The sequence below is a fragment of the Pinus tabuliformis genome, chromosome 1_1 (genome assembly GCF_031772625.1).
Source record: "Pinus tabuliformis cultivar Carrire ecotype Pingquan chromosome 1_1, CPIR1, whole genome shotgun sequence".
NCBI classification, from domain to species: Eukaryota; Viridiplantae; Streptophyta; class Pinopsida; order Pinales; family Pinaceae; genus Pinus; species Pinus tabuliformis.
This window is the reverse complement of record NC_142297.1, coordinates 482,860,567-482,932,655: the sequence shown is the minus strand read 5'-3', so window position 1 is coordinate 482,932,655 and position 72,089 is coordinate 482,860,567. Positions and strand designations below refer to the sequence as shown.

Here is a 72,089-nt window from a genome sequence, read left to right as displayed (position 1 = left end):
CTGGTTTCACCACCCCTTAGGCAACATTCACCTATAATGTCATGCCATTTAGTTTCAAGAATGATGGGGAAGGAGTGTAAGCATTATCCCCCCTTCTAATCTCTTACCTGGAGTTATGTTTTCTCTCAAAATGCATTTGTGTTGCACATGTCAAGATATGACCAAGCAGAGCTCATCTACCAGGTACTAGATCAAACTATGCTTATCCATGCTTCGCATATTCATGAGAAAGTGATTCTTTCATGAATGAGCAAGGGCCCCTTCTAAATGAGTAAGTTTTGTGAAATGAGTAAGTGTGTCGATAAGACTCACACCCATATGTGTTTTCGGGATCAATACTGCCTCTATCTCTCCCACATCGAAAGGGAGCGGAGCGATAAATTTCCCATTCAGGGAACAAAATTGATTTCTCCCTTGGTCATATCCTTAAAGTGATACTGATTGGTTATATATATATATATATATATATATATATATATATATATATATATATATATATATATATATATATAGATATATATTATAATATATAAAAAAAAAGGGTAATCAAATTTGTTAACATGGCACATGGACCTCTATGTGGGCATGTCCCATGCAAGATATCCACGTACCTACCTTCCCTTTGCTCGAGCAATAACAATAATAAATAGGTCGCATACAAAATATTTGTTGTTTTACTCATTTTCCTAATTCGTTAGGGTTGGGGTTTAGGGTTTCAAGAATATATATGGTCATTCGTGGTCATCACTATGAGAAAGATGCGTATGAGAAAGATTAGGAGGACGTATATGAGAAAATAATGCATCCTTTACTTAAAGATTTTGTGGACGAAAAGAGTTTCTTGTTAGCTACCATGGGGCTGACTAGTTCAGGAAAAACACATACCATGTTGGGAAATGTTAAGGAACCAAGCCTAATCCCTCGCACTCAGAAAAAGCTTATGTCTTCTAGCAAAGAAATCAACATGTTCAGAATGAAGAAGAGGAGAAAGAAAACCATTGATCTATTTCAAGATGGTGTAGGTTTGAGCTTACAACAGTGCAACCTTTAGGACTACAAGAGGTTTCAAGGGTATGGTCGATCATGGCCATCACTACCAAACCAAAGAGGATTATTTTCAAGAAAATCACTTAGAACTGAGGGGTTGCCACTATGTTAATTACTGGTATTCAATGGCGGAAAAATGTAGTAGTTTATTTTTCCATGGAGGCACATATTCTAAACGAGGAGCCTACATAAGCTATATAGGATTTGTACATTAAAATCATAAACTCAATGAAGGTTGAATTATGCCTCCAAAAGCTTGGCTAGAGCTCATTCACCTTCAAATCCTCTTCTCTGGGTCGCAAGTTCCTTGTTAAGAAGCTATAAGGTTGATTCCTCTACACATTGAAGACACTCATGAGGGATTTGTATATGGGTTTGTTGGTCGTGTGTAGGGAACCACAATGTTGAAATTGGTGTGGCCATGACCTCAACGTACCAATTTATTTCTCAATGAGCATTAATCATAAACTCTATTTGTAGTTGCATCAATTTATATCCTCCCTGCCCCATTGTGGGCAACAATTCATAGCTTCATCGAGTCTATTTGGGGTTTCTATTCTTTGTAAATATTTCTATAAACAGAAGTGTGGAGGAGATTAAGGGAAAGGTCTCTACAAGAAGTTGACGAACAAGCCATGAGAGGATTTTTTTTTGTCTAACTTGCCCCTTTTTCTTTAAAATTTCAAAGGTTTATGAATGAACCTTAATAGGTTCTCATATGCTTGATAGCTTGTAATATCCAAGATTTTCTTTGTTTTCATTAGGGTTTCTCAGTTGTTGCCTTGGCCCTCCATAAATGGATCTTTGGAAATATTTAAGGTTTTTTTTATACCACTATAAAATGTGAGTGATTGTTGCTTTTGGCTCTCCCACATTTAATGTCCCGGATACAACATGGATCAAATGGAAAGAGTTGAAGGAATAATGATTTTAGGGGATTGTTTTCGATAAATACTATGTTGGCGGCCCCTTATGTGCCCTCTCTTTGACCTTTCATTGAAGATTATATATAGGATTACAAATCTATCTTTCAAGGGTGGATTGCTCTACTCAGCAATTATGTTGGGAAGATTCATCCATTTTAGACCTATAGTTAATTGTGCTACATAATAATTATTTTCATGGAATCCACTGAGTATACATCAATATAAAAAAGGTATTGCGTCAATATAAAATTGGCATTATTACAAGCCCCACTAGGTTAAGCCATTGTTACTAAAGTGAAATTCAGATGCAATGTCATGTCAAGAAGAGGACCCTCTGAGTCTCTACTTGCTAGATTCATGGTAAGTCCTATTAATTTCTTTGCATTGCAATAAGAAGTTTTGTTGGGTTATTTGCATGTGTGAATTTGTGGTTTTTTTTTAATTCTAATGGTCTCTAATTTCCATAGTTAATCCATCAAGTGGTTGGAACTCAAAACAGAAAGCTTCTCTCTTGTCCAATTTTTCTGGGCCTTCACTTTTCGTTTTTTGTTGGGAGTTGTTCTTAGTTTTTTTGAGGTGTTCTTAGTTGATTTGGGTTGTACATGGATGCTTTGGTGGGTTTTAGGCCTTAGACTTTGAATCAGGGGCTCTGATACCACGTGTGAGGACCCAACCCGGGGGTCCTCTAACAATTACTACATTCATTCAATAAGTTTCACAAACATTTTAGAACAAGGAAAATTTCATGTTTATAAAACAACATCACTAGCATGTACATAAAATTTTATCTGCAACATATTATACATGTCATTTTAACAATCTATGTAAATAAAATAGTAAATTGAAGAATACCTAATCTGGTGGCTCAGTTGGGAATGCTCCTGTCGGGGCTAACTGACTGAATTGACTTCCCAGCCAACTAAGAATGACTTCCTAGCCCAGGGAACCTCCATAGGTTCCCTAAGCCCATGATCCAAATGGAAAATGGCATCAACCCATGGTACTCATCCACCCATATTATTCATTGACCCATGGAATTTACCCATGGTATTGTAAATGGCATCTGCCCATGGTATTGTAAAATCCACCCATGGTATTCATTCACCCATGGAATTTACCCATGGTATTGTAAATGGCATCTGCCCGTGGTATTGTAAAATCCACCCATGGTATCCACACCCATGGAATTGACCCGTGGTATTGTAACTGAAAAATACTATAAGTAACAAGTCACATTTTGTAAAAGGACAGATTGTCCACCACAATGTAGCCTTTACAGTTATTATCGGTTTTAATAAAAAGTTTCTTTGTGGTTTTTGTTTATTGGGCATTCTCCTCTTTTTTTTTTTCTTCTGGCATTTCAATTTTTTTCAGATCTTGGGGTCTTTCCCCCAAGATCCATTTCAATCTTTTAGATCTTAGGGGCCTCCCCTCAAGATCCGGATCAATGGTATCAGAGCAGGTTATGATTCCATGGGAATGAGGGTTTGATGCATATTTCAGTTTCAAATTTTACAGCAATATTCAACAAACTTCAGGCATGTGCTACAACCTCCACAAAGCACTTTCTTGGGTCAAGCGGGAAGAATTTTTATTTTCTCATTTTTTTGCAGGAATTTTTTTGGGCAGCGACATTGCAGATCAGATCTGAAACATTTGATACAAAATTTACAAAAAAAAAATACCAGATCTGGATTCCTCTCAAAAAATCACCCAATTTCAAAAAGAAAAATGGGTCGAATTGGAGTTCAGATGTGGGAGATATCGCTGATTTAAAATCCGCTATTTTATCAGAATTTTTGTGACGGCGGAACTGTTGCAGCGCGAATTTGAGATCTCAGAGTGTCTAGATAAGGATTTCCAACTCATGGGAAGATGCAAAATGATCCTTCTGCTTCTAAAAATAGATTATAATAAATATTATGAGTTATATTGGCCGAATTATGTCCATTTTAATTCTGGAGCAGCATTCGGAGTGGGTTTCCATTGGAGACGTGCCCTCCCACCCCACTTTAGTAGGCATCTGCTTCACATTCATCAGTTTCAACATAGCAGCATTCGGCTTGGGTTATTTGGAGACGTTCCCTCTCACCCCAGGCTATGTAGACACCTGCTACTTCATCAGCAACCAACATCATGGTTATGGGTCAACCGCATAAAATCCTTGTCATCGAAGTCCATTTGCTAGGCCGCACACTGTCAGAATCACAGTTGGTCACAAGCATTACAGGGTATCTCTATCCTCGAATCTTCGTTTATCAGGGTTTTGGGTTAACCACATCAAACCCTTATCTTCAATGGCTCTTCATATTCAACAAAGGCTTCACAGGAGGGAACTTTACGCAATGGGGACCATTGCTTCTTAAAGAGGGAGGAATGATCCAAATGGAAAATGGCATCAACCCATGGTACTCATCCACCCATATTATTCATTGACCCATGGAATTTACCCATGGTCTTGTAAATGGCATCTGCCCGTGGTATTATAAAATCCACCCATGGTATTGTAAATGGCATCTACCCGTGGTATTGTAAAATCCACCCATGGTATTCATTCACCCATGGAATTGACCCGTGGTATTGTAACTGAAAAATACTATAAGTAACAAGTCACATTTTGTAAAATGACAGATTGTCCGCCACAATGTAGCCTTTACAGTTATTATCGGTTTTAATGAAAAGTTTCTTTGTGGTTTTTGTTTATTGGGTATTCTCCTCTCTTTTTTTCTTCTGGCATTTCAATTTTTTTCAGATCTTGGGGTCTTTCCCCCAAGATCCATTTCAATCTTTTAGATCTTAGGGGCCTCCCCTCAAGATCCGGATCAGCCCAAGTCATAGAGTCATAATGTGTCAAGGTTAGATCTAGATCCAACCCTCTCAATAAATCCAAGTTTGAGTTTTCCTTGGTATCTCTTCTCACAAAAAAAAACCAAGATCCCCTTCTTCCATCCCCCTTCCTCCTTTTATCTTTCCTTTTTCATCTGTCTGTAGTGCCTCTCATGAATGCCCCCCATCCTCACCTTTAATGCTATTGACTTCCACCCCTTTGACACCTCCTTGAACCTCCCCCTCCTTATCACTCCAGCTACCCCTTATCCCTTTATTAACATGCAAGCGGTACATTCCCTACCCACCTTTTATTAACTTCATAAAGTAGTACCATTCAAAATAATATTATTTTAATAAGATATCATCATTCAATAATTAATATGATTCTAATAAATATTCCATTTAATATATTATTATGATAATAAAATATCACCATTCAATAATTATTATGATTTTAATAAATGTTACTATTCAAAAATATTGTAATGTCCCCTAATAATAATAATAATAATAATAATAAATAATATAATATAATATTAAAATATAAGCAAATAAATAATAAAACAATAAAGAAAAGATAATAATAGTAAATAGATAATAAATAATGAAGAAATATAATAATAACAAATAAATAAAATAATAAATAACAATACTAGAGTTTTAAATAAGTATATATAAAAGTAAACTATAAAATAGTAACAATAAGTAAAGTTAACAAAAAATAAAATAAAATAAGAAAGAGTTAATTAAGAAAGCTATAAAAATAGTAAAAATAAATAAAGTTATCAAAAAGTAAAAATGAATAAAATAATAAATTAATTAATTAAGAGAAAATTTAACTTAAGTAAAACTTAAAATAAAAAAATAAAAAATAGAAGTTGTGGTTTCCTTTCCAATGTTTGGTCTATTTAATAGACAATGAGAGACATAAGAGATCATTCATTTCCCCATTCTCTCAAGAGAAAAGTTTGGTGAGACAAAGGATTTCCTGGTAGTAGTACATTGATTGAGAGCTAAGGGTTGGCCAGCTGTAAAAAGATTACATGCAGCTGAGTCTATGGTTGGGTGGAGAGTCGTCCCCAAAACTTTATTACATTTAGTGGGATTCAAATAGTGTTAACCTCCGAAATTACAAGGAATATAATCGTTACTGGTAAGTTGTTTTTGCTCATATTTATCAAAAATTCTATGCTAATTAGTCGAATAGAAATGTGTTGATTGTAAATTGCAAAATTTATCTAATTAGTTGCATGTTCTAATTTCGAGATTATTACATATGGTATCAAAGTGAATTTCAACTTTATGTGACCTTTAGATAAAATTTATGAAAAAAAAATATTTTATTAAATTAATCCATAATTTAATTTTTAATAAAGTAAAATAATTTAATCAAAATAGATGTGAAAAAAATATATATACAATTAAGTCTCTTTATTTAAATTATTCTACTCCATTACTTCCTTGGAATATATATACCAGCCCTCTAAAATATTATATAATTATATACCTACATAATATTATAATATTGATTTAACATAATTTTCTTAAATAAAAACTTTAAATAACTCTGGTTTACATGCATTAATTATGCTAACTCTTTTATTTAAAATATATATACGGTGCAAAATATATTATCATACTTCTTCTATTTAATATATATATATATATATATTTGTGACCTTAAAGATTTGAAATTCACGTAGGATAGTATAAGGGATTCGTTCAGCGAAAGACACGACCGTGTCAAATTGCAGGATATTGTGTATATTATGGAACTTAAAAATAATAGATCAGAGGAGAATAAAGCATAGGCTAACAAATTTATATATATTATAGAATGTTTGAAAAAAAAAATTATAAAGATCATCTATTTAGAAAGGTTAAAAAAATAAAAGAAACATTGAATTGTCTTTTCGTTACATTTTAGTGATACATTATGATATTGTATATGAAGTTAATATAGGCTGTTAAAGTGTAATCATGATCTGATGGTACATGGTACTTGGACATTGTTCTGATGAGAGGATAATGATGCATAAGTGGTTATTATTTATTTATTTCATTATGATAATGATGTTGTATACCTATGATTGAGATGATATGCATAGTAATTATGATGTGACGATATGAAGTTATATTGACATATGGTTAATTTATTATGTGAAGTCATGATATGTCTTTGACGCTGATATGTTGATGTTATAACTTATGAGGGTATTTTATGTGGTAATCACATGTAGATTTTATGGCATGCATGAACATGTAGTTTGTTATTATTTAGTTTGTTTTGATTAATAATGATGTTATGTTCTCACGATGAAATGCAAGATTTAGCATGTGGATTATTGATATGATGCTATGGTTATTGCTAATGCATTGGATGTATGTTGATATGTGGTAATGGACATGAAATCCACAAATGGGCCGAGAGGGCCGGTTTATTTGATGATCTTGTAGGAGCCCATACCTGCGAAGGGGAATATGTAACACCATATGGGCTAGGGACATACTCAATCAACACTACATATGCCAGTGGTTCCTTTGTCTTCTATAGCTCTTGATGGATAACTCTTGAGGGGCTATGGGACCATCTTGAGGAGGCCAAGTGCCTGATATTGTAGGCTAGGTGCCTGGTATTGGATTGGAATGCAGAAGTCTAGTGGGGGTGTAAGGACTTAAATGCCTGGGGTTGTGCACCTTAGTAGTTGTGGAGTGAGTGGGCCAGCCTTGCGAGATGCTCGGAGTCATTGAGTACCATATCGGATACCAACCTTGGGGCAGATGAGGTTTGATTCAAGCGCGAGCCTTGGGCTAGGGTACAGACCGATGAGGCTTATGCCTGGTTCCAAAAGTGGAAAAAATGACAAAGATTCCTTGAAATTTCATGGGCGTTGTGAAAACTTTCGATGCTCGCTAATTATACTAATGCAGCAAAGGGTGTAGGGCAAACATGAAGTAATAAATAACTAAATAAATATGATGTTAAATGATTCAATTTAACTACATGACGAAGTTCTTTAAAGAGGGGGAGTATGTAATATCCCCTAATAATAATAATAATAATATAATATAATATTAAAATATAAGCAAATAAATAATAAATAATAAAGAAAAGATAATAATAGTAAATAGATAATAAATAATGAAGAAATATAATAATAACAAATAAATAAAATAGTAAATAACAATACTAGAGTTTTAAATAAGTATATATAAAAGTAAACAATAAAATAGTAACAATAAGTAAAGGTAACAAAAAATAAATAAAATAAGAAAGAGTTAACTAAGAGAGCTATAAAATAAAAAATAAAAGTTGCATGTTGACACATGGAATGTGTGCATGCGGTTCCATTTCCAATGTTTGGTCTATTTAATAGACAATGAGGAAGATGAGATATCATTCATTCCCCCATTCTCTGGGGAGAAAACTGTGGTGAGACAAAGGATTCCCTGGCAGTAGTACGTTGATTGAGGGCTCGGGGGTGGCCAGCTGTAGAAAGATTATATGCAGTTGAGCCTATGGTTGGGTGGAGAGTCATCCCCAAAACTTTATTGCGGTTAGCGAGATTCAAATAGCGTTCAACGCTGAAATTACAATTAAGGAATATAATCGCTACATGTAAGTTGCCTTTGCTCCTATTTCTCAAAAATTCTATGCTAATTAGTCGAATAGAGATGTGTTGATTGTAAATTGCATAATTAATCTAATTAATTGCATGTTTTAATTTCGGGGTTGCCCTAAGGGTTTGAGCCTAAGCTCTGATACCATATGTAACAACCCCAAATTAAAACTTGCAATTAATTAAATCAATTATGTGATTTACAATCAACACACCTCTATTCAACTAATTAGCATAGAATTTTTTAAAAATAGGAGCAAAGACAACTTACTTGTAGCGATGATATCCCTTACTTCTAATTTCGGAGTTAAACGCTATTTGAATCTCGCTAACCGCAACAAAGTTTTGGGGACGACTCTCCACTCAACCGTGGGCCTAGCTGCATATAATCTTTCTACAACTGGCCACCCCCAAGCCCTCAATCAACGTACTACTGCCAAGGAATCATTTGTCTCACAACACTTTTCTCCCAAGAGAATGGATGATGGAATGTTCTCTCATCTTCCTTATCGTCTATTAAATAGACCAAACATTGAAAAGGAAACCGTATGCACACATTCCATGTGTCAACATGCAAATTTTATTTTTTTATTTTAAGTTTTAATTAAGTTAAATTTTCTCTTAATTTATTTCTTTCTTATTTCATTCATTTTACTTTTTGATAACTTTACTTATTTTTACTATTTTTATAGTTTTCTTAGATAACTCTTTTTTATTTTATCTTATTTTTTTGTTAAGTTTATTTTTTGTTACTATTTTATAGTTTTGTTTTTATATATACTTATTTAGAACTCTAGTATTGTTATTTACTATTTTATTTATTTGTTATTATTATATTTCTTTATTATTTATTATCTATTTACTATTATTATCTTTTATTTATTGTTTATTATTTATTTGTTTATATTTTAATATTATATTTATATTATTTATTATTATTGTTGTTATTATGGGACATTATATACTCCCCTCTTTAAAGAACGCCGTCCCAAAATTAAATTGAATCATTTAACATTTTATTTATTTAGCTATTTATTACTTCATGTTTGCCCTACACCCTCTGTTACATTAGTATAACCAACAGGCATTGAAAGTTTTCTCAACCCCCGGGAAATCTCAAGGAATCTCTGTCCTTTTCCCCACTTTCGGGACCAGGCATAAGCCTCATTGATCTGTATCCTAGCCCAAGGCTGGCCCCAAGGCTCGTGCCTGACTCAGACATCATCTGCCCCAAGGCAGGCATCCAATATGGTACTCAATGGCTCTGGGCATCTCGCAAGGTTGGCCCACTTCCTCCACACCTACTAAGGTGCATAGCCCCAGGCATCGAAGTCCTTACATCCCCACTAGAATTCGGCATCTCAATCCAATACCAGGCACATAGCCTATAATATTAGGCACTTGGCCTCCTCAAGATGGTCTCATAGCCCCTCAAGATTTATCCATCAAGAGCTATACAAGACAAATGAACCACTGACATATGTAGTGTTGATTGAGTATGTCCCCAGTCCATATGGTGTTACATATTCTCCCTCGCAGTTATGGGCTCCCACAAGATCATGAAATAACTAGCCCTCTTGACCCATTTGTGGATTCCTTGTTAATCGCAACATCTCAACATGCATCCAATGCATTAGTTATAATCATAATATCATAGAAAATAATTCACATGCCAATTCTTGCATGTCATCATCATAACATCATTGTTAATCACCACATTTTGAATAGTATAGGACTGCATGCTCTTGCATGTCGTAAAATCTTCATGTGATTACTACATGCTTCACATCATAAAACACCCTCATAAGTTATAACATCAACATATTTGCATTAAAGATATATCATGGCATCACATAATAAATTAACCACATGTCAATGTACGTCATATAACATCATGATCCCTATGCATATCATATTCATCATGACCATACAACACCATTATCGTAACAACTAAATAAATATGTGCATCATTATCCTTATATCATCATATCATGAAACATCATTAATATGAGAATCACCTCAAAAATACACTATAAGCATAATCATCACCATGAAAGAATTTGTACATCCAAAATCGATCAATGAGATCACTTCCTAATTGACACAATGTCAAAAGCTCCCATATTATCAATAATATTAAACAAATATCAACAAGGTATAGCGAATTTCCCCTAAGTCAACTATCAACCCGAACTTTTAGTATTAACAACATTATTAGTTATATCAAAAAATCCAATTGACATCCTAACTCAAAAACAAAAAAAAACAAAAAAATTCAGCGAAGTGTATTATTGAATGAGTAAATATATTTTATTTTCCCCTACCTTCATATTAATAATAATAAATTCCATATGAAAACGAAGCCAAAATCTCTTTATCTTAATCTATTTCAAATCATCATATGTATGAGTTTAAAATCATGACAAACAACCTTAATAAAATATTTAGTAAATTATTTCATTAAATAAAACAATATATATATATATATATATAACTTTCAGTGAAATAATATTGATTTCATTGACCACAATTATATTTATTATTTTTTTATATACATATATAACTTCTATTTATTTTTTTATAAGAAAATGCTACTTCCCTTTGGCTAATAAGCTGCCACAGTGAGGGGCATCTTCATGCTATCAAAATCAAATGACCCAGGTTCAAATATTCTCCAAGTTGTGCTCTTAATATCTTATGTTTTGGGTTTGTATAAAATTTACCCAATTTTTCTTTTTCCTTCGTAATTCTCATTTTCTTACTGTGATCTAATTTCATTAAGAAATAATATAGCAGCTAGTCACTCAACTGGATCACAAAAATATCATGTGAACCATTGTATTTAAAGTTGTAACACAATCCGGATGTCCTCCCAAATTAACATATTTCGCATGGTTGGTTTTTCACAATAATGGTTGGTTTTTCACAATAAGAATCTATCTTGGAAAAAAAAAAAAAAAATGGAATGGGCCGGGCTTTTGCTTAATGTGTGAATCAGCTGAGGAAAGTAACTTTCATATGTTTTTCCAATCCCAGAAAGCGCTGCTATTATGGTATGAACTGACAGCTTTATTTGGTTTTCCTGTTGTGACTCATGCTTCCACGCAAGAAGCTTTCCACTGGTGGAGTGGGTAGAGAGATTCTTGGAGACCTATAATTATCATAGTTCTTTGGTGTGCATGGAAGTGGAGAAACAACATAATTTTTAAAGCCAAGAAAGAGCCTTTTATGGATATGCTACAAAATGTTGTATCCTTCTATGAATCCCTGCCGGCTAAGGATCACAAAAGAAAAAATGTCAATTGGAACGAGCAAGAAGATAATCACTCAGAGGTCCCAAGAGCATATTTTGATGGTGCTGCTCAGCATAATTCCTGTGGCTGCGGGGTTCATATCATTATGGACAAGAACCTTCATTATCTCATCTCATGGAATGGAGGAAAGGGCTCTAACAGTATGGCTGAGGCTATGGCTCTAGCGGGTCTTCTTACTTTCTGCATCTTCTTTGATATTCAGTTTGTTTCAATCTATGGGGATTCCAAAATCATGGTCGATCACATTATGGGAAAATGTTGTATCAGATGCCCACACCTTGCAGGTTGGATGGACAGAATTATGTATTTATGGGGCAAAGTGAAAGGATGTTCCATTCAACACATCTATAGATCCCAGAACCAGCAAGCAGACAGTTTATCAAAGGAAGGGCTTCTATCTCAAGCAGGTACATGGAGCATGAAGGTAATATCTGCCGAGAATTCCTTTTCCATCCAGGATTTCTCCTTCCCTGGTTTTTAATTCACTGCTTGAACTCTCCAGGTATGCTATGTTTTTTGATCTTTATGTTATATATCCTTGAATATGTATGGTTTTATGAATGGTAGATCCATCTCGGCAATATGCTTATAGCCCAGGAAATACCATGTGACTGTGCAAAAAGTCTTGTATATGGTTAATTGTGTGTCATCTCCAAAGCTTTAAATCCGGATACACATGGTATCCAGTTTGGTTTTGTTTAGTTTCTGAACTTTTCTAGCTTCTAGAAACTAATGTGTACTATTTGTTATTTTTATATTCTCTCAATATAATACAATCATGTTTTTTCTCTCTACAAAAATTTAAAAATAATACACATGCTAAATAACTGAATTTCACGTAGCATATCTATTAATAAATTTAATAAAAACTACAATCTATCAACTTGTAAATATAGATTATTGAGTATCTCAACTACGAGTGAAACCAAATGTTACTTAATAAAATATTAATTCATTCACCAAAATAATCATATTAATTGGATTACGCTATAGTTAATTAAGCATGCAAAGCTATGATACTTTTTGTGATTAGAGGCATGGGTCAATAAGGCATTACATTGCGCTGAAAAAAGCAAATAAAAAAGAATATGAAGTATTATATTATAAATCCTTTGGTGATGTTTATCAAATTTCTAAATTATATTGTAAACTTCAAATATTTTTGAGACTTCTAATATATTTTATAGGGAAAATAAATAATAATAATGTCTAATTTTTATAATATTGTTATTATGTATAATTGTTTGATGTTTATTTTATACCAAGGTAACAAATTATATACTTTCTCAATTGGTTTAAAAATATAGATAAACTTTGTATAATTGTTTGATGTTTATTTTATACAAAGGTAACAAATTATATACTTTCTCAATTGGTTTAAAAATATAGATAAATTTTGGATAAGGAGCATCTCTAGATAGGGTTCTTACTTTGGATGAAGTGATTCCATAAAAATAAACATGGTTTTTTCTTGTAAAGAAAACTTAATTAAAAAAATATCTATGTGAAGTTATTAATGTTATTTTCTATGATACTATGATGTTATTGTTAATACATGGAATAGATTATTGGTCACCTTCTAAGAGTTGGATTGAACACAAAACAATACATGGGATAGATTAATGGTCACCGTCTAAGAGTTGGATTGAACACAAAATATATAATTTAGATATTAGATCATTTTTTTGTGATTTTTACATTAAAATGTCCATGGGCCCTAAGGGTTGAGCCTAAGCTCTACTACCATATGCAACAACCCTGAATTAAAACATGCAACTAATTAGATCAATTATGTGATTTACAATCAACACACCTCTATTCAACTAATTAGCACGGAATTTTGAGAAATAGGAGAAAAGGCAACTTACTTGTAGCAATGATATTCCTTACTTGTAATTTCGGAGTTGAACACTATTTGAATCTCGCTAACCACAACAAATTTTTGGAGACGACTCTCCACTCAACCGTAGGCTCAGCTGCATATAATATTTCTACAACTAGCCACCCCTGAGCCCTTAATCAATGTACTACTGTCAGGGATTCCTTTGTCCCACAACACTTTTCTCCCAGGAGAATGGATGATGGAATCCTCTCTCATCTTCCTCATCATCTATTAAATGGACCAAACATTGGAAAGGGAACAACATGCACACATTCCATGTGTCAACATGCAACTTTTATTTTATTTTTATTTTAAGTTTTACTTTAGTTAAATTTTCTCTTAATTTATTTCTTCTTATTTCATTCATTTTTACTTTTTAATAACTTTACTATTTTTATAGTTCTCTTAGTTAACTCTTTCTTATTTTATTTTATTTTTTGTTACTATTTTATAACTTTACTTATATATATTTATTTAAAACTCTAGTATTGTTATTTACTATTTTATTTAATTGTGATTATTATATTTTTTATTATTTATTATATATTTACTATTATTATCTTTTTTTATTGTTTATTATTTATTTGCTTATATTTTACTATTATATTATATTATTATTTATTATTTATTATTATTATTATGATTATGGAACATTACATAACATTATAGATCCCCTCTTTAAATAATAAATAACAATACTAGAGTTTTAAATAAGTATATATAAAAGTAAACTACAAAATAGTAACAATAAGTAAAGATTAACAAAAAGTAAAATAAAATAATAAAGAGTTAACTAAGAAAACTATACAACTAGTAAAAATAAGTAAAGTTATCAAAAAAATAATTTAAGGAATAAATTATGATTTTAATAAATGTTACCATTCAATAATATTATTTAGAAATGTTAGTCGGAATATTATTAATTCAATAGTTAAATAAATCATGTTTAAAATATATTTATTAATTATAAATCATGTTTTAAAGTTAATCAATTACTAATCGTGATTAATCGTTTATTTAATCATCCAAAACTTTAAGCTTTAGAATGATAGTGTATTCGTGTGAGGTGTGGGTATGTAGCTAGCATACACATACCTCAAACGCATATAATAATAATTATTGTAACTAAGCACAAAAATAAATCACTCAACAAGTGGGCTAATAGGATCGGGTAGGGCATTACAATTAGAAATTGTGAGTAACAAATCTATAGTTAGAAGTCTACAATAAGGGTTAGAAAATTTCTAGATCTAGAGGTTGTGATCTAGATATAGAAAAATAGAGAAATAATCTTTTTGAGAAATAGAGAAATAGATCTAGACTATGGATCTAGATATACTTGTATAAACATAATGATCTAGATATAGAGGAATAGAGAGCAAATATCATGATTTAATGATATCCTAGGATCAACAAGTTTCTAGATCTAAAGGTTGTTATATAGATACAAAGAAATAAAAAGTAGATCTAGATCTAGAGGTTATGATCTATATATAGAGAAATATAAAAATAATATTTTTTAGAAATAGAGAAATGGATCTAGATATACATGTAAAAACATAGTTATTTAGGTATAGAGAAATAGAGTGAATATCCTAATTCAATAATATCATAAGGTTAACAAAATTCTAGCTCTAGAGGTTGTGATCTAGATGTAGAGAAATAGAGAGCGAATATATTGATTTGACAATATCCTCATGAGAAATCTCTCCTTAAATATTCGGGGGCTAGCCAACCCCTCAAAAAGACTATCAAGAGGTTAGTTAAAATTCACTCCCCTGAGGTACTTTTTCTCCAAGAAACCATGATGGATGATCAATAAGCTTCCAATATTATAAAAAGAACTCTTCCCTCCAAGTCATTTGCATCCTTTGATGCTTTTAGGCACTTTAGTGGTCTTATCTCCAATTGGAAATCACATAATATGCTTTGTCTCTCTACATAGTCTATTTGATCGGGACTTAGCTTGGAAGTAAAATTAAGTGTGTCAGAATATGTATATATCTATATCAACATTTATGGACATTACCTAGATAAGAAAAAAAATGGATTTCAACTCTGATTCTTGCCTATTTTGTTAAAGGAAAGTTGATCCTTGGGGGGGATCTTAATTTCTCCCTCAGATTCTTTGAGATACGGGGTCCAACATTTCATCTAAATTCTTTGTAAGACTTCTTCATTGATAGATTAGATTCAACAGGTCTTGTAGATGTTCTCCCCCTCCCCCGAAAGCTTTCTCCAACATGGAGCAATAATCGCTTGGGAGAATCTCCCATTACTAATTGTCTAGATTGGCTTCTTCTCTAAGGATCGAGCAATGGGTCTCTTCTAGAGGAGACTCTGATCATTTTCCTATATTTCTAGACCTAGAGGGATCGCCCAAGAATCCTATGGACCCTTTCAAGTTAAACCCTCATTGACTTGAATCTCCCATCCTAATACACAAATTGAAATATAATTGAAGCTTCTCAATCTACATCTACCAAAATCTCCCCCCATCCAATTTTAGAGAAATTTAAAAGCAACAAAAAATGTCATATCTAGCTCGGCAAAGAGAAAAAGGGAGGCTAATAATAGACTTTTGATTGAATTGGAAGCTCGAATGGAGTCTCTAAGTAATTACTCTGATCATAATAACCTCCCTGAAGATATTAGAGATGTGATTAATGTGAAAATTTCAAGTCTGAAATGCTATTGCAACAGCTGGAAATTATTTTTCTAATTATTAATTAAATACCAAATAATTCACATTATAACCTTCACAAATAAACTGTGGAAGAAAATAGTGCTAGAAACTGAGAAAATACTAGCACACACATAAAAATTAACACATTTATTTTTGGACAAATGTCCCCAAAAGACCCAACTTGGGAAAACCGGTGTAGCAGCTGAGGGTTTTTATTATTATGTAGCAGTGAAGTTATCTGAGTACAATCTAGATGTCAAAAACTAGCAATCCTGCAGAGAAAATATTGGCAAAAATAACTTGAGGGAAATTACCCTCACCCTGAGCAATCCCGGCACTCGACTGCGACTGAAAATCAAGCGTCCACATGCAGCTTCTACGTCACCTCTACACAACCTGATACACACTCAGCCTGGAACAACTAAATATCAAGCCATGCTGCCTGCTATCGACTAGAAAATAGAGCCTTTGACACTCTGGAAATACTTTCCGGCCTTTGGAATTGAACACCAGCTTCACCCTAACAAAATCGAATTGCTCACTGAAGCTTTTGCGTTGCCTCTACATAGCTTCCTAGAGAAATTTTGGCCTTTCTCTGCAATGCACTCACCGGACCTAGAAATCTTCCTCCGACTTAACTATCTCTGGCCCTCTCTATCTTTGCGTCCTTCTGAATCTCGAACTCTTTCGACCATTGCTAGCTCTGGAAAAATCGAACTCTCTAAGAAAATTGAACCCCTCAAATGTATTCTCCATATACCCATCGACTTCTTATAATCCTCTATTGGACCTCCAATGACCAAGATTAAATCTTAATCAAGGGCCCAGTTTAATTCCCTAACGATCAATGTGTGTTTCTAGATTATTCACACCTTATCTCAATTAACTCGAATTAATTAACCCCTTTTCTAGGTGAAATTTCCATAAACGATTTCTGGGTTATGGAGAAATTATGTTCTTTAGCCTCTCTATAAATTTCAAGACTAGAACACCTTCAATGCCCCAAAAAATAACACTCCCTCTAAGCGAGGAAGGTGTTCTCTCTAGTGTTGAACACTCTTCCACAACACTCTATCCTTGTACCACCCTCTGCCACATTGCTAATGTCTGGATACTTCCCACCATCCATTGTGCAACTATGATGTTTCATCTGTGCTACTGTTGACATTGTTGTATTGCTGCCCACTCTGCATCTGCACTGCAACTCCCTCTCATCTATTGTTGTTGCAACGACAACTATTGCAACTGAGAATCATCCTAAATATTGAATCAACTGTGTTCAGTATGATGCATCTATCTCTCGAGTCCTGATTTTATTAGCCATTGCACTATCCACCAAGGAATTTGTGTTGTTGCTGACTCTGTGACTGTCACTCTGCACTGCGTTGTGCTCCTCAACATCTAACTGCTACTAGTCTGTAACTGTCACTCTGGAATATGATTGCATCACTGACATTGATCCATCATGCTATTCAATATTGCGGGCCCCTCATAGCAAGGTAATGATCAATGAGTAGGACACCTCAAGGATCCTACCCAATCTCTGTAGTTCTAGACTACAACTCCATGTCACCCCACCTCACTCCTAGAGGTATGGTTGCCATCATAGCAAAGTCTTCCTCCAACCTGGAGGACAACTTTTCTATCTCGGCTGACGTTGTCTCCTATTCCAGCTTTGTATGCTTTTCCTTCTTTCTAAGAGGACATTGCGTATTGTAGTGACCAATCTCGCCACATCTGAAGCACTTGACCTTTGACAGGTCCTTCTTCTTCTTATTTTCCCATTATCCCTGGATGGAACCCTTCAATGCTAAGGCCACATTTTCCTCTTCCTTTTCACTCTTCATTGTTTGGTTGCTACTTCCACTGATAGTATTCCTTAATAGAGTACGCATCAACTCCTCCTATTGTAGATCAACCCACATCCTATCTCATCTTGGTAATGTGTCTCTTCCCAATATACTTTGGACAAACACCTGCCAATCATCTGAGACACTATTTAGTTCCAATCATACAAGCTTTGTGGGTTGGGGCACCTCCCCAATGATTGCTAGTTGATCACGTACTCATGAATCCTAGTGAGGAAGCCATCTATGCCCTCATCCTTCTGCATCCTTATGATTCTCCTAGAGAAACATCTTATGTTGCTCAGAAGAAGTCTAATATAGCCTGGAGAGAGCATCCAACATTTCCTTGGCAATCCCTTGGCCAGCTACATGTGAGACTATATGATCTCCAAATCCATCCAAGATCATTTGCTTCACCTTGGCCATTTCTCGTATGTACTCCTTCAACTGGTCAACATCCTAGGGTATTGCTACAACATTATCCACATAGGCTTTCAAGCCATATTCATCTAGAAGGAAGGACATCCTAGCCTTCCAGATGACATGGTTGGAGGCTCCCTCCAACCTATCTGGATCCCTAAACCTAGTTGTGGCCATCTCGAATATGGTCTGGAAACTCCATCTTCCTTTGCTCAATTGTTGCTCTCCTACTCGCACTCCCTTCTGAAATGTGTATTCATGCTAGCTGCTAATGCCACTTGCAACTAGGAAAATCAGATTTCTTGGCTAGAAACTTTCTTAGAGAAATGTCCCTAGTGTGTGTTTTCCTCTTCCACCCGATGTTGATTCTGCTATGCAAACCACTGCAACACCCTCTGCATCCAACCAAGGAATCTGCTCAACGAAAAAAATGAGTTGTTGTTGCTCACCATGCCTACTGGAATCACTATTCTAGGCAAATCGAATTTTTTGCCCCCCTGCAACTGAAAATCGAACCCTTGCCCAACAATTCGAACTACCTAGCTAGGTACTGCGCAGCACCAGAAAATTTCAGCCTGTTGCTCCCTTTGAACAACAAAATTTTCTTCTTCTGCTTCTGATCTTTCCGGATCAACCTGGATTTGATACCATGGCGAATAGCAAATAATTCACACTACAACCTACACAAATAAATTGCGGAAGAAAATAGCATTGGAAACTAAGAAAATACTAGCACAGACAAATAAAAAATATATCAATTATTTTTGGACAAATGTCCCTGAAAAAACCCAACTTGGGAAAATCGGTGCAATAGTTGAGGGTTTTTGTTTTTATGCAGTAGTGAATTTTTCTGAGTACAATATGGATGTTGAAAATTGGCAATCCTATAGAGAAAATACTAGAAAAAATATCTTGAGGGAAATTACCCTCACTCCGAGCAATCTCGGCACTCGACTGCCACTGAAAATTAAGTTGCCCACTTAGCTCTATGCAACATTTGTGTCACCTTTGCACAGTCTGCTACACACTCAGCCCGGAACAACTAAATATCAAACCGTCGTGCCTAGTATTGACTAGGAAACTAACCCGTCAACGCTTTGGAAATACTTTCCAGCCTTTCGAACAGAACACTAGCTTCACCCCAGCAAACGAACCACTCATTAAAGCTTTTGTGTTGCCCATGCGCAACTTCCTGGAGAAATTTCGGCCTTTCTCTGCAATGCACTCACCAGATCTAGAAATATTCCTTCAACTTCACTATTTTTTCCCCTCTCTATCTTTGCTTCCTTCTAATCTCGAACTCTTCCTGCAATTGTTGGCTCTCTAGAAAAATCGAACTCTTTAAGGAAATCGAACCCCTCAAGTGTGTTCTCCATCTACCCATCGACTTATTCTTATAATCATTTGTGGGACTTCCAACGGCCAAGATTAAATCTTAATCAAGGCCCCAAATTAATATATGTGCGATTTCAAGATGATTCGCACCTTATCTCAATTAATTCTAATTAATTAACCCATTTTCCTAAGTTTAGAGTTAGGAAATAATTAAAAATAGGTTAATAATCTAATTGAGACGCTTCTAGGTGGAATTTCCATAAACAATTTCTAGGTTATGGAGAACTTCTGTGGTTTAGCCTCTTTACAAAATTTCAAGACTAGAACACCTTCGATGCTACATAAACTAATGACTAAATCCCTTGAGGTTAAAAAGAGGGATACCTTATTGGGTAATGAAAGGGAATGGACTAAAAAGTAGAGCCTTATGGCTTCAATCTAGGGATGATAATACCAATTATTTTCAACTGAAAAGTGGTTAACACCATTTGAGAGACTACTAAATATTTATGGCCCCTTTCAATGCAACCTTCCTTGTGCTTATCCCAAAAGTTGACCACTTTCCTTTGATCATTTCAAACATATTCCCCTTTGTAACTACATAAATAAAATTATCATTGAAGTTATTACCACTCGGCTCAAGCCCTTTCTCTGAAAACATCTCATGAACAGTTCAGCTTTTTGAAGGTCATTAGATTCATGAAGCCATTGGGATAACTAAAAAAGGTCTTCATTCCATTCAAACTGGGAATAAAAAAAGCCATCATATTAATAGTTGACTTGGCCTCTCAAAGGGTTCGGATCATGTCCATTACCTCTCCATCCATCACATCCTAATTCATTTAGGATTTCATCCCTCCTTTGTTTCTTGGATAACATCCTATGTCATTGTGTCTTCAATGGCAATTTTAATCAATGGAGTTGCCTCCCCTTTCCTCTCCCTAAAAAGAGGGCTTAAACAAGGTTGTCCATTATCCCCTCTTCTCTTTCTTTTGGTTGCTAAAAAAACTTAAGCAGGGTAATCATGGACGCAAAAAGAAAAAAGAAAAAATTTGCAAGGATACATATTGCTCCATGTTTGCTCACCCATCTTCTCTTTGTGGATGATGTCGCTATTTTCTTGTAAGGGGATATTTCTCAATTTTTGTTATTGAATGAGATTTTATAATTATTCTCCTTTTCTATTGGGGTGATGGTAAATCAGGATAAATCCAATATATATACCTCAAGTCTCTTTGTGGAGTGTAGTCAATGTCTACACAATGCATTTCCAATTTCACCAGGCCCTCTTAGGGACTCTTTCAAGTACCTAAGTTCCTTCTCAAACCAATAATTACTCTAAAGCAAACTGGGATTGGCTTCTGGTCACAATAGAAAAGAGAATCAAGCTCTGATGGAATAAGTGGCTATCTAGAGTTGAAGATTGGTTCTTTGCAAAGTTGTAATTGAAGCCATTATAGTATGTTAGGCTTCTCTCTCCTATATTCCCCTTCAAATTTTGCCTCGAATAAGAGAACCCTCTCTCCAATACCTTGAGGCAAGGAATTTGGAATCAAGGCCATTTGTACTCTCAGACTAGGCCTCCATTGCAATCCCCAAATAAATGGGGGGATGTGGGCATAAAGATTTGAATTGGTTTACAAAGGACCTTGCAACGAAAGGTGAGTGGAGAATCCTTCAAAGATTAGGCCTATGGTCTAGAATTATATGTAAGCTACATATTTCCTTCCACCTTTTTGGATTCAATCAGAACTCATGTCAAATCCCATAAGAATGGCTCTATAGTATGGAATGCATTTGACATTACGACAATGGCTTATACTAGAGAGTTGCAATGGACAGAATGTTCTAATTGGCAAAGACCCATGGATTGGACCTATTGGAGAACTTCATGTAAGAACTAAATTCAACAAGTTTCATTTATCCTAATCAAATTTACAACTCTTGGAATCCTACTCATAAATGGTTTTCTTTTGAGAGATTAAATTTAAATGAAGGTTTGAAACAAGAGTGGGAAGTGTATCAATCTGCTCTAACAAAATATCTAGTAAACATCTCTCTAGATGATGATTAGCTTATATGGTCTCCAAGCCCATTTGGAGACTACTCCCCGAGTTTGGCTTTCTCTCTTAAAACATCTCTCGTGAACAGTTTGGCTTTCTTGAAGGTTGTATGATTATGAAGCCATTGGGATAACTCAAAAAGGTCTCCATTCCATTCAAACTAGGAATAAAAAAAGGCATCATATTCAAAGTTGACCTGATCTCTCAAAGGGTTTTGATCATGTCCATTACTTCATCAGTCACGTCCTTATTCACTTAGGATTTCACCCCCCCTTTGTTTCTTGGATAATATCTTATAACAGTGGGTCTTCAACGGTAATTTTAATCAATGGAGTTGCCTCCCCTTTCTTCTCCCTAGAAAGAATGCTTAGACAAGGTTGTCCATTATCCCCTCTTCTCTTTCTTTTGGTTGCTAAAAAAACCTAAGTAGAGTAATCACGGACGCAAAAAGAAAAAATGTGTTCACAAGGATACATATTGCTCCCTGTTTGCTCACCCATTTTCTCTTTGTGAATGATAGCGTTATACAGATCCTATTCCTGCTTTCCCCACAGGTCAACTAGAGTTCATAGGCTGACACAAATGAGAACACAAGACCTGATATTTTTATTTATAAGCAGGAGAAGAGCTCAATTCCAGTAGTGATTTCTTAGGGAGATGTCATGGTCCACTAGATGATAGGACTCGAGATTTCTTTACCTATTAGATGCACTCGGCCATATCTACAACTCCCATAGGAGTTGTAGATATATATATATATATATATGCCTCGAGTCTCTTTGTGAAGCATAACCAATGTCTAGATAACACATTTCCAATTTTCCAGGCCTTTTTAGGGACTCTTTCAAGTACCTAGGTTTCTTCTGAAAACCAATAATTACTCTAAAGCAAACTAGAATTGGCTTCTGGTCAAAATAGAAAAAGAGAATCAAGCTTCGATGCAACAAGTGGCTATCTAGAGCTGAACATTGGTTCTTTGCAAAGTTGTGATTGAATCCATTCTAGTATGTTGGGCTTCTCTATCCTGGATTCCCCTAGAAATTCTGCCTCGAATAACATAGCTCTATCTCCAATACCTTGAGGCAAGGAATTTGGAATCAAGACCCTTTGTACTTGCAACTTGGGCCTCCACTGCAATCCCCAAAGTAATGGGGGGATGTGGGCATAAAGAATTGAATAGGTTTTCAAAGGCACTTGCAATGAAAGGTGGGTGGAGAATCCTTCAAAGATTAGGCCTATGGTATAGCATTATGTATAAACTACATATTTACTTCCTCCTTTTTGGATTGGGTCGGAACTCATTTCAAAACCCATAAGAATGGCTCTATAGTATGGAAAGCAATTGTCCAAGCCTTTGACATTACGACAATAACTTATACTAGAGAATTGCAATGGAAAAAATGTTCTAATAGGCAAAGACCCATGGATTGGACCTATTGGAGAACTTCACATAAGAACTAAATTTAGCAGGTTTCATTTATCCTAATCAGATTTACAACTCCTTGAATCCTACACATAAATGGTTTTCTTTTGAGAGACTAAATTTAAATGAAGGTTTTAAACAAGAGTGGGAAGTATATCAATCTGCTCTGAAAAAATATCTAAACATCTCTCTAGATGATGATTAGCTTATATGGTCTCCAAGCCCATTTGGAGACTACTCCTCAGGTTTAGCTTTCTCTCTGAAAACATCTCTCATGAACAATTTGGCTTTCTTGAAGGTCATTAGATTCATGAAGCCATTTGGATAACTCAAAAAGGTCTCCATTCCATTCAAACTAAGAACAAAAAATCAATCATATTCAAAGTTGACCTGACCTCTCAAAGGGTTTTGATCGTGTCCATTACCTCTTCATTCGTCACATCCTGATTCACTTAGGATTTCATCCCTCCTTTGTTTCTTGGATAACATCCTATATCGGTCTGTCTTCAATGGCAATTTTAATCTATGGAGTTGCATCCTCTTTCTTATCCCTAGAAAGAAGGCTTGGACAAGGTTGTCCATTATCCCTCTTCTCTTTCTTTTGGCTGCTAAAAAAACTTAAGCAAAGTAATCATGGACGCAAAAAGCAAAAATTTGTTCACAAGGATACATATTGCTCCATGTTTGCTCACCCATCTTCTCTTTGTGGATGATGTCGTTATTTTCTTGTAAGGGGATATTTCTCAATTTTTGTTATTGAATGATATTTTAGAATTATTATCCTCTACTACTAGGACGATGGTAAATCAAGATAAATCTACTATATATGCCTCAAGTATCTTTGTGGAGCATAGCCAATGTCTACACAATGCATTTCCAATTTCACCAAGCCCTCTTAGGTTTCTTTCGAAAACCAATAATTACTCTAAAGCAAACTGGAATTGCTTTTTATTCAAAATAGAAAAGAGAATCAAGCTTGAGTGCAATAAGTGGCTATCTAGAGTTGAATATTGGTTCTTTGCAAAGTAGTAATTGAAGCCATTATAGTATGTTGGGCTTCTCTCTCATAAATTCCCCTTGGAATTCTACCTCGAATAAGAAAACTCTCTCCCCAATACCTCGAGGTAGGGAATTTTGAATCAAGGCCATTTGTACTCTCAGCCTAGGCCTCCATTGCAATCCCCAAAGCAATGGGGGGATATGGTCATAAAAATTTGAATTAGTTTTCAAAGGCACTTGCAACGAAAGGTGGGTGGAGAATCCTTCATAGATTAGGCCTATGGTCTAGCATTATGTATAAGCTACATATTTCCTTCCTCCTTTTTGGATTGAGTCAGAACTCATATGATATCCCATAAAGCCTTTGGCATTACAACAATGGCTTATACTAGAGAATTGCAATGGACAAAATGTTCTAATAGGAAAATACCCGTGGATTGGACCTATTGAAGAAATTCACGTAAGAACTAAATTCAGCATGTTTCATTTATCCTAATCAGATTTACAACTCCTAGAATCATACTCATAAATGGTCTTCTTTTGAGAGACTAAACTTAAATGAAGGTTTTAAACAAGAGCGGGAAGAAGGTTTTAAACAAGAGTGGGAAGTATTTCAATCTGCTTTGACAAAATCTCTAATAAACATCTCTCTAGATGATGATCAACTTTTATTTTCTCCAAGCCCATTTGGAGACTACTCCCCAAGTTTGGGTTACTTGCATCTATCTCAAACTGGGACCAATCTTGAGTCCCCATGGTGGAGGAAAAAACTATGAAAATGTCCCTTGCCTACAAAATCAAAAAATTACATGTGGCTTCTTCAAAGTATACGGCCCCCACCCGGATAATCTCCACAGGAGAACCTTCTTAGGCCCAAGATGATGTGTATTGTGTCCATCAGAATCAAAATCAAATCCACATCTTTTCATCTTTTGTTCTTTTACAAAAGTTCTGAAAGGAAATATGCATAAGGGAAGGATTCGAATTGGAATGGTGTGGGAAATTCATAGAAGATTGTATATCAAAATGGAAAAATGGAAAATGCAAAGTTCATATCAGAGCCCTCCCTCTAGTGATTGCTAGCGGAATTTAGCTAGAACAAAGCCACACAATATTTGAAAATCAAAGAAACTCCTTTCTTGGAGTTACTCTCCAAGTGCAAGCAATTATTTCTTCTTTTTCTACCTCTTCGGTCTACTCTGAATGATGCAGATATTCAAAAGGATTTTTCATGGACGTATTTTGATGGTGCAGCTCACACTGCCCCAAGGGAGGGATTGGGGGAGTATTATATCTTAATGAAAACGGCTTCATCTCTTTATGTGGTAACATTGGTCGTTCTACTAATAATTATGTTGAACTCTTTAGCTAACTCGAGAAAACAGTGTTTGTTCTTTTACAAATTTATGCCAATTCAAAAACTGTGATAGATTGGATGAACAGTTCTTCAAGACTCTGAAATTACATTTTGCTTCTTATATTCCGAGACATCTCTCTTTAAATCCAATCACTCCCTCATATATCCTTTGATCATATTTACAGGGACAAGAACCAACAGGGAAATGCCCCTCTCAAAGGCCAGCCTGACAATGGACAAAGGCCACAAAAAAGTCATTGAGAATAAAAAAAGGCATCAACTCATAATTTCTCTTCAAACCTTGGTTATGAATAATACACAGCTCAAATGGTCTTTGGCTTTTTCTTGCATTTTATATACTAACTATAGCTGATTTTTTTTATAACAAGGATAGAAATAGCTACCAGAACTTTATATGATGTTATCGGGATATTTTGGGGGAACTTTTTTTTTAAATCAGTGAACCTACAATGATATTCAGAAGTTGGACTAAAGAACTAAAAAAGAGTCGATTGTGGCTCAATCATGTCTCTAATTTTATACAGAATAATTAATAGACATGCTTATATAGAACAAGAAAGTTTAGAAAAATACAGCAAACCTGTAATGATATAAAACAATTGATCAAAATAAGAGCCAACTGTGGCTCTGCTTTTGTTTACAATCAGAAAAAATAGATTGTAAATTTTTTGCTCAGGATAAATCTGATTCAGTCAAAATTTGTGTACAGTGACATCCACTGGAATGCATCATGTGCATAATGCATATGCAGTTATAATTTTTGTCTATGTTATGAATACAAATTACTAGCCTTTTTCATTGGAACAACCAATAAATAAAAGTTTAAAATAATAATCAAAAAAATAAAAAAAATTAGAAAGACAAATAAAAAATTTAAAATAAAATATAAAGGTTATTAAAAAATACTATGATACACATATCACATTAAAAATAATTATAGAACATGTTAAAAAATGTTATACACATGCATGTAACTATATGTATGATGAGAAATTTAATAGAATTAAAAATAAAAACTTCATATATAGAGATGTTAAATTTATATTTTTATATTAAATTTGTGGTATAAATATTTCCTTAAATTTTGCACTCCCAAGATTTGCGTCTTGAAAAATTTGATCCCTCTAGACACTTGGGGGATCAAATACTTGGTAGAAACACAATTAAGATGGATTTACGCTGGTGGATAATTCTTTCACCAATTAAAAATAAATGGCATTCCATTATTAGCACTGAATAAAAGCAACCAGAATTTAATTTTAGAAAATTTAACTGTAGCTATTTCTAATAATAAGGTCTATCAAACAGAACATTGACTCTATTGATCACGTTAAAACTTAAACCCTTACTCCCTTAATAAATGTTGCGGATTTGTATAGAAATGTAAAAAACCATCACAAAACACTTCAATTTTTGTAAAAATTAATCTTTCATATCAAGAATGTGACTAAATAGGAATTTATTCAAACATTTAGTCTCACAATGCTTGAAGGTGGTCTGATGGAAGTGTTGATCATGAATGGCTCTTGAAAACCCCAAAAAAAATTGACCAAGAACAAAACCCCAAAAACACATAAATGACCCCCAAAATAAGATCAAAAGCAAAAACCACAAAAATCAACCTTTTAAATGTTACATTACCTAGTTTTTTAACATGTTCGGTCACTGTAATGTTAATGAAAATTCAATCGTTAAATCATCAAAAACCAAATTTAAATCCATCATCTAAAACCCATGTATTAAAAACAAAATGGTTTATATATATATATATATATATATATATACATGAAATGTCCAAAAACATCCCTAAAATGCCCAAAATATCACAAAATCTATCTAGAACACCCCTAAAATCTGCTAAAAATTAACAATAAGTTTCCTAGTTCCAACGAAAAGTAACCAAAAGTAACCAAGCAATTTGGAGACATTTATCAGGGTTCCCACATCCCTAAACAGCAAAGCATGTAGATTCTTAGTTCCAATGAAGAGTAACCAAGCAGTTTGGAGACATTTACCCAAACATTTACTAGGATTCCCACTACTTCCCTAAACAACAAAACTAAGATTCCCACTTCCCTAAACAACAAAACTAGGATTCCCACTTCCCTGAACAACAAAACTTGTAGGAGGGATCCCCATGCAACATAACATTTTATTAAGCATAAACATTGTGATTTATCACCTAAACAAATTACTTTAAAGCGACTCTCAAAAATCTTCCCACATCCCTAAACAACAATACATGTAGAGGGGATGCCCCATGCAACATTGCATTTTATTAAGGAAAACATTGTGATTTATCACCTATAAATATTATCTACAATACATGTAGAGGGCATGCCCCGTACAACATTGCATTTTATTAAGGAAAACACTGATTTATCAGCTATAGACATTTCTTTAAAGTTGCTCTCAAAAGTCTTCCCACAACCCTAAACAACAAAACATAAACATGTAGATGGGATCCCCGTGCAAGATAGAATAACAAAACATAAACATGTAGATGGGATCCCCGTGCAAGATAGAATTTGGGGATGCCCTGTGCAACATTACATTTTATCAAGAAAAACACTCTGATTCATCACCTATAAATATTATCAACAATACACGTAGAGGGCATGCCCCGTACAACATTGCATTTTATTAAGGAAAACATTAATTTATCAGCTATAGAAATTTCTTTAAAGTTGCTCTCAAAAGTCTTCCCACAACGCTAAACAACAAAACAACAAGTAGATGGGATCCCCGTGCAAGATAGAATTTTATCGAGGGTAGCGATGTGAATTATCACCTTTACATATTACTTTAAAACTTTTTATAATGGATAACCATGTGAATTATCACAAATACATGTGAATTATCACCTTTACATATTACTTTAAAACTTTTTATAATGGATAACCATGTGAATTATCACAAATACATATTACTTTAAAGCTGCTCTTAAAAGTCCACAAAATAACTTAGTTGTTTAAAATATTACTTAAAAGCTGCTCATAAAGGCCACAAAATAAGGACATAGTTATATTATTAGACATTTCGACTTATTCATTAAAATTTGGTGATATAATAACTTAGTTGTTTGAAAGGACATAGTTATATTATGAGACATTTTGACTTTTTTTAAAGTCAAAATTTGGTGATATAATATTTAGTAAGATTGTGATTTTTCGTTGCATCAAATATTTTTAAGACGTAAGACGCTAAAATTGTGCCGATTACATATCTAAAACTTGCAATTCTATCCATTCCCTCTCAGGCAAAATAATTTTTATGACCTAAAAGGTTAAAATTAATTCAGATTTTGAAAAGCACCGGTGCCGGTTGTTAGTCTTCTTCTCAAAGCAACTCAATTTCCTAGCAATAGTTAACGATATCTTCAAGAAAGGAACATAAAACCAAAAAACCACCATCAGTTATGATATTGCAAAATAGTTTTCCATACGACAGTGGCAAACACATTCACTCAATGTAACGTCAACCTAAAATAACTTGATATCTCAGAAAATTATTCGATGTTTTTGCATTATAACCACGCACTCGACCATTCCCGTTGAACACAAAGTTGACTCAAAACTGATGGCTGATATTTAATGATGAACTAAAAAAATAATAGAAAAGATGAACTAAAAACATTATTATTTATCGATACCAATATTAATTATTAATACCATGTAGACATTGCTGTACAGTAAATTAAAAAGCTGACAAGATAGATTTTTCCTCCAGATCTCAGAGTTAAAAAGGACAATCTTGGTTGGTTTTGGCTTTTTCCATAGTTGGGTCTAACACATTGCTGTGCTGTCTATCCTGGTTTCAAAAACCAATTGGTAAACATGATGTGACATACGCCTGTTTTAATTTCACAAGGAACACATATTATGCGTTGCTTCCCAACAGGTACCTCTTCTTAAGCCACACTTCTCAGTCTTTAATAAAATTTCTCATTTGCACTCCAACCCAAGAGAGTTTTACATATAAATATTGTAAAAAAATTGGGCATGTGGTAGAAAATGCAGTAAATCACATGATAAAAAAAGAAGGCAACGTACTAATATTAAATCTCTGTAAAACACAATTTCACACTCAAATCTGGAAATAACATCCACAACTATTCAAATCTGGCCCAACTGGAAACATAATTTCCTGGCTAGAGGGGTCAGATTCTGCGGTCTACATGATAGTAACACGGTCTTTTTTAGAAAAATAAATGTTCAAATCCAGTTGGCTTCTCAAAGGGAATGACAATAAATCAGCAAAAATTTGTGCAGATAAACTATCTGCTTCAAATAGGACGCTTTATTTGATTTTCTTCTTAGGCCTCAGCTGCATTAAAACGAAAATAACAAAGGATGAGAACCGGCCCAAGTGCATGATTATAGGCATACAAATGGCTGACTAGCTAGTTATGTAAACACCATTTATAATGGACTTGGAATATGATAAGCTACAAAAGGCCTGACCCCAATATTACATGCAAAGTAACAAAAGTGGCATTAGGTATATAATGGTAAATAATACAAGACTATTAAATTCACCTGATTACTATGTCCGCACTTCTTTTTCCTGCAGTTTACTGCCCTGGGATGCAAACGGGCATAACACCTGCCACAAACACCAACAAAACCAATGGAATGCGTTCTATCTCAATAACCAATTTTCAACACATTTTTCAAACAGAAAAGAAAAATTAAGTTAAACAAATTTATTGATATACAAAAAATAAAAGAACAAGCAGCCAGAATCTTCAAAGATGCCTTGATAGAAGGCCACATTGGATACAATAATTGGTGATATTCACACTAAACCAAATTTTATTTTGCCTTAATAGCCATGGTTGGACTGCATCATGACTTGCAAAAAAACTCAAACACAAATCGAAGTTAAATTGTCGAAAATGTAGTGAGTAAAGGTCTTCTGGCTTGTGCCTTAGCCAGTGAAGACCTCTACTTGTCTTTCTCTCAGTATAAGTGAGAGCTCAGGAGTTAGACTTAAGTTAGGATGAGTTATATCCAGTTTACTTAAATAATAATCAAGATAGTATGCATAGAGTTGGAGCTTCGGTTTAGTGGAGTCTTCATCAATTTGACTACAGAACAAGGTGACAGTTAAAGTTCAGTTAGAGCGAGTTAGTCTTCAGTCTTGATTAAAGGAAGAACGGGTTAGTCTCCAGTGTTGATTGGAGAGAAGAAGTTAAGAACTCCAGTGTTGATTGGGGAGAGAATGAGTTAAGAACCCCAGTGTTGATTGGAGAAAGAACAAGAGCTCTCAGTTAGCTCTCGATCAGAACTCAAATAACAAGTTAGTCTCCAGTGTTGATTGGAGAGAGAATGAGTTAAGAACTCGAGTGTTGATTGGAGGAAGGACAAGAAGAACTCTCAGTTAGCTCTCAATCAGAACTCAACTTCTAAAATAGAATTGGGCCAAATTGCATGTTCGAATCGGGTCTATAAAGAGGAGGACAAAAGGATACGAATTTATAAGCTTTGTACACAAGGTTTGTGAGGCAAGACAATTCACGAGTTTGTGAGATCATCCTTGATTTTGGAGAGCACAGCGAGCTTGTGTCCTAAGAAATAGGAGATCGCAAGTGCACAAGGATTTAGGAGATTGATTGTGCGCAGATTTGAGGAAGCTTGTGTCCTAAGAAATAGGAGTCACAAGTCTGCTAGGAAATAGGGACTTGTGCACAAGAAAATAGGGGCCCCAGTGCACAAGGAAGGAGGAGCAGGATCAAGTCAAGGAGGAGGAGGGCAAGTCAAGGAGGCAGCATGGGAACAGTTGCATGCTAGAGGGCCAAGATCAAGCAGTGATCAAGGCAAGCTGAGATCAATTACATCAACTGAGATTATATTCTGCTGCTTATTAAGAAACTTTGTATCTTGGGGAAAGTAAATTTGGTTTCAGTATTTAGTTGCTTTGTTTTTCAGTTACTCATCTAAGTAGTTGCATAGTTTCATGGAAATTTAACACAGTATCAGAGCAGAGATTAGCATAAAGACCAACACCAAATCGATCAATCAGTGAACAGGGCAGTCGGTGAACAGGGCAGATCACGCAGAAGGCTTGCACTACAGTTTGAAGAGCAGTTCTTTCGATAGCAATTTGGTGTTCCCAGGACTAGGGGCAGATCACAGTTTATAGGGAGCCTCGAACTTCTGGTCATGGAAGGAGAGGATCTCAGTGGTGTTGGAAGATAATGGGATGCTAGAATTTGTGGCAAATCAAATAAATCCACCTCAAGATGCCCAACAGTTGATCCAGCATAACAAGAATGACACCAAGGCAAGAAGAATTGTTCTTGAGGGGCTCAAAGATCATATTATCCCTCATCTACATGGGAAGAAGACAGCACATGAGATGTTGAAAGCCATCTCAGATTTGTATCAAGGTTCCAATGATGCTCGAAAGATGGCTTTGAAGGAAAAGATAAGTAAAATCCAGATGAGCAAAAGAAAGCCCATCATCACATATCTTTCTAAGTTCACTCAGGTTCGGGATGAGCTAAGTGGAGCGAGCGTAACTATAGCAAAGAGTGACCTCGTAAGTGTTGCACTTTTGGGACTTCATAAGCCTTGGGAGAATTTACAAGATGCAGTAAGTGGCAAAGAGAATATTCCCAATTGGGAAAGGCAAGTCCAATCAGAAGGGCAAAAAAAAGAAGAATGACCTAAGCAAGATCAAGTGCTTCATTGCCATGAGTTCAAACACTATGCCACTAAGTGTCCTAATCGAGAGTCCAAAAAGGATCATGTGGCTGCGTCAGCTAAGGTAGATGCATTTTCTTCTCAGTTCGAGAAAGATTTCTTATTGATAGCTTGCATGTCAACCTCAGCAAACAACAATATACAGTATATTGATTTAGGAGCATCCTTCCACATGATCGGGAACATTGAGTATTTCAGCCACCAAAAGGAAAAAGACATGCAATTTCAGATTGAACTAGGAGATTATCGCAAGTATGCAACTAGGGGAGTTGGTATTGTCAGTTTTAAGAGGGAGTCAGGCAGCTCTCTCCATCTCAAATATGTCCCCTATGTTCCAGACTTGAAGAAGAACCTTATCTAGTAGCTACCCTTGAGGACATCTATGATGTCATCTTCAACAAAGGTAAGGCTTACCTCAAGCACTTAGTTTCTGGATGTAAGAAGCATATAAGTGTAAGGATGAAAAATGTGTATCTGCTACAGGTTGAGACAGACACAACCTTGAGCAACAAGGCAGGAAGAGCACAAAGTAGAGACATGAGGGTTGAGGAGAGCAAAGCTCTAAGGGAGTCCTTAGATTGAGAGCGGGGTAGACCTCCCAAGAAGGAGCGCCTCAGCCAATATCACAATTTGAGTCTTGGCTAGGCTAGTTGGCAAGTGGGCCAACTAGCAAGATGATGAGAAGAGACCAAGATGAGAGCCAGCAACCACTCAGTCAGTGACTCCCAGCACAAAGAGGAGAGCCAAGGAGGCAGGGTCAAAAGGCCTAGAAGCGAGTTAAGACTCCTAGCTCTATGTTCAGGTAGAGTAAGCAGCCATAAAAGTACACCAAGTATATGGCATTTCCAACTAAGTTGATAGACTCAGAGCCACAGGGAAAATCAGTAGTAGGCTCAAATGGGGTGTACATGGTGGATCATAGGAGCATGGTTGGAAGGAACAAGTCTTCAGACTAAATTCCAAAACAAGAAGCAAGGAAGTCTTCCAGTTTAGAGGGAGCAGCTACAACAACAGATAACGTGGTGGTGTTGGAGACAAATCTAGGTGGAAGAGGTTATTCTAAAAGGACCTTACTCACTAAGAGGGAGTGATGAAAGTGCAATGAGTAAAGCTCTTCTAGCTTGTGCCTTAGCCAATGAAGACCTCTATTTGTCTTTCTCTCAGTATGAGTGTGAGCTCATGAGTTGGAATTAGTTAGGATATGTTATTTCCAGTTTACTAGAATAATCATCATACAGTTAGAGCTTCAGTTTAGTGGAGTCTCATCAGTTTGACTACAAAATGAGGTGGCAATTACAAGTTTAGTTAGAGCAAGTTAGTATTCAGTCTTGATTGAAGGAAGAATGAGTTAGTCTTCAATGTTGTTTGGAGAGAGAACAAGTTAAAAACTCCAGTGTTGATTGGAGAAAGGATGAGAAAAACTCTCAGATAGATCTCAATCAGAACTCAACTTCTAAATAAAATTGGGCCTACTTGCATGTTCAAATTAGGTCTATAAAGAGGAGGATGAAATTGATAAGTTTTGTACAAAAGGTTTGTGAGACAAGACAATTCATGGGTTTGTGAGATTATCCTTGATTATGGAGAGCACAGAGAGCTTGTGTCCTAAAAACTAGGAGATCACACGTGCACAAGGATTTAGGAGATTGATTGTGCACAAATTTGAGGAAGCTTGCGTCCTAAGAAATAGGAGCCACAAGTGCACTAAGGAATAGGAAACTTTGGAGATTTGTGCAAGAGAATAGGAGCCACAAGTCCGATAGGAAATAGGAGCTCCTTGTGCACAAGGAAATGGGAGAAGCACGCAAGGAAGGAGCAGGATCAAGTAAGAAGCAAGGTAAGTCCAGGAAACAAGGGAACAATTGTGTGCTAGAGGGCTGAGATCAATTGTATCAACTGATATTAGTGAGAAGAAGCATAACACTTTCTCAAAGACAAAATGCTTTGTAATGGATCCAGTTGCTCAAGACCAATCAATAAAATACCACAACAAAGATAGCAGGTTTTCCCTTTTGGGTTTCCTAGGTAAACATGTGTGTCAATTTGTGTGATTGTGTTTTTATCTCTAGTTTTTATTCCACTACTTATAAGTTGCTAAGAAATTAGTATCTTGGTGAAAGTAAATTTGGTTTCAATATTTAGTTGCCTTGTTTTTCAGTTATTCATAAGTAGTTGCAGAGTTTCATGGAAATTTAATACCCATATGTGTAAATGGCCTAATATATGGGATAAGCAATACTTGTATGATATTAATGAGTGCTTCCAACGTTGTACACAAAAAATTGTTTACTGCCTATGCCTCAAGATGTGCGTCTAGGAAAAAGAGTGCCCTCATAGGCAACAAGTAACATCACACATTCTCCCCTAAGATTCTAACCTACAACCAAATCTTGTAAACACTACATGATAACCATTACTCTAGACTACGTTTAGTCAACGTTCCACCAAGACTTTGGGACGGGGAGACACACGTGTGGGAGTACCCTCAAATTTTAGGGAAATTTAGGGGGGGACAGGGAGACGTCGAGGTATATAATTTTTTTCATATATATATATATTTCAAATTCATATTTAATAATAAAATGCATAAATACATTGATCCATACATAATTGAATTAAATAATGAAATACAGTGATCCATACTCATGATTCTTACTAATGCATACATCATTCATCCACAAACCACAATATTCAATAATGAAATACATTGATCCATATTCATCATTCATTATTCACCATTCTAGAATCTACATTGATTTAAAAATTGAACTCATCATTTATCATTCTAGATTCCAAATTGATTTAAAATTAAAATTCATCATTTATCATTATAGAATGTAATTAGTACTAAGCAAAATAGACTATGATAGATACTAAAATCTGAAGACTGGAATAGTAAAATGATATAACTAAAACTCAAAAATAGTAGAGTGACGAGTCAAAGAGTCAGTCTAAAGTACAGTCGTACATGACAATATTAAATGTTAATTCCATACACTCATACATGACAAAATATTAATTCCATACACTTGTACATGACAAAATACAATGGAAACATTGCAATCCCCCCCATCTTGAATTCCTAAAACACTGTTAAGTCTGTTGTATTTTGAATGAGATTTAAAACTCTACTTTCTCCATATGAAATCCAATGAGGTTGAAAACACACTCAAACATCCTGAGTCATTTCATGGTAATGTTAAAAATTTAAGTAAAAGGATGACTTTTACTTTAAGAAATTAATAGTACCATTAATTACATAGCATTAGTAGGGTCCTAGGGTTGAATTTTAAGCTTCCCCACCCAAATCATTGTTTACAAGCAAAATTAAAGGGGGACACCTAGCCCTTTTCGAGGGAGGGCGCCCAAGCGTCCCCCTTTTGTGAAGTCACGCCCCCCACACTGGGGAACACCCCCCTACGTCCCCCCAAAACAGGTACATGGGGAAACGTTTGGGATCCTAGGTGCGAGAGGTACGCACACCCGAACCTGGGGGACATGTCCCCATGGAACACTGTTTTACTTATCTCAAAGCAACTAAATCATCACACCATGATTATTCCTCAGACACTAAAAATGAAACAAAAAGGCAAATTGCCGATATCCGAAAAATCTTCAAAAGAATAAAACCTTCCGAAAATAAATTATTAAACTATCTCAATTGCAATCATAAGTATATAAATATGCTTGAATACACTACAATTGCATGAATAACAATTTGGTTAACTGACTCACACATTAACATTCTCTTCGATGAGACGCAAACAAACACAATGTTAATCATCAAGGAGAAATGTTGTTGTCATTGTACAATTGGTTTCTAGATTGATTTCTTCTAGAGATCATTTGAATGTTCATTCCTAAAAAATGAGAATGGCAATTCAAAAACAACTTCAAAACACCCTTAGAAAATTAAATCTTGAACTAAAGAGGGGGAGGGGGGGAGATTGATATCAACAATAAGTACATTGGAGGGGCCAGCCAACTTCTTCAGGCAGACCCTTCAAAATCATGCAAAGAGTCTGATCCACATCCATTGTCTCAAAACAACCTCTAAGATTTGAACTCTCGTTGATAATTCCATCACCACCAACGACAAGAGTACTTGAATCTTTAAAAATTTGCTTGTGGAGACAAACTAAATGCAATTATACATTTTTTTCCTCATGAGACTCCCCAATTCATACAACATGTCCTTTGCTTCACAAATAATAATTCAAGATTAAACACACATAAAGCTTTTGTCTAATGAGTTAAAAAACAGCTAGATACCACCAAATCAATGTCAATTTATGAAAGAGCTTCCAAATGGGAGTTTACTTTAGACAAATTATCTAAGTTGCACTGAAATGAATATAAGAAGAAATATAGATAAGGGTTTGAAACAGATACAGCAAATTTTCAAAAAAAATGGATATGATACAACAAGGAAACAGCGTCTGTATATATATATATATATGTGTGTGTGTGTGTGTGTGTGTGTGTGTGTGTGTGTGTGTGTGTGCATTTATAAATATAGAATCTAAATTCTAAAAGATGAATGGTAATATGAAAATTTATATTACCATTCATCTTATATATATATATATATATACCATTCATCTTATATATATATATATATATATATATATATATATATCAAAATAAAATTTTCATATTACCATTCATCTTTTAGAATCTAGATTCTATATTTATAAATGCATAATCGAACTTAGACAGGTACTATGTAGTGTGCATTGAACTTTATTGCTTAAAGCTTGAATGGGTTTGATAAATATATCAATACCCTAAGAAAGATTAAGATCTGACCATTTTCAATTTTGAATTTATGTTATGTTACAGTTACAATCATGTTTTTTTCAGGTATCAATAGTTTTTAAAAAGTTTAGTGTTCTGACTATTTGGCATAATTTGGTAAAGCTAGTTTAGTGTTGTCTAGATCTCATAGTCAAAGGACAAATCCTTCATCTTTGATAGGATCACATTGGGCATCGATCTACTCAAATATTTTAACAAGTTGAGGTGGGCCTATATCACTGTTTTCAAAACCGGCCGGCTCGGAACCGACTCGACCAAGTTGGTCTGAGCCAGGCCCAGAAATATTGACTCGGCCTTGGATTCGGTTCAGCCGGCTCGGTATTAACCCAGTCGGCTCGGCCGAGCTAGCATTAACTCGGCCGAGTTAGAAAAAGAGGCCCAGGCTACGGAATCCAGATGAATTGCCTGGAATAACTTAAGTGTCATAGTTCTTGTCACCACACCTTCTATAATAGTTGTTCTGATCCATGAAATATCATCAACAATGCCTAAGTTTTATAGAATAATGTGGCATCCACTCCTTTGATGCATCATGCAATAGGTACAATTTATGTCCCATGCACAGAAATGTTTTTTCTCTATGCATCATCCTTTTCCTCCAAAACAAAATTCATAGATTAACCGGACATCCAAAATAGAACATGGAGATTAAGGGTAAGTTAATAAAGCCACTTGAAGTGGATGAACAGACTGACACTGCTTAATAAAAAAAAGCAATTTCATCCTTACTGTGCAAATTTTTGGATTGAATTTTATGTGTTCTAATAATCAAAATACCTTGCATCATTTGTTATGTGTTTTTGTTTTGATCTCGATTCTCTATATCATCATCATGTATGTATTGGACAGTGCAGTAGGTGCCATTTTGATATAATGGATATATACATGAGCCTGCTTTGATCATATGTTGTCTTCTATCTATATTCTAATGCTGTGTTTGAAAACATGAATGAAAATTTTTAAAATTAAGTTTTTTTATAAAAAAATTAAATATTTAATGTATTTTTTACAATGACCGAGTCATTGAAATCGAGCCAATCAAGTTGATACTGAGTCGGAGTCAACCCTTGGCCAAGTCGATGTCAATGTCGGAGTCGAAGTTTTAGAACATTGGCCTATATGGCAACCATTAAACTTGTTAACTAAAAATTATTAATATTTTGTTTATGTAGCAATCTTCATATACAGGACTATAAAACAGGCCTATTGGATTCAACTCTTTTTGTAACTAAATTATGAATGATACAAACTACAATTAGAAACCGAGTAATAGAAATCATTCTCTTGAGTTTCCATTTCTTCTTGAGAGGGGAGCTTGTTGCCATTACAACTACTTAAACCTATTTGGGGGTTTAGTTTGCGGGCTACTCTCCACTTGAAGGTAGCCTCTCAATCAAGCTTTGCAAGGGTTAAGCCTCTTTTGGTGATGAGCATAAATGTTTCCATATACATTTCATGGATATCCCTTTAAAAATGCATTGATTTTGAAGTTTGACATGATTATTAAATCCATTATTTTTATTTAATACACAATCTTTCTCGAATCTCAACATATCCAACCTATACCAAATGACAGATTCACTAGTACAACCTCCTCCAACGCACAAATGGCATGAATAGGTTAAGAGGGTGGAAAGCAAACTTTTCCCCAAGCAAAAAATCTACTAAAATTAATTTTCATTCCGAGCAAAGACTTTTATGCATGTATCTGTTTCCAAAAATTCGGATATGTATCACAATTTTCCCAAATATGTATCCAATTTTTTGGAAACGGATCCAAAACCCTTAAAAGAATGCATGAAACATTTAAAAAATAAGATCCGCAATTTCCAAAAGATCGAAACAGCTCGAAAACGTATCATTGTCATTTATGTGTTGTTTCATATGAGTTTCTAAAACACAAAATTACATTTCTAGGGGTAGGGAGGGACATTTCTGATAACTTAGAAAATTATACCTCAGCGATCAACAAAAGTTGAACATGCAACTTACAACATCAGAGACTTAAAAAGCTACAATAGTAAAGCCCTTAACTTCTCTCGAAAAATCCCCAAGGAGAATAGAAATAGACACAACTCTATGTAAAGAGGATCAACATGGATCACATTTCTCCTTGATTTAGAGCCCATATTTGGAAAATGTTATAACAGCGATCACATTTCTCCTTGCTCTAGAGCCGAATTTGGCACATGTTGTAGTAGTTGTTGCTTTTATCATGATATGCAAAGAAGCTACACACAGTGATAACATCCTTATAGAGATTGAAATAATAACTTCAAATATAATATAACGTTGAAAAATGTAGCTTGATACCACCCTCCTTGCAAGCATATTTCAGATTAGATAAATAGATCACCATCATGGAAAGTATTTCACAATTATCTCCAATTAAAAAAAACTACATTATTAAACAATGATGAATCCTCCCATTCTTGCATGCACAACCTCTACCAATACAGCAAGCACTAGATGGGACCTTCAAGTCCCACAACAACACCCATCACATACTTTGACATGAATAATGTTTTAGTTCTAGGAACTTAGCTTTGTAATTACCCAAAAGTGGCATAAGGTCAATTTGAAATTAGCACTGAATTGAACAAAACCCTTGCAAAATAAAATTGATGACCTCAAGATGATCGATAGGCGAAAGCGAGGGTTTCTGCAAATTTAGGGCTAACAGCGGCGAGTCTGTAAGAGGGGCGGCAACGGAGACAAGGGCAGGAGGGCAAGTCTCCTGCGCGCAACCGGGTCTGCGACAACATAAAAAGAGGAGGAAGGTTATATAAATCAGGGAGGAGCTGAAAGATGCCATGGCAGGGGAACCAGGGAGGGGAGAGATCCCCTCCTACAAAAACGTGATAGCGGGAGAATCAAGTGGAAGCGGAATACAAAGAGACCCAAAGGAAAACAACAAAGATGCGCCAATAATGGGAAATCGATGGCAAACAAGACTTGGGGGCAGATGTCTACCCAGAGCTCTGAAAAAACCAAGGTTCGTAATCCCCAACAACAAACTTGAAGAGTACAGATGTTATATGAGGGACCATGCTTTGATATGTAAGTTTGTAGGGTTTTGGCCTTCGGAAAAGGACCTGGCGAAGTGGATACAACAAAGATGGAAGCCGAAAGGGCATATAGATCTAAAGCTAGGGGCAAAGGGCTTTTTCACAGTGATATTTTCAAACCTAGAAGATAAGGAAAGAATCTTTGAAGGGGGACCGTATTTCATGAATAACGCTGGTTTATTTATGAGGCATTGGGAGGACTGCTACAATCCAGACCATGAAAAGATGTTAGCAGCACCCATCTGGGTAAGATTGTTTGGCTTACCAATGGAGTTTTGGGATCCTGATATTCTGGAAGGCATAGGCAATACAATCGGGACTTTTGTCAAAGTAGCAGAGACAACAAAAAGAGGGAAGTATACATCCTATGCAAGGATATGTGTATATATGAATATAGCAGAACCACTGTCGGAGTTCATAGAGTTAGAATACCATGACGAAGTATGGCAGCAACCGATGGATTACGAACATATACCCTTCAGATGCAGAAGGTGTCATGAATATGGCCATCTCTTCAAACAATGCCCACTGAACAATGCAGAGGAAACATCAAGGAAAAAAGAAGAAGAAAAAAGGAGGACAGAAGGTACAGAAGGAGGGGAAGAGGGTTTCCAGGAAATCCCCAGAAAAAGAAGACCAGGGAAAGAAACGATAAGAATGCAACAACCCGTCAAAACAGTGTCAGTAGAATGTCAAAACAAGTTCAAGGTCCTACAGGAAGAAGAAGGGGAGATGGGAAAAGAAGAAAGCGTGGAGGAACCTATGGATCTCATAAAAGATACAAAGGAGCCAGACCTAAACCAAGGAAGTATGGCGGAAGGAGGAGCAGAGGACAGCATGGATATGACAGTAGAACAACCTCAGACGGAGATTGACCCCCAGAAGGATAATGGAAGCGAGGACGAACAAATAATGAAAAGGCTGTTACAGGACTAGAAAAATCTTGATGAAAGGTTTATCCCGGAAGCCCAAAAGCAACTGTATAAAGAGACATTCCAGAAATACAAGGAAAAGAAAGGAACTACTCTAGCAAATCAACTGGATCAAACAGGAACGCAAGGAACTCAAAGTTTGGGAATGGACAGCTCTGGCAAAGGCGGTAGGAAAAGAGGGAGGCGGACAATGAGCGAAACCATACAAGCGGTTGGAGAAATACTGGTTAACTCAGGCAGAGTTATACCTCTCTCAGAGGTATTTCAACAACCCCCCAAAAAGTTATAAAATGATAGTCACAAGTTGGAACATTAGAGGCCTTAACAGTAAAGGAAAACAGAGGTATCTGAAGGACAGGGTGAAGAAAGATAAACCCAGTATAATGATAATCCAAGAAACGAAGATCAGCTCCCAAAAATTAGAAGACATAATGAGAAAACAAAAAATACATTATGAGGTGATGGGTCAGGATGCGAATGGCACGACAGGAGGTCTAGCAATCCTCTGGAACCCTGAGGAGGTGCATTTTGAAAATTGGATAAGCTTACCCCGAATCCTCTCAGGCTTATTCAGATTGATAGGGTCATCTGAGTGGATTCTCATCACAGGTGTCTACGGTCCGCACATACCAAGGGAACGAAAAAATTTCCTTAAAAATATGCAAACCACCCGAAAGATCTTCCCAAGGATCCCGTGGATTGTAGGGGGAGACTTTAATATGATCAAAACGATAGAAGAAAAGAGAGGAGGTATAAATAGACCAGATCAAGACATGGAGGAGTTCAGTGAAATGATTACAGAGCAAAGACTGGTAGACATCCCGACAATAAACGGCATCCACACTTGGAACAATAGAAGAGGAGGCAGAAACCAAATAGCTTCCAGGTTAGATCGATTCTTAATATCAGAACAAATAATGAACAGGGATGTATTTGTTGAGGCCACGATAATGCCGGCGATGGGCTCAGATCATTGGCCTATTAGACTGGAGATAGACATCAAGAAAAACCCCCTCAAAAGACCCTTCAGGTTTGAGGTCTTCTGGCTCAGGAATCCACAGTTTATGTCTAAGGTAGAGGAATGGTGGACTCAAAGTCAACAAAAAGGAAAATGTAAGATGCATACCTTTCAGCTAAAGCTCAAAGAACTCAAAGGGAAAATCAAAAAATGGAATAAGGAGGAGTTTGGAAACATATTAATGGAAAAGCAGAGACTAGAGCAAAAAATGGAAGAGATACAACAAAAAATTATTATAGAAGGACGAAACGAGGAGAGAAGCAGAGAGGAGGGAATTCTAATTAGCCAACTTGAGGAGCGGAGGAAACAGGAAGAGATCCTATGGAAACAAAAGTCCAGGATAAATTGGCTCCGCGAAGGCGAAAGGAACACAAAGTTCTTCCACCAAGCCATGATCCAGCACAGGCAAAGGAACAGAATTTTCTCCATCAAAAACGAAGAAGGGGAGAGGATAACAGAACATGAAGGAATTGAACAGGTACTAGTAGGGTACCATAAAGACCTGCTGACGGAACCACAAGTGGACAGAGGAGCGGCTACAGAAATAATCTGCAAGGAAATCCCAAAGATAATAACGGAGGACCAAAATATGGCATTGATGAGGGCAGCAACGCTAGAAGAAGTGGAGGAAATTGTGAAGGGTATGAAGAAAAACAAGGCCCCAGGACCGGATGGATATACAGCGGAATTTTACCAGGCAGGCTGGCATTTTCTTGGACAAGATATACTGGAGGTGGTAGAGGAATCTCGCATAAATCAGAAGGTATGGCCGGGTCTTAACTCTACTTTTTTTACTCTGATTCCTAAAAATGCTAATTCCAAAACTGCCCACGGTTTTCGCCCAATAGCCCTCTGCAATGTAATTTATAAAATAATCGCTACATTGTTGGCTAAAAGACTGAAACCTATTCTCTCTAGTATAATATCCCCGGAGCAAACCGGCTTTGTGGAGGGAAGACAAATCCTTGATGGATTAGTAGTTACCCAGGAAGTGATCCACTCTCTAAAGCAAAAAAAGCAAAGGGGGATGATGATAAAACTAGATTTGTCAAAAGCTTACGATCGCCTAAACTGGAAGTACCTCAAGGCAATTCTTATGGCTTTTGGGTTTAGTAACAGATGGATAGACTGGGTTTATAATATGATATCAATGCCTAATTTCTCTATAATGCTGAATGGGGCGCCAACTTCGACCTTCAACGCCACTAGAGGATTAAGACAGGGGGACCCCTTATCTCCTTTTTTGTTTATCATGGCTGCGGAGGGTCTGGGAAGGTATTTCAAAAAAGAGATGAGGGAAAGAAAGATCAAAGGGCTGAGGCTATGGGGAAGCAACCTGCCTATCACACACCAGCAGTTCGTAGACGACATCATGCTTTTTTGTGAGGTCTCTCTAAAGGAAGTAAGGGGAGTAAAAAGGATTTTGGATTTGTTTATGGAAGCCTCGGGTATGGAAATCAACAAAGACAAATCTTGTACTTTTATCTTCAATACCCCAGAAACGATCAAAGCTCATTTAACCAGAACGTTGGGATTCCGATATGGAGAACTACCAACAAAATACCTGGGGAATCAACTAGATGTAAATCCTACAAGAATAGCAAACTGGCAGCAAATAATAGAAAAACTCAAGAATAGACTCGCGAATTGGTCCTTTCGCTCGTTGAACATAGCAGGAAGACTGGTGCTCCTGAAATCAGTTCTCCAATCCATACCAATCTATCCTCTATCGGTCATGGCTGCTCCCAAAGGTGCATGTACAAAAATGAAGGAAATTTTCGGAAAATTTATATGGGGAGGACCAAAACAGCAAAGGAAATGGGCCCTAGTATCGTGGAAAAGTCTGTCAAAACGAAAAGAAGAAGGAGGTCTAGGACTCCGAGACCCGGGCATCCTAAACCAAGTTCTAGGAGCGAAGCTATGGTGGAGGTGGATGAGGGGAGGAAATGACTTATGGAAAAAAATATGGACACAGAAATATAATATGCCCTTAACATCAGAAGGAATCCTCAGACTAGAAGAAACCCCAAAAGGATCTACAATATGGGAACTGGCAAGCCAGAACAGAGACATCATAAACAAATATGCCTTCTGGGAAATAAGGGGAGGAAGTATAGCTAGATTCTGGGAGGAGGCATGGCAGCAAAGAGACAAAATGGTCAGTATCCAAGCTCTGCAAAGTACATATCAGAAGGCTGTAATGGAGGGGTTAGAGTATGTAAGAGAATACTGGAAAGAAGAGGAGCCAGATGAGACATGGAGAACATGGAGAAAACTAGAAGAATGGGACGAAAATATAGATCAGGAGCAGAAAGGGATACTTGTAAAAGAATTGGAGTCAAGGAAAATTAAAATTAGATCGGGACAGGATATTCTTAGATGGGGAAATTCCACAAGAGGGACCTTCACAGTCAAAGAAGCTTATTATTTAACCACCCGCCAGGAGAGAGAGGAGGAAACTTTAGACTGGAAACAAATTTGGAGCAATAAGTGGTGGCCGAAGGTAACTATGTTCGCATGGCTAGTTGGGAAAGAAAGAATTCTGACGTGGGATAAGTTACAGAAACGGGGTTTCCAGGGACCCCCGAGATGCAGCCTTTGTAAACAGGAGAACGAAACCCAGGAACACATTCTGAACTCTTGCCCCTTTGCTCAACAACAGTGGGTTGAAGTCAGGAACCTCTTTGGAAAATCTAATAGGGACCCTCTGGATATTAAACAGACCATCTTCCAATGGGGAAAGGGCCAATTCTCATGCCCGGTTGTAAGGAGAACCTGGAATCTAGCCATAGGTTTTGTTATATGGCTTCTATGGAAGGAACGAAATCGAAGGATCTTCTTAGACAAAGCCAATCCACCAGAAAAGATATGGAGAAGAACGCAAAAATTAATTAGGGAGACTGTTCTGGCTGAGACCTGGGAGGAAGAGGATTGGAGAGCGAACCCTGATGAAGGACGAATCCTAGCTAATCTAAATATGGAATATGGCATGGTGTATCCCTTGAAAGAAAGACAGCAACGATCTCAGACTCAGAGTCCAGAGCAATTCAGTTATCCCGGGAAAAACTTCATTAAACTGAATTTTGACGGGGCTTCCAAAGGAAACCCAGGGCCAGCAGGCTTTGGAGGTATCTTTAGAGACAGTGAGAGACGCACTAGATGGGTGTATGCGGACTGGGGAGGCATAATGACCAACAATGAAGCAGAATTGATGGTTGTATACCAGGGTCTTAGAATAGCAGTAAGAAATGGCTACACAAATCTGGAAATTGAAGGCGACTCGCAGATAGTAGTTGAAATGCTTAGAAATCTCAATAATGGGAAGGATTGGGATCAAGTTGCAAAGAGCTGGAGGATGGCAGGGATCATTCAAGACTTGGAAAACATATTGAAGCGTATTGAATATAAAATCATCAACCATGTTAGGCGAAAAGGAAATAAAGCTGCAGACTTCCTTGCAAATTGGGGATGCAAAGAACAGGGAGAAAAGGTGGATAGCATCTGGCCAACAGTAATGAACAAACCAGGATGGGAGAACCTCATCACAATAATCACTCAGGACCATAATGAAACCACAGCTCTATAAAAAGGATCCCCAGAGGCCCCGATCGGGGTGAAAACGACGGCGATGAGGGTGATTAATATGATGGTGGTGAAAGGCCATGATAAGCCATATGGTATACGGGTAATGATGCCGGCGAACAGGAAGATCCACAGAGGGGATATAATCCCAAGGAGGAGCAGAGACGGAGTAATGAAAGTCAGAGGTGGTGGTAGAAACGCTTCAGTGATGGGACGTGGGTACGATGGCACAGAAGTAAGACGAGGAGGAGTGGGCGATTATGGAAACTGCAGGTGGCAGAGGGAAGTGGGGAAGAGGAACGAGGATGGGCGGCAAGAAAAAAAATATGAAGAAGGGAGGAGGTGCGAGGGAAGGAATTTGGTAAATGCAACCGGAGGGAGAGTGCAAAGAAGCAGGGTGGTGGAGGCCAAAGCAAGGATTAAAGCAGGACGGAGAAGGCAGAAAGACAGACCACCCATCCCCGAAAGGATTGGACGAAAGGCAACAGTGAGAAGAATGAGGAAGGAAGCGACTGAGGCGAGCAGGGGCGGAAAGGGGACGGGCAAGGAGGGAAATATGGTTGATTCTTGGGAAGCAATGGAACAGTATCAGACAGGTATGGACGGGACGGAAGAAGAAGAGGAGATGTATAACTCAGATCAGGACGGTCAAGAGCAGCCAAGGAGGAGTGTAATGGGGAAAGGGAAGCCCCCTAAGGACAGGCATCAGGAAGAAACTAAGAATAGAGAGAAGAGAGGCAGAGGGCGAAGAGAGGAAGGTGACCTTGGTGGCCCTTCCAGCATAACGGGTCAGGGTAGCAGGGTAAAGGATGATAACAAAGGGAGCATAGGACGGGGACGGAGCCGAAGAGGTAGAGGGAGAGGAAGGCCGGCTGGAAATCAAGAGAGAAGCGAACCATCGCCGGTGGGTAAAAGAAGGGACAGGAAAACGCTGAAGCGGAGGGTCCAGTATGCAGAGAGGGCTTACAGCGAAAACACCGACGAGGACATCCGGAAAATAATCCAGCGAATGGAGGAAGAAGCTACACAGGGACAGTCAGAATCCGAAATGGATGACTGGGAATACTTGTTGCCGGATCCAGGGAATACTAGAGGGCGCATGTCCCTGTACAAACAGGCTCTACATGTGTACTGGGTAATGAAGAGGCTGTTGGCAAAAGCCATGGAGCAGGTTGCTATGGAGATGGCTGAATTGGCCCAGGGAATTCCTAACCTGAAAAAAGAGATGCAAAACATTCAGGTAACCCTTCTTATGCAGGATAGCAAGCTGGAAGAGATACAGCAACAGATAAGGAAGATCAACTCTGGAATAAAGGAAGAAGGCAACCAGCCGGAAGCCATGGCAGACTGATATTTGGAGATATGTATAAGATTTTCATAGTTAGGTTGCAGAGAGCTAGCTCTAATTTTTGTTATAGTTCATGATGCAGATAAGAATTAGTAGTAATCTCTTTGAATGTTTAGTATACTTAGCTTGGACAAGAAGACTCAGCATTTTTTGTTTTTGGATGGCTATTAAAAACTTAAGGTGGCCAACAGACCCGGTTTCCCTTCGGGGCGGGTTGAGGCCACCATGTGCATGTACAGGTTTCAACTCGAATTAATAGAATATGAATGGTCCCATGTTAGCTTACAAAAGGAAAAATTGATGACCTCAAGGTACTTACTAGTTATTTCCACAATCATAGAGAAATAACAACTATGTTGCATGGGTTCCCGAACCCGGGGGTGAGGCTCTCGAACTCGTCCCGAGTTCTTGTCCCCAAGTACCGGATTTAGTTTCGGGTGCTTCTGAGAAGAACCCATAAGAACCGGGTTCTTCTATGAAGAACCGAGTTCTTCATTAAAAAAAATTGGGTTCTTTTGTCTTGACGGGTACGGAGAACCCTGATGATGGGTACTTGGAACCCCAAAATCAGGTTCTTTTGGGTTCTTTTGGGTTCTTTGGGGTTCATTTTAGTTTTTATATTTTACTTTTTAATTAATTTAATGGGCTTCCCCTAATATTCTAGATAGTCAGTTCTTCATCTTGCGAGAGGAATTGGAGTACTTATGCCTTTATCCATTTAGTAAAGAGAAATATGTTGGGCTCAAAGAAGGCAGAGAACTTAGTGTACGTTCATAGCACACTTCGTCTCATATCTCGAAAAGACCCTGGATACGAGGGTCCTTTCAAGAGATGGGACCAATACACAAATGATGCTATGTGTGTGGATGAGGAGATACAACCAAGATGGCCTTATTGAGCTACCTCCAATTGCTATGGATGAGAAAGAGCCTCAAGATGAGAGTGATCCCTACCTGGAGAGCATGCTAACTGAAGATCTGAGTGATGTTGATGACATCGCTTGAGGAAGCCATTGTTCACTATTAGATACTTTTATTTTAGTATTTTAAAATTTCCCAGTTCTTGTTTGGAGATGCCTTAAGACAAATTTTGAATGTAGTATGACGATGGACATATATCATGATTCTTATTAATATGTAAACTCCAATTTGCACATGATATCTAACTAGAAATTTTGAAATTTCATTATGCATGTTGAATGTTCAATGATGTGAATGTTTAAATATTTAAAGTTTAAATCATAAATATTTTAGTTTTCTTGTTTAAAGTTGAAAAATATACAAATTCATATATATTATAATTTATAAAATATAATATTTATATTATATTATATTATATATATACCCCTGACGAACCCACGTACCCTATTTCGAAAAATGACGTACTCGTCCCCGTCCCTGCACCCGTCCCCGAACCCACGTTTCCTGGCAACATAGAATAATAACCTCCCATGAAATATTTTGCATCCTCCACAAAAGCCTACATTTTAAATGAGCAGACAAGTCCTAATGATAAATTACCTAATTGAAATCTAAGTACCCATGTTCAAGTTGAGCATACCACAAAACCAACCTCCAACAAGCAAAATCACATCATTGATCAAAAACCTAGCTACATATAGTAAAATAAAACAACTACCCATGAGCATAAATCAACAAACCCAAACCAAATTACAAATCATGGTTGTCAATGCCATTCCATTTAATCTTGTATTTCAACTTTAAACCGTTATGACATGGGATTTCACTTTCAACAAATACAATTTGTCAAAAAACAAAATAAGGGCATTAGGTTGTCTAGGCATCAATTGGGTGTTGGGCAACCTTGGGCCTTGATTTACCTTTATATTTATTTGTCATTTGTTGGTTTTGATGGGAACACCAATCTATTTCATGCATGTGTTGCAATTACCCCCTAGTAGAAGTATGCAAAACCTATGAAGAAATTAGTAAATTGTTTTTCCAGTAAGTGAAAATGCATCCATCTACATTAAAAGCATTTGGGTGTGAATTTTACCTAAATCTATTGCAAATTCCATCACCCATGGAACTAATTTGAATCTAGTTACAAGTGCATCGTATAAAGATTAGATTCAATATCCCTACACCAAATCCTTAATGTGCCTTGGAGCGCCTTGTACTTGAAGCCACATGCTCTTTTACTTGCATTGATTATTGGGAAACAAAAAATTATTAGATCTTTGTGCATCATTATTCCATGACTTCACAAGGGCATTAAAAACTTCTAAAATACCAGTTTCATCCCTTCAACTACAACTTTTAAAGGGGTCCATGTTTGGTTAAGATCATGAATTTCATGTTTGGTTAAGATCATGAATCCCTACAACTCCCACCCCAAAAGTGTAACTTGGGGAAGTAAGAACTTTAAGGGATGGTACATCAAATCATGTAAGAACTTTAAGGGATGGTACATCAAATCATGTAAGAACTTTACGGGATGGTACCTCGGATCATGTGGGAACCTTCCAAAATAATAGTAAATATTTTGTGCTACCTAAATCCTTATCTACTCTCTCCCACCCCTCTCCGCACATACAATTGGGTATCTACATCAATACCCAAATACTCCAATACTAAATTCACTCAAGAGAAGCTCCACTATACTCAAGACATCATGATTTGAACACAACCATATCACTAAAAATCCTTCATATTGTCATAGACAGAGACATTACAGAGCAACAAAGAAGTCAAAAAATTCTTGTGTATCCCCATTGAAAAAGGGTCTAAATTCAATACCATTCTGTTTTATATTCCAACAAGTGTTATAGAGATCCCCTATGAACTTGAGAACACTAACTTTCAAGCCATACTATCTTCAATTTCTTCGTGGGATTCTCACAGAGAATTATGTTGTATGTAATCACTATAAAAGAAACATACTTCAGCTCTTTAATTAACCTGAGAACCTTACCCCTTAACTCATACTACCTTCAATTTCTTTATGGGGCTGTTCTCATACGGAACCATGTTATATGTGAAATCAATAAAAGGAACGTACTTCAGCACCTTAATGAACTCGGGAACCTTGGTCCTTACCCTACTCACACTCCTTTCAATTTTTATGGGGTTCTCATAAGCAACAATGATGTATGTACTGTCCAGAAAAAATGAACTTTGAGCTTTTACAACATAATCTCCCCCCTTATAATAATCCCTGAAAGGCTACCACTCATCCAACGGACTCCTCATCTCTCCTTGAACCGGATTAAGTCTTGGTGTAATAGTTTCTTTTTCTAACTCAAAATACATCCTTTTTATGAAACACACCCATTAGGTACTTGAATGCAACAGTATCACAACGTTTTTTGAATAGCTTTTTTGGTAACTGAGACCTCCACTTTTAGCGATGAACATTGAGATTAATGGAACTAAAGTATGCACGCCTTTCCCTTGCGAGATTGGTTGTTTTTTATTATTTTGAAACGGAAGTATAGTGATTTTGTGGCAATATAATTCTTCGATTTAATGCCCATGTTAATACATAATTTTTCACTACAATATTTATACAAATATCCCCTAAAAGAATCTAATCGAAAATTCGGAACTGGAGAGTCATTCAAAAACCTCAAATCATTATTTTAAAGAAAACCATTAGGATTAGAATAAACTCAAGAAAGGGAGTATGTAGGCTTCAGAAGAAATTAACAAAAAAAAAATGCGTCTTACTTTCTGCAAATCATCTTGTCCTGGTTGTACTTCCTTGCCAAAGCCATCAAAGAAGGTTCAATAATCCCTCCACGAAGCCTCAAAACAAGGTGTAGCGTAGACTCTGGATACCATTACAACTTGCATAAGTTTTGAAAAATATAAATACCCGAAACTCTGAAATCAAAATGTAAAACTTCTTCATACACAAGAGATACTCAACCATAAATTAATCACAGCTTACTGAAAACCTAACATTAAAAAATTCATACCAAATAATGATCAAACAACGAGAAACCCCAAACTCTGCCTTAACGAAATTAATCGGTCAATACAGCAATTTTTTCCAAAATAACCATACATAGCAAATGAAAAATTCCAAAAATGCTACAATTGAACACTCTCGTAAGTAACATTTCTTTCTGCTTGCGCACCTTTCTGAATATTGTAGTCAGCAAGAGTACGCCCATCTTCCAGCTGTTTTCCAGCGAAAATCAAACGCTGCTGGTCAGGTGGAATCCCTGCAAAACATCAACAACGACAATTAACAAACACGGACAGAAAACAATTTTGACCCTCCGAGAACATCGCAAGCATGGCAAGGAAATTCAAACAGGAGCGAAAACTATACACATTATAATAAAATCAAACAAAATTTGAAGCTTGCTTACCTTCCTTGTCCTGAATCTTGGCCTTCACATTATCGATCGTATCGCTGCCCTCGACCTCAAGGGTTATGGTTTTGCCAGTAAGGGTTTTCACGAAGATCTGCATCTTGTCGCCCAGATCGATCAACTCCAACAGAAACTCTTTCTAATGGCCCAGAATCAGCTTTTATAGACTCTTTTTGGCTGGTAGGGTTTGCAGTTAGGGTTTTATGTGGGGTTCGAAACTAACTAGGGTTTCAGATCCAGGTCTGAGAAATTAGAGTTTGAAGACAAATCCGTCCGTCCGAGTCAGTGACAAAACATGATTATGTATGTATGATAATTAATTGGGTTTAGTTTATGGGATTAAGAAGCAGAATGTTATGTATAATAGTTAATTGGGTTTAATTATATGATTAAGAAAATAAAATTATTTGATTTTAAATTTTATTTTGTAGAGAGGTGTTTTATTGTAAAATTATGTTAAATTTAATGAGTAAGTTAAATTATAAAAAAATTATTAATTAAAATTTAATAAAGTGAAGTATTGGTGTAAAGTAGACAGTGACAAGTGTTTTGTTAAGACATTTTGTGGTGTAAAGGTTTTTAGTTCAAAACTTTGTGAGCAAAAATCCAACTATGTTAAGCCATAGTGTGGTCTAGCTCGAGTGTATTCTTGGGTGATTTTGATGGCTTAGATGCCCCTAGGTCATGATAACTCAAACCATAAGTTAGACATGCTAATCGTCTCAAGACTCACATAACCTAGTGAACAAAAAATAATAATTTTTATAATTATTAATTATTAATTATTAAACCAGTTTAAATTCATCTAAACTCTAGATCTATCAAGTGTCGAAAATGATCAAATCTCTCAAGGTGCAAACCTTGTGGTTTATTAATTATATTTTAAAAAATAAATATATATTAGCACAACCATATAAATTGAAAAGTTGGTAAATGTTGAGAGACATCAATTCATAATAAACATCAAAACACTTATTTCATATTCTTAAAATAAAAACAATCATAAAACTAACTAAATTATAACTTTATTTAAATTATTATTATTGTTAATTATAAAAATAATTGATATATATATATATATATATATATATATATATATATATTTAAAAAAACAAAGGACTATGTTATTATTCATGGATATTTAAAAATTGATATATAAGTTAAACATATACATATTTGAAAAAACAAAAAACAATGACATTTTCACCCAAAAAGAATGGAAAATCCGGCATGATTTTGATGAAATATGGAGGAAATTTTTGGAAATCAGGGTTACAAATGTGAAGATTCAGAAATTTTGGTGCTTCGAGGTTCTTAATGGTGTTGAATTCATTTCCACCATTAAAAAAAAATGATTCAAACACTCTCACAGTTAGATTTCTTGAAAAAAATCATCAGATTTGTAACTCCCTCCTCCCACATCTACCCAAGTAACTGGGAAACCAAGGTAAACATGTGACAAGAGGCTACTATGATCTGATTCAACCTCCTAGGTCACCTTAAGGAAGTGGAACTGACAAAACACAAACAAACTGACCATCCACACATCCAACAGAACCTCTAGGAGCTACCCCACCTTTCAAGTGACCAACCCCTGAGGAAACTCAACAATTCAAGGACCTAGAGCCCCAGCGCTCCCTTGTCAAGCCCTCCAAGCGACTGAGGGTCCCAGTCGCTCCCATGAGCCTGCTTGAGTGCGACTATAGCCTTTTTCTGCCAGTGTTATGCCAGCGACTGCGAGATTTAAGGCTAAATTCCAGAGCTAAGACTTAGTCATTGCCTAGAACTTTATGGAATTCACAAAAATAAAAAGAAACATAGAGATAATGATGCCAATGCAAATTCTTAAACAAGGACTTGACTGGACCCCTACTAGCCATGACAGGTATTTCATCAAGCATGTCACAATTGTGCATTCTAAAGGTTTAAATAAAATATCTAAGCATAGGGATCTTATACTTATTTGAGAATCACTAAGGAACATTGGTGCCTTATCACATTAGTTGTATTATCATCTGTTAGGTCATATATGCATTTCTCATTCATTTACAAATCAAAACATGATGAGAACCATACGTTTTCAATGTCATAAAACATATTCATAACCAGCATATAAACAACGGAAATAATGAGGATACATTAGCCATAAATGCCACATATGAACCAATACATTTGCTCATAAAATACCAAGGAAAGAAACTCTTATTAATGAATGCAAAAGCCAACTCGGTATGGGACTACCATGTTCCACCCAATCGTAGATTGGTTGAGCCAAGTCTCTCTTCAGCCAATCATCCCCGTGCCATATTCCAAGCATGAATGTGGGACTCAAACCAAAAGAACCAACCAGGGCTTCCTGAGGCTAAACCACCTCACCCTCATCAATAGAATCAAGCTTTACCACAATCCTCACTGGATCACTAGGCCATAAACAAGCATGGATGCCACCGAATTTCTCCACCTACACCATGAGGAATTTTCTTGTCTCCTAGTCTCTAGGATTTACTGCAACCCAGAGTTTGATCCAGGGGTCACCAGGCTATAATTAAGACACCACCCTCCAGGCTTTATCGTATATCCCGCCATTCACTGACAAGTATTCCTATGACTGATCAAGGGCAACCGCCTCTAGGATTTATTGTATATCCCGCCATTCACTGATCGAGGATTCCTAGGCTCACCGAGGCACACAATACCTGGCTTTATCGCAACCCACAGTTTGGTTCAGGGGTCACCAGTTCAGTGGCTTTAGTGCAATCCATAGTTTGGTTCAGGGATCACTGAACCATGTGTTCTTTCATTCAAATATCCACCTCACTTGGCTTCAAATCCATCTGGTAATCCAGCTCAACCAAGACACGAGAATCCCATCTCACCATGGTTATCCGAAAATGACAAGGCACGGCTAAAGAACATTGTCACACCTGACAAAGCCCATGCCCATGACAACAAGAGAACCAATAACACATGCATAACCATGCATGCCAAATCTAGCAAGGAAATCACACATGCAAATTAATACCTACAAGTAAACCCTTGTAGCTGCTTGATCTTGTTCTTCCTTGCTTGACCTTTGCTTCCTCTTTGCCTTCTTTGCCTTTCTTGATCCAATGTTGAAGTGCTCCAAGAAAACTCTTAAGTATCCAAGAGTGTGAAAGAAAGAATAGAGAGATAGCTCCAAAACTAAACTAACAAAAGGTACCAACTGATCCTCAAAAACCTTTTTATTAATGTGGCCTCTATTTTCTTCATTTTCCTCCTTACATGCAAATTGTGACATTTCACCTTCATTTTCTCCTAATTTCCATTATTTTCATAAATAAATTGTCAAAAATGTCATTTTGTCTTTCCAAAGCCTTTGTCAATTTCCTTAGCCATAATAACTGAAATGAACACCCACACTAGGATGTTTTGCCTAACATTCGGCTTGGAATAAGTGTCCCATAACCGTGGTTATTATTTTTCCTTTATTAACTTTTATTACATGGAAATTTCACCAGGGCTATTACAGAACCCTCCCCCTTGGGTGAACACTGTCCATGGTGTTCAATGACACCTACAAGCAGCAAGACTATTGAAAGAAAAACATACTGCCCATGGAGCTTTATAACTTAACTCGATGCAGTATTTACAATGATAAACCTGCTAAGAAGCAAACCAACATGACAACATAATAACATGACAACCATAATGACATGACACCCATACCGCTTATTGGAGCTTTATAACACAGCTTGTGACGATATTTACATCCATATACATATGTACATATACCAAAATATCATACCAACACATATACCAAAATATTCGCTCAGCTAGATAATAGAGAAGGATACATAGCCGACATCTGATCTGTCATCTCCCATGTAGCTTCATCAGGCCCAAAGTGCTTCCAATGCACTTTAACCTGCTCAATTTCTCGGTTCGGAGCATGAGCACCTTTTTCAGCAATATACACTGGGGTTCCGCTGGAATTTTCCATCTGGCTTCACCTCCAATACAGACCAATCAATCACATGATCAACATCGTTAACATACTTCTTAAGCAATGACAAATGGAAAACATCATGGAATTTCATTATTGGGGACAATGCAAATCAATAAGCTATTGGTCCAATCCTTTAAAGGATCTTGAAAGGTCCACAAAACTGAGGTGTCAGCTTGGCACACGATCCAATCCGCAAGGAGCTCTTCTTTGGCTTGATGCACAAATACACATGTTCCCTAGCCTGAAACTCCTTAAACAACATGTTCTGATTTGCATAGATTTTTTTTGTCCAGTGTTGCCTTTAGATTCTTTTTTATCACCTGCATTTCTTGTTCCATCTTTGCCAACATATCTGGTCCAATCAATACCTTGTTCATCAGGTCACTCCAACTATGAGAGTATTATAACTCCGTCCATGCAATGCCTCAAACAAACTCATCCTTAATGACTCCTAGTAACCATTGTTATAAGTAAACTCAACCAACGGAAGGTACTCCTCCCATCTCCTCTATTGATGCATCACATACATCCTCAATATGACTTCCAATATCATGTTGACCCTCTTGTTTTTCCATCTATCTACGAATGATAAGTTGTATTGAGGCCAACTTTGTACCTAAACCTGCAAACAACTCCTTCCAAAACTTGGAAGTGAACTTTGCATCCCTTTCTGACACAACCTTCTTTGGAACACCATGCAATCTGATCACATCTCTAATGAACACCTGTCCCACATCACTAGTTGAATACGTAGTCTTCATTGGAATGAAGTGTGTCAGCTTAGTCAACCTCTCCACCACAACCATAATGGAATCATGTTGTGTAGATTTCCTTGACAAACCTATGATGAAATCCATGGAAATTACCTACCATTTCCATTCTGAAATCGTAATCGGCTGTAGAAATCCACCTGGATTTTTACACTCTGTCTTCACCTGTTTATAGTCCAAACATCTAGCCACAAACTTGCCACATCCTTTTTCAAATTCAGCCAATAGTAAAATTTATTCACTGCTATCAATGTCTTCTGGTATCCTGGTTGACCGAAATATGGTTTCACATGAAACTCCCTCAAGATAATCTTCTTGAGCTCGCTATTGTCTGGCACATGTATCCTGCCTCTAAATATGACCAAGCCATCTGCTGAGAGATGATAGTCTGCATCTTGTGCACCTATACCACTACTTGTACCTGTACCTATACTCCGTTGTAACATGTGCATAAGCTTTCTATACCTGTCATCCTGTTGACCTGCCTATAAAATCCGATCTTGTAAGTTTGTCCCATAAGAACTCATAGCTACAATGTGATTTACTTGTATCTGCCTGCTAAGAGCATCTATAATTATGTTCCCTTTACCCTTGATATACCTGGTCTCAAAGTCAAACTCATTGATCGTGGCCAACCATCTAGCTTGTTTGGCATTCAGATTTGGTTGGTCAAACAAGTATCTCAACCCATTGTGATCACTCATCAATTCAAACCTACTGCCAAGAAAATAATGCCTTCACATCTTCAACACATGAATGATCACTGCCAACTCAAGATCATGTGTTGGATAGTTCTGCTCGTGGTCATTCAGTTTTTGCGACTCATAACATACTACATGTCCCTCTTACACAAGGACTCCACCAAGTCCTCTCTTGCAAGCATTTGTACACACAACAAACTCTTTGTTTGGGTCAACAATCTTTAACATTGGAGAGTTTGTCAACAACTACTTTAACTGCTCAAAACTTGTTGCACATTCCTCTATCCATTCAAATTTCTTACCTTTCCTCTATAACGACTTAATAGGATATGCAATCCGAGAGAAGTTCCTTATGAACCTCCTATAATATCCTGCTAGCCCCATTAATGATATTACCTCATCCACATTTATAGGAGTTGCCCACTCCATGATAACTCTTATCTTCTTTGGATCTACTTCTATGCCTTCCTTGGAGACCACATGCCCCAAGTAATGTACCTTTGTCTGAAAGAAACTACATTTACTGAGCTTAACATACAATTGATGCTCTCTCAATAGTCTCAACACTGCTTCTAAATGCTTGACATGCTCTTCCTCATTCTTAGAATATATAAAGATGTCATCAATGAATACAATAACAAACTTGTCTAGATAAGGACACAACACACTATTCATCAAGCACATAAAGGTAGTTGGAGCATTAGTCAAACCAAATGGAACTACAACAAACTCATAATGCCCATACCTGGTCCGGAAATTTGTCTTGTAAATGTCCTCTTCCTTGATGTGTACCTGATGATATCCGGATCTCAAATCAATCTTTGAGAACATTACTGCTCCCTTTAACTGATCAAATAAGTCATCAATCCTCGACAATGGGTACTTGTTCTTGATGGTCACCTTGTTCAACTGCCTGTAATCAATGCATAACCTAAGAGTACCATCTTTCTTCTTCACAAACAAGACTGGTGCACCCCACAGTGATACACTTGGCCTAATGTATCCCTTTTCAAGCATTTCCTTCAACTGCAACTTCAACTCTACTAACTCTAGAGTGCTCATCTTGTATGGTGCCTTTAATGTTGGTGTTGATCTTGGTACCAATTCAATGGAGAAGTCTACTTCTCTGTGAGGCGGAAACTCTAAGATCTCTACTGGAAACACATCCTGAAACTGTTGTAAGATCGAGTACCTAGTCAATATCTTTGCATCCTCATCCTCCTTACCTTTATCACTAAAAATGTGTACTGCAAATAACACAAACCTTTTTTTGCAATTGTATTTTTCCTGCATAGTTGTCACCATCCTAACTGATGTTTATTTCTTCTTACCCTACAAGATTCCTTTTTCCCCATTGTCATCCAAGCACTCAATGGCTTTGTCACAACATTCCACTCTGGTCCTATGAAGATATAACCAATCCATACCCAAAAGCATACTATATGATCCCAACGATAATACATTCAGATGTGTTATTGTAGACATACCATTCAACCCAAATGCACAAGCTCTTATCCAATGATGAACTCTCTTCTTAGTATATGTAGCCAACTGCACTAACCAAGATTATGCATGCACTTATTTATTTAAACCGCACTTATCCACCAAGTCAGGGTTAACATAACTATAATTAGATCTAGGGTCAATCAAAATATAAACAAATTGATCACAAAGCTTACCATCCACCTCAATGATAGATCCTAATGATTTGTCTGCCTATTATCCAATGCTGCATAGATACGAGGAATGCTCTACCCAACATCCCCAACTGTTTGTGCCTTCTGTGCACTATAGATATGAGGCCTACCACCCTGATTCTACGGATAATCCCTCTTAAGATGCTCCTTACCACGTGTCCAACACTCCAACCGTCATGTACCATCACATATATTCTGTTGTTGTGACCCATGTCCCTCTCTAGCTGCATTGAACTTCTTATGCAGTGCAACATTCTCTTTCTCTTTTGCATTCTGAAGCCTTGTTCTTTTTGGCTGCCATTTACCTTTACTTTTATATTTTTCTTTCCATCCTTGCTGAGGATTTGTCTTACGCTTTGACTGTCCATAGAAATGCTTTAGTTTTCAATAAATTCTTCAAGTGACTGAGGCTCGTCATACTCAATTCGATCTCTAAATGCTAATGGAAATCCACTAACAAATCTCTGAACTTTAGCCTTTTCATCTTCAAGATACGGTACATACCTCAATAGCTCCAAGAACTTGGTCGTATACTCCTCATCTATCATCAATCCCATTTTAAGCTCATAAAATTCCTTGTCTTTGTTTTCATAGCACCTTTCTAACAAGTACTTCTTTCTAAAGAGTCTCTTAAATTCATGCCAACTCAACTCCTCTGTCTTGATGTCTGTGACCCGTTTTACGTCTTCCCACCAGATATCTGCTTTCCCTTTGAGGTTGAAGATAGTTATTTTGGCCTTCATATTCTTTGTATACTCATGCTATTCAAAGAACTTATTCATGCCAAGTAACCAAGAATCTACCATCTCTGATTGTGTCATCTCTATCTGACCTATGACCACCCTAAGACCTACTGCCATATGCCCCCTTCCCATTCTCATGTCCATAGTTACTCTAGAGTGGTCCCTGTCTCTACTAATCTAACAAACTCTAAAGGATTACTGCATTGACTTCTGCTTGTTTCTCCTGCGCCTGCATGATCCTGTCATTATCTTCTTTACAACTCCTTATTTCTTCCTTCAAACAAGTCAATGTGTTTGCTAAGTCAAAAGAGTGCCCAACACCACGCTGCTCATCTAATTCATAGGGAGAATTTTTGTAGTCTACCATCTTGCTAGTCATCTTAATCTCTTCCTGCAAGGTATATTATGTCAGCTAAACCAAATCATAAACAAACCAATGTACCTTAATATAACTCGGGGAGGATATCTCATCTACAAGACTAACCAGATTAGCACAATACATGTATAAACATAATCATAACAACATATAGATATCATCCTAACCATAGTCCAATCATCAATGCATGACCATATTAACCACACATCATGACCTCATGCATGACAACTACACCCATATCAATGTATGCATAACAACATATGTATGACATGCACACATACACCTTACATACAAACATTGACATGAATATCCAGTGCATAATTAACATAAACTCATGATAAACACATCCAACAACAACGCCATTAACTTTTCACATGGCAACACCACTGCAACCATAACCAACACCATGCATACACAACCAGTACATAGACCACAAACATGAGAACACATATGCAACTGACATGAATGCATGACCAACACACCACCCATCCAGTCCAAGGGGTGAACCATGCTCTGATACCACTATGTAACACCCTCCTCCCACATCTACCCAAGTAACTGGCCAATCGGGGTAAACATGTGACAAGAGGCTACTATGATCTGATTCAACTTCCTAGGTCACCTTAAGGAAGTGGAACCAACAATAACCAAATTGACCATCTACACATCCAACAGAACCTTCAGGAGCTACCCCACCTTTCCAGGTGACTAAACCCTAAGGAAACTCAACAATTTAAGGACCTAGAGCCCCAATCGCTCCCTTGCCAAGCCCTCCAAGCAACTGGGATTCCCTGAGTGCAACTGTAGCTTTTTTCTGCTAGTGCTATGCCAAGGATTGCAATATTTAAGGCTAAATTTCAGGGCTAGGACCACTCACTGCCTAGAACTTCATGGAATTCACATAAATGAAAAGAAACATATATGCAATGATGACAATGCAAATTCTTAAACATGGACTTGACTGGACCCCTACTAGCCATGACAACCATTTCGTCAAACATGTCACAATTGTGCATTCTACAGGTTTAAACAATATATCTGAGCATAGAGGTCTTATACTTATCTGAGAATCATTAAGAAGCATTGGTGCCTTATCACATTAGCTACATTATCATCTATTAAGTCATATATTCATTGCTCATTCATTTACAAAACAAAATGTAACCACCCTCCTCCCACATCAATCCAAGTAACTAGCCAATCGGGGTACGCAGATGACGAGAGAGGCCACTATGATATGATTCAACCTCATTGGTGACCTTAAGGAAATGGAATCGACAGAACACATCAACCATACCTTCCACATAAGCAATAACACCCCCAGGAGACATCTCAGCCACTCAGACATCCTGCCCCTAGGTCCCATTGATCTTTTAGACCTCTTGACCTCTGGATGCTCTCATGCTATGGGCATGCCAGTGTCAAGGGACCTCTTGACGCTCTCACAGGCTTGCAAGCTAGCGTCCAGGGACTTTTCCCAGTAGACCTATGCCAGCGTCTGCGAAATTCAAGGCACTTTTTTAGCCTAGAATTCGAGCCACTTCCCATAACTTGTTATAACTTTCAGAATCCATTAAAGACATAATGCAAGACTAATAAACCAAAAATCAACCTCAGGAATAATCCTGATCATCCCCAACTGGGACTAACATTCTGTCAAACAATTGGCATCAATGCAACCTACAGGTCTAGGATACAAGACAGAGCATGAATGACTGAAAAATCTTATGAAACATGACAAGAAGGATTAACACCTTCTCCATTAAACTGTTATCACATCAATTAGGTCGTGCATCCATCACTTTAACAATTACAAGTAAATGCATGAACTAACCATGACATGAACCAGTCACATAACCATGCTTATAGTCAACATTAAACCATGAAAATAACAAAGATATAACAACCATTAAATACACATATAAACAAGTGCAAAAGCAAGAGAACTTAGCTTATTAATCATAGGCAAATCCGACTACGTTTAGGACTTCCATGTACCACCAGACCATGGACATGGCTGAACCAAATATTTCTTTCAACCAGTCACCCTCGTGCCATATTCCAAGCATGAATGTGGGATCTCATGGATAATCCGATCCAAAAACAACCAAGGGAATCTAGAGGTTAAACCACCTCCACCCTCACCAAACCTTGATCACACCAAAACCAGTGCTATGATCACAACCGAACTGAACTTGGAATGCCATCCAGAATTCATCACTATCCCTGAGGAATTTTTTTGTCTCTCATGCTTTACTGCAATCCAATCCTGTATCACTAGGCCCTAAATCGAGACCACTCTCTTAGGCTTTACAACAATCCAAACCTGGATCACTAGGCCCTAAACCGAGACTCCTCCCTCAAGCTTTACCGTGTATCCTGCCAAAACCAGTCAAGCGATTCCTAGGCCTTTGGGAAACAACCTTGAAACCACCTCCACCCCAGATTCTGAAATCCATCCAACAAATCCAATCTCAAAACCGAGATCAACATCCCAACACACCATGACATCAAGAAAAGGAAAGGCTAGGCTGAAAACCACTGTCATAACCTGGTAAAACCATGCCACCGACAACAAGAGAACCATACACCAACGTGCAAAGGCATGCATGTCAAAACTCGCTAGGAAATCACACATGCAATATGTTACCTTCAAGTATTCATGTTGAAGTTGCTTGATCCTACTGTTTCGGGAATATTTAGCGTTCTTGGACAAACGCCTAACCCTCTAGATCTAGTAGTGGATCTAGAAACAAAGAAAGTAATGTTAACCTTTTCTATAATCAACAGATAAAACAAGAGAGAAGAGAAACCTACTTGTAGTTTTCGCTAACTCCTTGTCTCCCTTGACCGATCTTGCTGCTCCTTTCCGTACTTAAGTCGCTTGGAAAGTACCTGCACAATCACAGAAACAAAAACCAATCAAAGCATAATGATCTATTGCTTATAAATAACATGGAATCGAAAACATGATATACATATGAATGCATTAACATATAACACAAGCATAAGGAAAAAGTCTTGAAAACTTTATTGATAAGAGAAAAGATTACAACCCATATGAGCTTGATCCAATGTCATCCTTCCAATTCAATCCTTCATCACCTCATGAAAATCAAGACACTCCAACACTATCACAATACTTGCACTCAATTCTAATCTCACATCACCAACATCTCCTTACAATTCAACAATTTCCAACCCTTGACCTCTTAGCTGAGAGATCTATTTATAAGTGAGTGAAGGAGGTTATGCCATCAACGGTGATGATGAATGCCTTTCTAAATTTAGAAATTAGTTCCATAGAAGAAGGGATAGGGGATTGATGTTTCCTAATTCCCTTTCTCATCTAAAAGTGAACTCAAAGGTGTAGGTGGCATTTGAGAAACTTCTAAAGGCTTCCAATGGATAAGGAATCTTCAAACCCTCACGAAACTTTGCTCAAATTCGCTCAGCGCAAGCCAAAGAGCGACCAAGTGCACTGCATAGCACCCTGTCAGTGTATGGTTTGCATTGCAATGCACCCTAATGAAGGCCTATCTGCGCTGATCTTCTTAGAGGTAGTTTTTGGATGTTTTCATTGATGAAACTTCTTTGGAAGTAAGGCATTCTGATGACTAACTTCTTTATGGCATGTAACAACTTGTACTAGGGTTTTATGAGTCCTAATAGTATCGATCCGTAAGTTGGGGTTGATGTGCCCAAATGGATCTGTGACAGTTTCCCCCTAAAGCATGAAGTCGTAAATATCTATGTCGGGTGAAATGCTTTATCACGGGGAGAGGAGGTTTCGAACGGCAGGTGCCCTGCATCAATTACAATACATATATCATGATAATTTAATTTTTCTCATGAACTAGCTGAGGGAGGCATACCCATGCTCAGCTTATAAACTTTCATTACATATATAGTCGTCTACAGATGTAGACCCATGAATGGTTGACCATAATTGTAAGGCCATTCTACATTTCATTTAGTACTCCTGAAGATATCGCGGCCTAGATGGATGAAACTAGATCCGGGGTCTTCAATCTCATCCAATCTTTTGTTCAAGTACAAATCTAACCATGTGAATAGATGTTCTGAAGTTGAACATGGAAAGACATCATCTGACTACCAGCTAATGATGTAAGTCGTTAACAGACGCGAAAGGAATCACCGATAATGATAATGACCCTCAAGGTACTACAATACATTTCACATCTACGACAAGAAACGAGGTAAATGATTTTGGAGATAGGAATCAACTGATGACACAAGGTTCAGGAATGGCGGTCATAAAAATGAAGGTTTATAATATTGCAATGGATGAAGTTTGAACTGAATGACTTCTCTTGAACATATCGGCGACACTGAGATGAATTGGTAGCGTTGACCCAAAACAAAGTAATGGATGGTATGATAGACCAAGTTGAATGACCCAACCCACATAGTCACGATGATGAGGTGAAAGTGTCATGTTCAAGAGCGACTTGCTACCATAAAGTTTTCTCGACTTTCTCCCATTTTCCCCAGTCATTGCTGACCAGTACCTCTTTATTTTTTATCAAGCTTGAGGAGGATAACATATGCTTGTTGTATAATTCACCCTTCAGGCGAACCCATCACTATTTGATGCTTTAACGAGTCTAGCGAAGGTGAAACTCGGCCTTGTCTAGATGGACAAGTTTGTCGCTATTTGATGTTTTTAACGAGTTTAACGACAAAGACAACTTGGTCCTTTACATGTTAGAGAGTTTGAAAAGGGACGAAAAGGAAACTCCATAAGTTCTTTTTCGTAAAATAATATTTCAAGTCTGAAAAAGCGTAAAATAATACAAGAGATGTCGTTTCCAATCCTTTAATGAGCTGGAATAGACAAGCGCTCGACAGTCTTTTCATATTTAGAGAGTCTGAAAAGAGTTTAAAGAGGACTCTATGGGGGTTTCTTTCCGTTTTTAACAAAGCTCGAAAAAGAAACGAAAGTTTGCTTTGTGGTCAAGATGTTCAATTTACACTTAAGCACGTCGAATTTTGCTTTCAGTTGTTAAACCTGCTCAAAACTCCATCAAAGAGAATTAAAAATACATGTTCATGGATAAAAATGAATAAAAATCAATGTTTACTCAATTAACGTGTAAGAAATAAACATAAAAACAAGTTTTATTATTCATTTTTACCATTTCACTTTTTACCCTTTGTTTTTGGTGCTCTAGAGCAGTTTTTACCTCAAAGTTCACTAGCTGATTGTGGAGGATTCTGTGGATCGTTTCTCGTGTCGTCCGGACCAAGTAGGAGCTATCCCTGTTCTCTTCCATTTTATTCCATTTATTTTCAGTTTTGAGCAAAAATTTTGGTTTTTGAGGCCCCTAGAATTTCATTTTGCCACTGTCTGGATCAGCGCACCCTTTCAATATCGAAAGGTGCGCTGCATTGCATACACCTAGAAGGCAGTATGCATTGCAACGCACTGTCTCTAATGGAGGGGTGCGATGGGCGCAAAAACCAAATTTTGATAGCTATTTTCTCCAAAATTTTCCATTGTTTTTTGCAAAAATTGGATCCTAATTTGTCTAATGGTTGCATTTCAGACATTTATCATATCAAAATGGTCATTATATGGAGAGAACGAGAGCATGAAGAACAAGACATGATTGCCATAAATGATCAAGGAACAGTTTATGCCCTAAGAAATTGTGGGTTATTGACGTATTTTCGATTATCCAACATGTGGCAACAAATTGAACTTCTTCAGTACCTTATTCGTTCTTGGGATCGTATCGATCAGGCTTTTCACATTAGGGGCAAAGTGATCCCCTTTACCATCGAGAATATTTACTTTTTGACGGGACTGTTGAGGCGGGGTGCCCCCATCTCATTATTAGGATTTACCAGAGGAGGTGAATCAGTGAGAGATTATATACGACAGTTCTGCCAGGAAGGATCTTAACCTAACAGAGACGAAAAGATCAATATCAGGGATGTTGAAGATTTACCGTTGAGAACAAGCCTTTTTACCCTCGCCAAACTGGCTGGCAACACAACTTTACATTTGGCAAACAGGTCATATATGCAATATGCTTTAGAGTGTTTGGAGCCAAAGGTATTTAACTGGTGTGAGGCAGTTTTTTCATTAGTGAAAGAACAATTAACCAAGGTAAAGAATGGGAAGACAAAAAAAATTGGTTATGGGTCTATCTTGGTTTCTTTTGCCTTGGAGAGAATCCCACTCATGTAGCCACAACACATCTCACTGGGGAGTACCTGGACCTAGAGACTCACAGATGCAAAGGTGGGTAGATCTTATGGCTAGGCATGCTGGCCAGTCATTGATCTCATTTTCCTCTACTTTCTTTGAGTGGTTCGACCGTTAGGAGATGTCCTTTGCGAAATATCCATATTTAGGGATGGATTTCCGTGATGATCCAGATCTTGTGTTACTGGTTGGGGCGCAGTGGAGTGTTATTGGTAAATTGATTTACCAAAGTGTTTTTGCTTTTAAAGTTTCTACTTTTTTGTGTTTTTTTATTATTGCCAAGACTAAACAAACATTTTTTATATGTATGCAAATGTTGGATCTGTTCGACCTATGGGACGCCAACGGGAGGCAGGTGTGCCAGTACAGAGAGCTATTGGGAGAGCAGTTCTCTAGGACTTGGATTTAGCAGAGACATTGGCTGAGCTGCAGGATCACATAGACGGTTTGACCCTAGGCATTCCAAATGTCCAGATTGAGGAGTTACCTATGCGATTGCAGTGCCACACCATTGGTGTGCCGAGTTGTTGGATGAGACTCCTACGCATAATAGCACATGCTGTGACCTGTTATCATGAGCAACACTAGTTTACTTGGATATTTTCTGCATACATTTTTGAGTTTCTTGGGTTAGATGACCGATTTTTGTCCTGGACACAAACTATTTGTAAAACTTATATACAACTATCTATTTGACTTTCAGAGTTTTATTATGGTTAAGTGATGCAATCCTTTTCAAATGATGATGTGAACTAAAAATGTTTTCTTTACAAATGTCACAAATGTCTATTTAACACATAGTTTGCTAGAGAGTCAGTTAATGTGTTTCGATTTCTGGAAATATGTTGATATTGAATAAATTCAAAATACCTTTCCAAAATACGAGCTATAAGGAACATGCGATGAATTGTTGGGTTACGGACAATATAGACGCCAGTAAGTTGTAGTACGACAATTTGTGAGTCTAGCATAATGATGATTCGGCGTATGCCAAGTGAAATGGCATCAGAGAGGAGTTCAATCAACACGCTATACTCAACGATATGTTTTTCGATCATCCAATACATATCCCTCTAAAACTCACTAACTCGCCGCTTTGAGCGAAAATGGCCCATGCTGCAAAAGATAAATTCTACGTACTACGACTAGCTCCATCGACATAACCAACAAATGGTTGTGAAAAGTTCGACATGTGCAGCAAATGCGAAGTGGATTACTTAACCAAATAAAAACTCCAAAAGAAACTAACACATGCAAATGCAATCAAAGCATATATACATTGAGTCTTACTACACTTAACTAAGCATAGTAACGTTTAAGGTACACCCTGTTAGCCTCCTGTTGCAACAGGGTTTCATTTTTCATGATTGACATTTTTACATGCCAAATATGTCATACTTTGCAAGCTGCAGTGTTCCATATTTCCACAGGATGCCATGAAGTGTGCTAGTTCAAAGGCACTGTTGTATTCCAATTTTGATGAGTCATTCCATTTTTGGAGAGTTTTCACTTAAGGGAGGTCCAAACAGTTTAATCTTGGTCTCCCTAGGTTTCAATTTCCTGTTTTAGAATGTAGAGAATGCATCTGACCAAACAGTTTAATCTTGGCAGATCTGTAGATAGGTAGAGAATCAAAGGGACCCAACTGCTTAATCTGGGCCCCTGGCAGAAATAAGTGTATATCTAGATAGGAAGCATTCAAAAGAAAAATTGTAAATTTGGGTCTACAAGTCTAAGTGCACCCAAACCAAAAAGAAGAAAAAATGTTAGGTGAGTAGGTTGGGTAGGTAGCTGTGAGGTTGCAGAATGATGACTTATGATCAATTTTGTGTTACAAAGTGTTTTATCTCTTCAGATCATAGTGCAGACAATTTTTCATCTGAAGGAGCTCGAGGTGGACATCACTAACTCCCCCTTCTTCTAATTCCCCAAGTCACTTACTATTTTCCCCAAAGAGGTCAAGATCTGCTTGGTTCCTCTTAGCTCATCATTTTCCATATCATTTGTCTTGGTGAAGATTTGCTTCACTCAAGGATTTCTCATCTATGAGTCACTTTTCCCCAAAATTAGCCTAAGGTCCCCCACCTTAGCGCTTTCTTATCATCTCCATATTAACTACTAACTCTAGTATATAACTCCCCATCAGCTTTTCCCCTTCCCCTACTAAAAATATGTATATAAAACTCCCCTATGTAAATATCCCCTCCCTGGCAATATAGCCATATTTCTTCTAAGTCCAAGGAAAAAATAGTCCATCTGGGGCTATTTTTAGCCCATCCATGTCATAGCAGGAGTTAGATGACACCTGGTCATGCTAATAACCTCTCCCTTGCCCTAAAAACCCTCAAAAAACCCACATTTCCGCCCTTATCCTAATTTTTTATGCACAAATCGCTATACCCCCGCTCATTAAACCCTAAAACCCATTTTTCCTAAGTCTAAAAAACCCCCGCCGCATTTTATTCAAATCAGAATATTCCCGCGAATATCCCCGCCCACTAACCCGCCGTCGCCCCGTCCTTCCCGCCAGCCGTCCGATCGTCCTGCGCCCAGATCAACGGCTGGCGGGCCTTCCCGTCTCCCAACATGCCCGAAGGTTAGCGTCCGGGAGATGGGCGGTATTGCCGCCGTACTCCTGCCACGCGTCGCCTTCTGGGCTGTGGCAGAGCCCCTCCCTCCAAAACCGCCAAGACGCTAAGGCGGTGCGCCCAAAACCGTTTACCACTCCTGCGCAATGACGTCACCCGCCTGCGTCACCCCCCTGCCACTGTACCGCCGAGTCACCCTGCCACGTGCCCTGCCACTGCGTCACCTCCCGTGCTGCCACGTCACCTCCGTACGTGATGACATCATCATGCTGACGTCATCCTGCCACGTCATCTTGCTGACGTCACCCGCCGTACAACGTCCCGTCATGCTGACGTCATCATCAGTTTTAGCGCAAAGGGCGAAAATCGCACTCCGGAGCCCCAGAATCAGTTTCTGAGGCAGTTTTTGATGAGCGATGCAAATCGCTCATCGCTGGATAAAATAGGCCGAAGTGGGGAATCTTTTCATTATGCAGCCCCCAGCAAGCCCGAAAGGCGCCGAATGACCCGTTTTTCTTCGCGAAGCATTCAAGAAGGAGCCGAAGACAGTTTTAAGGAAGACAGAGCCGAACAACGGCCATTAAATGCTGATTTAACGCATAGCACATCAGAACAGCATCCCAATTTATTGTCAGAGAGTATCAGAGAAGAAGAAGAGCCAGAGAATATTAGCCGAAGATTTTTTAGGGGCTCGAAGCACCTGAACATTGATGAGCCCCCCAGAAAGTCAAATTAAGAGGCGTAAGGCCATCCTTGCCCTCAAATCATAGTTAAAGCTTTAAATGCAGACAGATAGCAAAGAAGCAGAAACCCATACACATTTATTGCATAAAACACTGCACCAAGCCACCGAGGACTACAACATTTACTCAGTTTTGATACGGCCGCCCTCAGCGCAGCCTGAGATATTTTCATGCATTTATTTCTGATAGAATTAGGTCAAATTAATCATTTTTTATGACTTGTTTTAGGTCAAGATGTAAAAAAAAAAAAAAAAAAAAAAAAAAAAAAAAAAAAAAAAAGGCAGTTGTAGAGAGTTTTTCCCCTATATATACCGCTCTCTACATTGTTTCAAGGGTTGGTCTATTGAGAATTTTCACTAGAGACTCGCATTGTATACCTGAGTTTTTCTATAACCAAAGATTGCTGAAAGCTTGGAGAGCAAACTGCCTGTTGTTAATGAATGTTTTGAAGAAATGAAGATGGAATTCTTGTGCTGCAGCCTGAAACAATAAGTGCATCTTACCTCTGTTTTATTGTTTACCACTATCTAAATAGCAGAAAGAAAGAATAGCTTAGAATTTGTTTAAATACACTCTATGCTCAATTTCTGCTATTTCCTTATGTTTTCCTCTAAATGAATTGGTTATGAATATGAATTCCTCCTGGTTCATATTTACCCCTATTCACCTGTGTATGCCAATTATCTAGGGATTCTTAAATGCCCCTAGGTAGAGCTCTGTTACCTACATCTGTTAAGCTGATTGAGAGATTCTTAACTGCCTCTCATTACTTAGCATTCTTTCCATCATTTAAACCTGAAACATTGTTTCATGCGCAGCTATCTTGCTCCATTTTCCCTTATTGTGATCAAAGAAATGCACCAGCAGTCCTCCTCCTCGACTCCACGCCCAATGGTTTGAAACACTCAGACTGTGCTATGCCTCTCTACCTGAGACATCAATTTTCCCACGAAAGCAAAACAAAAACCCTCTGAACTCAATACCTAGCCTAGAATCCTTTTAAACATAGCTAAATCTGAAAGAGAGAGCCCTCTCTGATTGTAGGTGGGCTAGAACCTGCAGTCCAAAGTTGGTTTGTGGTTACCTCGGCCGTATCCCTTACTCCAACCTGGGGACAACCTGAGTGATAATACAACCCGTTTCAGGGCTACAACAATGGAATCCCATCATAATCCACCAACTCGTAGGCACCTTTCGTCAACACACATTTAACAATGTAAGGGCCCATCCATAGTGGTTCAAATTTTCCCGCTCCAAGTTTATCAAAATCCTGATCGTAAATCAAGACCAGGTCAACTTCTGAGAAGACACAAGGCTTAACATTTTTGTCATATTGTGCCTTGATGTGTTTCTTATGCGCCTCGTTAGCCACTGCAACATCACGACGAGTTTCATCCAGATGGATTAACTCCAAAAAACACGCTTCTTCTTTAGAAGTGTCAGGTAGCAGGGCAATCGCGAGTTTGAGAGACGAGATTTCAGATTGGATAGGTAAGACTGCTTCCAAACCATACACCAACTGAAAAGGTATAAATCCGGTCGCATTTCTCACCGAGGTTTGATATGTCCACAAATCCGAGTACGGGATTAAATGTCAATTCCTTTTATGGACTTCAATCATTCTTTGCAATATGCGCTTAAGGACTTTGTTGATAGCCTCAACTTGTTCGTTAGCTTGCGGATAGTATGGAGTAGAACTATCATGTGAAAATCCTAATTTGGCAGTTAATTCGACCATCATGTGATTGCGAAAATGCGACCCATGATCTGTAACTATAGCTTGTGGTACACCAAACCTGGCAACCACATGGTTGAAAAAAAACAGAGCAGTCGTTTCGCCACTGTTGTTCAATGTTGGCATCGCCTCGACCCATTTAGTAAAATAGTCAACAGCAACTATAATATACCCATGCCCCCCAGCCGAGGTGGGGTTACATGTCATGAAGTCAATGCCCCATTTTGTGAATGGGCCAACAACAATGACTGGATGCAGTGGTGCAGGTGGTAATATAGTTTTACGTAAAAAATATGGTAAGCATGGCAACTTCTGACAGCAAGAATGCAATCTTTGAATATTGTTGGCCAGAAGTAACCAGCTCGTAGAATTTTCTGTGCAGTTGTGTAACCAGATAAATGCCCCCCACAAGCACCTGAATGGCACTCATTCAAAGCTTTTTCGGCCTCCTCATGAGTAAGGCACCTACATAAGATCATATTGACACCATGACAATAAATTGTATCACCAATGATCACATAATCTTTGGCTTGGTATCGAGTACGTCGCTGTTCAGAGTGAGAGGTATTAGGCTGAAAAGCTTGGGTTTGGAGATAGACCAGTATATCTCCATACCATGGATCACTTGACGAGATCAGAAACAAAGACTCATCCAAGATTGATGCTTCTGATGTTAAATCATTGGAGGATGAGGGAAGATCACAAAGTAACTCGGCAAAGACAAGAGATTTCTTTGATTTAGATTTGATGAATTCCAAATCAAACTCCTGCAAGATAACTATCCATTTAGAATATTTGCCCCCCAGCAATTGATGTGACAAAATGTATGTCATAGGGTTGCAATCTGATACAATGGTAGTTTTGTGAAGGAGGATGTAATGACGAAATCTCTACACAGCTTGAATGGCTGCCAAGGCTAACTTTTCGAC

The 72,089-nt window shown here is 37.2% G+C and overlaps 1 protein-coding gene across 1 annotated transcript; it reads right to left on the bottom strand.

Moving 5' to 3' along the window:
- Positions 1 to 29,800: 29,800 nt before the first annotated feature.
- Positions 29,801 to 51,741, bottom strand: LOC149213866 (ubiquitin-ribosomal protein eL40 fusion protein-like). The gene is made up of 5 exons (XM_089392122.1): positions 51,582 to 51,741; positions 51,345 to 51,431; positions 50,932 to 51,034; positions 30,308 to 30,374; positions 29,801 to 30,095 (listed from the first exon to the last, which is right to left on the bottom strand). Exons 1-5 carry the CDS (start codon positions 51,682 to 51,684, stop codon positions 30,069 to 30,071), a joined length of 387 nt encoding a protein of 128 aa, XP_089248248.1. The 5' UTR covers positions 51,685 to 51,741; the 3' UTR covers positions 29,801 to 30,068.
- Between the last annotated feature and the right edge of the window lie 20,348 nt (positions 51,742 to 72,089).

What these genes read in the sequence shown, in the direction of transcription:
- LOC149213866 (XM_089392122.1), bottom strand. Translation starts at nt 51,684, where the DNA reads ATGCAGATCTTCGTGAAAACCCTTACTGGCAAAACCATAACCCTTGAG. An exon ending in GACAAGATGATTTGCAGAAA is followed by an intron (nt 30,375 to 50,931) that starts GTAAGACGCATT and finishes TGTTTGTGGCAG; the next exon opens with GTGTTATGCCCGTTTGCATC. An exon ending in AGTGCGGACATAGTAATCAG is followed by an intron (nt 30,096 to 30,307) that starts GTGAATTTAATA and finishes GTTTTAATGCAG; the next exon opens with CTGAGGCCTAAGAAGAAAAT.